The sequence below is a fragment of the Schistocerca serialis genome, chromosome 6 (assembly GCF_023864345.2).
Source record: "Schistocerca serialis cubense isolate TAMUIC-IGC-003099 chromosome 6, iqSchSeri2.2, whole genome shotgun sequence".
Taxonomy (NCBI): Eukaryota; Metazoa; Arthropoda; class Insecta; order Orthoptera; family Acrididae; genus Schistocerca; species Schistocerca serialis.
The window spans coordinates 476,921,941-476,994,029 of record NC_064643.1 but is presented as its reverse complement, the minus strand read 5'-3'; the positions used below and the strand labels follow the sequence as shown (position 1 = coordinate 476,994,029).

Sequence of the window (72,089 nt, the reverse complement as noted above, 5' to 3'; positions counted from 1 at the left end):
CCACGGTGGCTCTTTCCCATCTCTTACAATCTTGCTTGGCACATACTCATCTAACGCATTATGTACGACGGTTTTGAACTTTGTCCACTGATCCTCAACACTATCTGTACTTGAGACAAAACTTTTGTGTTGAGCCAATAGGTACTCTGAAATCTGCTTTTTGTCACTTTTTCTAAACAGAAAAATCTTCCTACCCTTTTTAATATTCCTATTTACGGCTGAAATCATCGATGCCGTAACCGCTTTATGATCGCTGATTCCCTGTTCTGCGTTAACTTTTTCAAATAGTTCGGGTCTGTTTGTCACCAGGTCTAATATGTTATCGCCACGAGTCGGTTCTCTGTTTAGCTGCTCAAGGTAGTTTTCAGATAAAGCACTTAAAAAAATTTCACTGGATTCTTTGTCCCTGCCACCCGTTATGAACGTCTGAGTCTCCCAGTCTATATCCGGCAAAAGTTATAGACAAGTGTTTACTCCGCGTATTTTATCCCTCACAACTTCAGAATCGTAAAGAATCCAGCCAAAATTTTCAGAAGCGTGTGTCTAAATTTATAAATGCTGTAAATGTAGGTTCGCGTATGTTCGTCCTATCTTTCTTGATAAGTTATAGGATTAGTAATGCTTCCCAAGTCCCAACAACTTCTTCAGAATGTAACTCATCTTCCTCCAGGTCGGTGACTATCAACCATTGCGACTTCCTGTAGTTAATTCCCGTTTGCTAGAACCCTGACTTGCAAATCTGAAATGTTTATTATACATTTTGCATGTATAGTCTGTCTGTGTGTCCTACTGTTAAGACCCCGTTTTCTGTGGGTATCAAGTTGAAATTGAAGTCTCGTACTAAGGTGTGCGGTCTCTTGACGGTGTGAAACATTTAACCTTTTACGAGGACCTCCGAATTTTTTTATGCCAAACCTCTTCAAAATTTCTTCATGTTGACATATTTATTTCGCAGCATGATCACCATAGCAATGAACACATTTCTCCCAACGAGAGATCAATTTGTTGATACTGTCATTGTAGAATGATTCACTTTGTTGACAGAGCCCTCATCTCTGACACCACTTCACCATGGAAGTGAAGTCCTCGAAGGCTTTCCTTAAGTTTTGGAAACAGATGAAAATCATATGGGACCAATTGGTATTCCATGGAGAAAAACCGATGGCAGTGAACCCAAGGCGTCGGGTTGTTGCAGACATCGCAACGCTCTTGTGTGGTCTTGCTTTGTCATGCTGGAATGAGGGTTCTCCACGTGTTGACAAACTCTTAGAATTCGTGATTTTAGTTTTCTCAGGATCTCGCAGTACCTTGCAGGGTTTTTGGTGGTGCCTTTAGGAATGAATTCCAAATGCATCAGACTTTGAACATCCGAGAACACTTTGAGCATGAGTTTGCCTGCTTATGGCATGATCCTGAACGTTTTTGGCGTCAGAGATCTTCCGGGACAGAGCACCACTAATGATTTCTGATTTTCGGTGTCAAAATGCTGAATGCAGCTTTCATCAGAATGTCTGTGTGAAATTATAAGGGACTTAGACACTACTTGAACTAACTTACGCTAAGAACAATACGCACACACATGCACGAGGGAGGACTCGAACCTTCGGTGGAAGGGCCGCGAAATCCGTGACATGGCGCTTCAAACCACGCGGCCACTCCGAGTGGATCTGCTTTCATCATCTGCCACAACGTTCTTATGGAAGCCTCACGCTCAGATTGTCAGTCTCCTCTGTTCCATGTGACGAGTGAGCATTCGAGGTATCCACTATGCACACAATTTTCTGTACTACAGTTCTTTAGCAGTGGCCTATATACCCTGTCGTGGTACGCACTTACTTGAGAGCTGTGTATATGTTATCCGACGACTTTCTCTGACGAATTTATCAACCCCATTCTGATGGGTCTCGTCGGTTGCCGGACGCGGCCTTCCACTCCGATCTCCATTTCTGATGTCAATGAGTCAACGCCGTATACAGCTTTCATTCTTCCACGGATTTCAAATAGACACACGTTTTATGCGGCTAGAAACTCTAATACTGCACATTGTTTTTCGCGCATCGACATAGTTTCATTGCACACCGTCATTTTGCACATTACAATTCGGAGCCCTCTAACGACAGACGGCTGTAACTTGAGTCAGCGAAGAAGGAAAGCCGACCATGTAATATGCGTGACTTATAATACCCGAACCGATGTTGAGAGCAAAATAAAAAATTCGAAGGCATTACTTTTCAGCACGCCCTCATATGTTTAGCCAGCTGATATGAAGTGGACATGATCTAATTATACGCTAGCGGGGAAAAAAATCGAAACACCAAGAACGAGTTGTGCTACACAAACAAAAGTTATAAGGCGTGTTTCTACATCTGAAAGATGACACCTCGTCAGATTTCGAGCCAGTCACATAAAGGTGGCGCTAGTAGCACTGCCGTGAGGAAGCAAATCAGGTTTGCTTTAAATACGCGGTGTATCGATCGTGAGCATTAGTTTCATTTAAGATTGGACATAGTGAGTTGATGTTAGTCAAGAAAGCTTTTAAGATGAAGAAGACGCCATTATCAGGAGCTCACTGTAATTTAAAGAGGTCGTGTAATAGTGCTACGAGAAGCTGGACGTTCCTTCCGCGATGTTGCAGAAAGACTTGGCAAGCATTTGGCCACTGTGCATGACTGCTGACAGCGGCAGCCACGGGAAGGCAAGATCGCAAGAAGACCGGGCTCCGTAAGGACATGTGGTACCACCGTGAGGGGAGACAGACGTATTCAGCGTGTGGCTGTGGCGCATCGGACTGTGTTTGCAGCAACAATTAGAACAGTTTCAAGTCGATTACATCAAGAACACCTCCGAGTCAGCCGTCCTGTAGTGTACATCCCACTGACCAAAAACCACCGTGGTTTGTGTCCAGCAAGAGCTCATTGGAGGGCAGAGTGGAAGTCTGTTGTATTTTCTGATGAAAGCTGGTGCTGCCTCGGTGCCAGTGACGGAAGTACATTGGGTAGAATGAGCGCCTGCAACCGATCTTTCTGCAGCATAGACCCAATGGACATATACCGGGAGTTAAGGCTGGGGGCGCGATTTCATATGACAGCTGGAGGACTCTCGCGGTTATCCCATGCACTCAGACCGCAAATTTGTACGTCAGTGTGGTGATTCAACCTGTTATGCTACCATTCATGAACAGCATTCCAGGAAATATTTTCCAACAGGGCAACTCTGGCTCACATACCACTTTTGTAACGCAACATGATCTACAGAAGTTCGACATGTTGCTTTGACCTGGTCGTTCAGTAGATCTATCTCCAGTCGAGGACATACAGGACATCAGAGGACGATAATTCCAGCGTCATCGACAACCAGCATTAACCGTCCCTGTATTGTCTGACCAAGTACAACAGGCATGGAACCCAATGCTACAAACTGACATTCGTCAACTGTACGATACAATACATGCAGATTTTATTGCTTACATTCAACATTCCGGTGGTTAAATTGGTTATTAATGTACCGGTATTTCACATTTACACCCTTTAAGCATGCGGTTTGTGCTTAGTTAAAACCGTTATTTTTGATGATGTTGGCGGAGGGGAGGTCATGATAAATGTTTAAGACGTATTCGTAATTTGTCTTGAGGACCGTGATGAATTGTGGGGACCGATGCCACCCGCTGCACATGACGCTCCAGCATCGCCCGACAGCGGGTGCAGACTCCTCACTAGTGGCGATGGCGGTGGTGGCGGTAGAAGCGGCGGCGATGACAGCAAGTGTATCCACCAACCTGTTTGCACATGTTTGAAGAATAAATGTATAGAAATTCGCTGAAAATAAACGAATTTTAAGAAAATTACACTTGCTGGAGGTAAAACACAGAATCTTCTGGCTATAGAACTATTTTAACTTAGGAAAAGTGGACTATTTTCGCAATTAAGTGCGCTGAAATTTGCAGAAAACAAGCGAACATTAAGGAAATTAATCGACCCAGGAATCGAACCCTGAAACTTTAGTCTGGAACGCCAGGGAAATCGGACTATCTTGTGACATCACCGGTTGTTTATGGATGTATGACTCTATTGAGTAATAGGGTAATCAGGATGTGTGCTTGGGCAGTCCAGGAAGACGTATGGACCCACTACTGTCGTTTACTGTGTAGTAAAGTCATCAGAAGATCAAAGCGAATTGTTAAATGATCTGACAAGATATCTGCATGGTGCGAAAAGTGGCAATTGACTGTAAACAATAAGAAATTGAGGTCCTCCACACCATTTCTTAAAAAGACATCGTTAAATTTGGGTTACACGATAAACCACAGAAATTTAAAGGTTGACCTTCCAATTACAATAATGAATAATTTAAATCGAAACCATCATATACAAAATGTTATGAGGAAGGCGAATCGAAGACTGCATTTTATCTAAATTATCCTTGAGAGATGGAACAAGTCTACCAAAGAGACAGCCTGAAATATGTTTGGCCACCTTCTTTTGGAGCGCTGTTGCACGGTAGGGGATGCTTACCAGATAGGATTGAGGCAGGACATCGAAAAAGTTCGAAGAAGGAGAGTTCCTTCACGAAATACAGTAATTAGTGAGAGAGTGTAAAGCCGTCGGCACACGGACCGTGCTGTCGAACGTTAACGTTGAGCGTGCCAAGTTCAACGTGCTGCTGAACGCTTAGGAACGATGCGACTTGTGCATACGGTAGGTGGGTTCCAACGTGGTATACGCGATCGCAACGCACTCCGGCGGCAGTTTGAGGGATGTTTCTACTTCGTAAATCACAGTTTACTCAACGGGCGCGCGTAAAATTCCCACGTTAGCTCTATTAAAACGCACATTTCCTCTATCGTCCACGAAAAGGAAAGTGCCATGTCCAATCAATAAGGACAGAGGCTTATAAAAGTTCCATTACAAACAGTGCGGTAAAAAATTTAGAATACTTCTCCGAATAAGATAAACGTTATTTCATCATTCTCACATTTTAGTAAAACCCCAAGGTCAGTCTTACTTGATCACTGTTCCTACCCAGCAGCAGAATCTCTGCAACATGTGAATTACGAAGCATAAAAGAAAAAGGAGCAAAATATCTTTATACAAGTAGCGCAAGTTGTCCTGTAGATTAAGCCAATCCAACAAAGTCACCCCTCATAAAAAGGTGAACTTATATTTACATAACATCAAATATTGTAGCATATTCTTATATTAAACTAATAATAAAGTATCAGAACCTAATAAAAACGCGAATGTTGGGAAACAAAATTTGGAACTGTTCAGACGCGAACCACCGCCCCAACAAAAGTTCATGTCAGGATACAGATGCTACTCATTACGCTAAACATACAACACAATTCTCTTTCTTCATCATACTGGATTAGGCCTTCCCAGAAACGTTAATAGTAGATAATTATGTTACTAATTGAAATTTAATTTTAACAAATTGTGCGAAGAACAATGCGTTTTGGATGGATCTTCAGTGTGTCGCTGCCTTCAAATAGCCTACTCTCATAATACGCTCGTTACAATAATTCTTTTGCCACGACTGTGATGTTTCTCATTATTTTATTGGAACGAATCACACAGTTAACAACGGGGTTCCCAGTGATTCTCACTTCGCTGGTGCTCAGAAACGGCGTATACATGTATAGACTCGAAATGAATGCCAATATGGCGCCTCACAACTCTGTGCTGAAGGGAGACGGCGTGCGTGTGACGTAGGTGGCGTTGTGCCATCTCATTGGTCAACGCTCAGACGCACGCTCAGAATATCTGACATGCTAGATATTGCTCTGCACGTTCGGAAAGACTCCCGAGCGTGGTATTCCACGCTATGACGTCAGAAACTGGGCACGCTCAACGCTCAACGTTCGGATGCACGGTCCGTGTGCCGACGGCTTAAGGGATAAGATAAGCGAACTAGAGTGGTAGTCATTAAAACGAATGTGTTTTTCGTTGCAGCTAGGTATGATCAATAAATTTCAATCACCAACTTTCTCCTCCAAATGCGAAAATGTTTAGTTGTCTTCCATCTACGAGGGTGCACTGAAAAATAAAAACCTCTGAATCTTTTATGTGAAAACTTTTATAGCCTTTTAAATAAAACGAACTTTATTAACAATTTACGTATTTATTCTTCATGTCTACCTATTTATATCTCAATGTAGTCACCTTGACAGTGAAAACATTTCTCATAACGGGATACCAGCTTGCTGATACTGATACTGTGGAATGTTTGGCTTCCTTGACAGAGTCACAACGTCACACCAGTTCATCAAATTAAGCAACTTGTAAGTTACATTTCACTGCACACGTTTCTGTTGGTCATAGTATATGGACAATATGTGAGAAGTAGGGACTGCTAGTGTTTACACGTTTGTTAATAATTCAGCAAGGGACTGGATAACAGCATTGCTGGTTCTAAGGACAATTCCAAACACTTTGTGAGTGCACAAGTGGTGGTTATGGACTTGCTATATTATCCGCAAGACTCTTCATTGGTGATTGTGCACCTGCACAGTCACAACAGATGGCTGCTGGCCATTTCTACAAGGACTACAGTGGGTCTACACCTTTGCTGACTCACCAGTACCATTATTTCTACAAGGACTGCAGTGGGTCTGCATCTCTGGTGGCCCACCAATACCGTAATCTCTACCAGGACTACAGTGGGTCTACTCTGTGATGACCTGCCTACCAATACTCTTCAAAATTTCGACTGACTCTGCTGTGGGTTTGCTCTGTTGTGGACCAATACCTGTGTGCATGTCAAGAGTCAGCTCTGTCTTTCCATTGGAAGGACAACACTACTTCTTCAAGACTGCATGGAAATCCACTACTTCCGTGTGCATTGTCTTTTACTGCTCAGACTTTGAGAAAAGAAACGGCAGTTTTACTGTGATGAATGATCAGGACAGTCTTTATGGACCGTGAGAAAATTTTAGCTTTTGACCAACATTGTATCAATAAGTGTGTGCGTTTGATATATTTGTTATTGTAATTATGAAAAATTTTATCAAATCATTATTGGCCACTGCCCAAAACAATTTGTAAAATTTTTTTGTGGGGAGCATGGGGGCTATGTAAGTAGGCTGTTTAGGTTTTCTTATTGGTAACGCCACGTAGCGCTCTGTGTGAGAATCACTGGCTGTGCTGTGTGCAGTCTGTGGCTAGTTTGCATTGTTGTCTGCCATTGTAGTGTTGGGCAGCGGCAGCTGGATGTGAACAGCGCGTAGCGTTGCGCAGTTGGACGTGAGCCGCCAGCAGTGGTGGATGTGGGGAGAGAGATGGCGGAGTTTTGTAATTTGTCATGAACTGCTATATATATTACGACTATAAAGGTAAATACATTGTTTGTTCTCTATTAAAATCTTTCATTTGCTAACTATGCCTATCAGTAGTTAGTGCCTTCCGTAGTTTGAATCTTTTATTTAGCTGGCAGTAGTGGCGCTCGCTGTATTGCAGTAGTTCCAGTAACGAAGATTTTTGTGAGGTAAGTGATTTGTGAAAGGTATAGGTTAATGTTAGTCAGGGCCATTCTTTCGTAGGGATTTTTTGAAAGTCAGATTGCGTTGCGCTAAAAATATTGTGTGTCAGTTAAAGAACAGTCTTGTATAAATTGTTCAAAGGGGACGTTTCAACCTCTGCTTGTAACGCTTCATCGTCATTATAAAAGTGAGGTTTCGAAGATGTTCTTTAAGTTTTGGGAACAGATGAAAATCGGATGGAACCAAGTCGGTATCTAACACATGTGTGACCGATTTGGTCTATCTTCCTACCACAGTTGCGCAAGGACGCTCTGTGAATGTTTTAGGAATTTGGTGTTGAACCTACGACCTGCAAGGTAGGAAGACACCATCTCATACACACAGAGTTGAGAAGAGTGCAGCAGTACGGACAGTGATGTAATCAGACAATGATCTCAATGTCAATTCCATTACACTCCGTGTAAAGAAAACGTTATCGCTAACAGAAATTAGTGCACGGGTTCAGCTGTAACTGCATCTACATCTACATCTACATTTATACTCCGCAAGCCACCCAACGATGTGTGGCGAAGGGCACTTTACGTGCCACTGTCATTACCTCCCTTTCCTGTTCCAGTCGCGTATGGTTCGCAGGAAGAACGACTGCCGGAAAGCCTCCGTGCGCGCTCGAATCTCTCTAATTTTGCATTCGTGATCTCCTCCGGAGGTATAAGTAGGGGGAAGCAATATATTCGATACCTCATCCAGATACGCACCCACTCGAAACCTGGACAGCAAGCTACACCGCGATGCAGAGCGCCTCTCTTGCAGAGTCTGCGACTTGAGTTTGCTAAACAGCTTCATAACGCTATCACGCTTACCAAATAACCCTGTGACGAAACGCGCCGCTCTTCTTTGGATCTTCTCTATCTCCTCCGTCAACCCGACCTGGTACAGATCCCACACTGATGAGCAATACTTAAGTATAGGTCGAACGAGTGTTTTGTAAGCCACCTCCTTTGTTGATGGACTACATTTTCTAAGGACTCTCCCAATGAATATCAGCCTGGCACCCTCCTTACCAACATTTAAGTTTATATGATCATTCCACTTCAAATCGTTCCGCACGCATACTCCCAGATATTTTACAGAAGTAACTGCTACCAGTGTTTGTTCCGCTATCATGTAATCATACAATAAAGGATCCTTCTTTCTATGTATTCGCAATACATTACATTTGTCTATGCTAAAGGTCGGTTGCCACTCCCTGCACCAAGTGCCTATACGCTGCAGATCTTTCTGCGTTTCGCTGCAATTTTCTGACACTAAATGTTATAAAAACTAAAAATCTTAGATTTTCGTTATTAAAGTTTTTTCACTCTATGTATGACTTCATGACATAACAATGTTACCAAAATTACGTATAGGATAGTAAAATATTGACACTGGGTGTTCAAAACTGTGAAGCGAAATTCCTAAATATTGTAAGTGTTGTGACTTGGCAAGACAGCCAAGCCACTATGATTGGTAGCCGAAAGGCACGCGTCTAAGCTCACGCAGGCTGGCGTGAGGTCTGGAACAGTTATAGGAGTTTATAGTAGGAAGAAAAGTACGTAGCTTGTGGAATACTTAACTTTATTCCATAATTGGTGAACATCGGTCTGACGGTACATGCATCACAAGATAAATAGCGAATGATAATGGCGCCTTGCTAGGTCGTAGCAAATGACGTAGCTGAAGGCTATGCTAACTATCGTCTCGGCAAATGAGAGCGTAATTTGTCAGTGAACCATCTCTAGCAAAGTCGGCTGTACAACTGGGGCGAGTGCTAGGACGTCTCTCTAGACCTGCCGTGTAGCGGCGCTCGGTCTGCAATCACTGACAGTGGCGACACGCGGGTCCGACGTATACTAACGGACCGCGGCCGATTTAAAGGCTACCACCTAGCAAGTGTGGTGTCTGGCGGTGACACCACAGTAAGGTTCTTCAATGGTGAGACGGTTGACGACCACGTCTGGGGGTCGTTAAAAATACAAACAAATTAAATACAATTGTGGCCAGTGATATTAATTACGCTAAAATGCTTAATTAAAATCCTCAAAATTGAATGGGGGTCGGTAAAGAGAGATCGAAAAGAAGTACACAATTAAAAGAATTCATAACTCTAAAGTGGCTGATCAATCCTTTTAGTCAGATCGGACATCTCGCATTTCTGCTTCAATTATGCCTTATCATCGTAAAGATGTTAACTACAGGTCATGGTTGAATGTACAAAAGAAATAGGAGAGCCGGGGACGACTGCAGTGCTGTGTTGGTATTGCGCGGGCGCGCGTGTTTTTCTTGCGTCGGCAGCGGCAGTGGCGGCTGTTGGCGCGAGGTGTGAACCTGAGAATCTATTCTAAATCTCTCTCGACTGTTAAACATCAGTTGGATACATTTCCTACGCCTTCAGTGAAGCCGAGACTCCTAGTTATTCTCTAGCTAGGTTAATTGACATGGTACACGCAATTTGTTGGCCTCAAATCACTCACAGGCATTAACTGTCAGTGTTCGGTACGACTCTTTGTACCAGGAGACTTTGCAGTTTAACTCTTTATGAGTTAAGACGAGCCTGTGAACAAGTGTTCACATTTTGACACTCGCAATCGTCTCAACACGGCGCAAGTCGCCTTGCTCAAGACTCAACGATTTCTGCAAGGTAAGAGCCAATTAGTCTGTCCGCAATTTGCCTTTATCAAAGCTGGTGGCCCCGTGTTTTCTTTCTGGTCAATCAGAGCATTCGTACTTTGTTATAACTCCACTCATTAGAGCTTGTCTATCACTGACGACGTTTCTTTCTTAGGGCAGAGTTGAACTTTTGCTATGTAGTACTAAGATAAACAGCTTTATCTTTCTTGCAAGTTTTTAATACAGGTGGCTACAATGAGTCACCTATGTTTTGAGTTGGTTTTCTCTGGACATTTTGTCCTTGGACGTTTTATCTGACATCTTCCACCGTGTTTCTGTAGAAATTCTTTCCGAAGGGTCTTCGTTTAAAGCAGGGAAAAAGGGAGGCTTTTGCTGACAGCCTGCACAGTAGCGACCGGTGCCTCATTGTGTCCGATAGATGCCCCGTGGTGAAAGGTGTCGGCCTACATGGGACGGGCATTGCCATCATAAAATTCTCTTTCCCTCAGAACTGCATCTCATAGAATCTCGTAGCTCGGGTCAGGGAAATTACTTGCATGCAATGACTAGTGTGAGTGTTAGTGGTTTATGTTCAGAAAACGCTGGCATCGACATTTCAATAACATTAGTTCAATTTCATGTACCTATGTCGTGTGACACATCGAGTAAACCGGATCTTTTTTAGGAATTCAACCTAAGGTGCGTTATTTGTTTGACACCTTACAGGGAGCTTATGGAGTACGATCAAGGACAGTGAACCCAAGGCATCTATCTGTTACAGATGTCACAGCTTTAATGTGTGGTCTGGAACTGCCTTGCTGAAGGAGAAGGTGCTCTGTGTGTGGAGAAGCTCTTTGAAATCGTGCTTTCAGTTTTATGACGGTCTCTCATGCACCGACATAGTTAAAGGACACAACGCCACGTTACACGGTACAATTCAGAGCCCTCAAGAGGCAGAGTGTTGCAACTTGTGTCAGCGAAGTGGTGAAGTCGACCGAGTAATATGAATGATGTGTATTACCACAACTGATATTGGGAACATAATGAAATATTCAGAGGAATTATTTTTCTGCACCCCACCGTATATACAGACAAATGGCCGTCATACACAGAAATGGCAAAAGCCATGGGATACCTCGAAATATCGCATGGGACCTCCTTTTGACCGGCACAGTGCAGAACTTCGACGTGGGATGGACTCAACAAGTCGTTGGAACCCCCAGCAGAAATATTGAGCCACGCTGTCCCTATAGCCGTTCATAATTGGGAAAGTATGAAAATATATGAAAAAAGGATCATAAGAAAAAAGTAACATAAATCAGAGCTCACAGGGAAAGAAATAGGTGTTCGTTTTTTCTGCGCTCATTTCAAGAGTGGAATAACAGAGAATTATTGTGAAGGTGGTTCCGTGAAGCCTCTGTCAGAGAGATATGCAGTGCACGAATTTGTGCATGAACTGCCCTCTCGATTATGTTCCATAAATGTTCGATGGGATTCATGTTGGGCGATCTGGATGCCAAAATCATTCGCTCGAACTGTGCAGAATGTCCCTCAAACCAATAGCGAATAATTGCGGCCCGTTTTTTGGGAACATGAAGTTCATGAATGGCTGCAAATGGTCTCCGCGCAGCCGAACATAATCGTTTTCATTCAATGATCGGTTCTGTTGGATCAGAGGACCCAGTCCATTCCACGTAAACACAGCGCACACCATTATGGAGCGACCACCAGCTTACACAGCGTCTTGTTGACAATTTGGGTCCATGGTTTCGTGGGGTATGCGCTACACTCGATCCCGGCCATCAGTTCTTACCAACTGCACTCTGCCCAGCCCACAATCTTCCAGTGATCTATCGTAACTGATATAGTCACGAACTTAGGAGAAGCGCTGCAGGCTTGTTGCGCTGTTAGCAAAGGCACTGGCGTTAGTCGTTTGCTGCCACAGCCTATTAACGCCAAATTTCGCAGCAGAGTCCTGACGAATACGTTCCTCGTACGTCAGACACTTATTTCTGCGGTTATGTCACGCAGTGGTACTTGTCAGTCAGCGCTGACAACTCTACGAAAACGCTGCTGCTCTCAGTCGTTAAGTGAAGCCCAGTGCTTTGTCAGTGGTGAGAGGTGCTGCTTGAAATTTGATATTCCCGGCACATTCTTGACACTGTGGATTTCGTAGTACTGAATTCCGTAACGATTTGCGAAATGGAATATCCCGTGCGTCTAGGTCCAAATGTCATTCCTTTTTAATTCCCGTCGTGCGGCTATAATCGGATACCTGAGTACAAATGACAGCTCCGCCAATACACAGCCATTTCATACCTTGTGTACGCGATACTACCGCCATCTGTGTATGTGCCTATCGCTATCTCACGACTTTTGTCACCTCAGTACAGTAAAATAAGAGGGATAAGAGTTTGTACTGGAAGACTGATTTTTTTTTCCAGTGTGCTTTTCGAGGGAGGAACGATCGAGCAATGGTTCTATGAATCCTTCGTCAAAAAATTATGTGTGAACTAGAGAATACTCATTTAGAGTATGTAGCAGAAAATTTCATATGATAGTGAGACTGAAATTGGTTCTATGAGGGTAATATGCAAACGATGGGAGAGCCAACTTGATCAAATCACAGCAAAGCATCATTTTACTGGAAGTTTGAGCCATATTGGCAAATCTGAGGCAAACTAAACTCGGACAAGTATGCGACATTGCTAAGTGTTCACCCTTATGGTGGTTCCAGATAGACGCAATTGTTAACAAAGGCTCTGCGATAAGGAAGTTCGGTCAATGATAATTGTTACTACAAGCGCCGGTGAGCGATATTTACTATTACATATGTAGGGTAAGGTGACGGTGAGTCCATCGCATCTACCGTTTGTCATTGCTGTAGCTACCGGATAAGTAAGTAGGGTCGCTAGTCCTGTGATGAATGTCCATCGCTCGTCACAAGAAGGAGTGTCTCAGTGGGCACGCCAACGCCCAGGAAAAGCTGCAGGTCGGGGCAGACGATTATTATCACGGATGAATTCTTGCTTAGCTTGGAACTTTGCAGCAGACGTGTGTTGTTTTCGCGAGAAGCTGGAAATCGTTATGAGTCATCAGACACTTGAGAAAGGACGAAGCAGTGTCCGAGTGAAATATATTTTTTAGATGAACGCAGGGATCTCAAGACTTCCCAGGGTGAACCATTACTGTACATGTCTACAGATATGGCGTTATTGACGCTTATGTACGAACTTATGCCTGTACAAGAGGTGTTCATTTCACCCTACAAGACGACAACACTCGACCACAGAGAGATCGTCTGTTGGACGAATATCTTTGCTAAAGGCAGGGATGTGCATGAGAGTTTTTGCTCTCAGGCAGTTTGGTACTCTCAGATAGTACCCGAAGAACTGATTGCACTAGGGGCAAATTTTCCATGATAATTGCTGTCTGACAGTTCCCTGCGAGTACTTTTTGTAAGTGTCTGAGATTATTGCGAGAGCAGATGTCGGAAGCTTTTACACACGGCTGGATGAGAGTGTATTTGAGAGCTGAGAGATCAATCTCTATCGTACTTCTGTACGTGAAGGAAGAGGTAGCAATGGAAGAGCGTCGGGCTGCAGCTGCACGTCTAATACTTTTACTGACAAATGAAGGAGAATCCTAAGGAAATGCAATCCGAAAACAAAGGAAGTAGGTTACAGTACGCTTGTTCGCCCACTGCTTGAATACTGCTCAGCAGTGTGGGATCCGTACCAGATAGGGTTGATAGAAGAGATAGAGAAAATCCAACGGAGAGCTGCGCGCCTCGTTACAGGATCATTTAGTAATCGCGAAAGCGTTACGGAGATGATAGATAAACTCCAGTGGAAGACTCTGCAGGAGAGACGCTCAGTAGCTCGGTACGGGCTTTTGTTTAAGTTTCGAGAACATACCTTCACCGAGGAGTCAAGCAGTATACTGGTCCCTCCATTGTATATCTCGCGAAGAGACCATGAGGATAAAATCAGAGAGATTAGAGCCTACACAGAGGCATACCGACAATCCTTCTTTCCACGAACAATACGAGACTGGAATAGAAGGGAGAACCGATAGAGGTACTCAAGGTACCCTCCACCACACACCGTCAGGTGGCTTGCGGAGTATGGATGTAGATGTAGATGTAGATGTAGACGTAGATCCTATGTCTTCTGATATACATTAATATTCACTAGTAAGAGAAAGTTGGAAGACGTAACTGATTGCATAGTGTACTTTATTCAAAGCGTTTTTTGCTTACGTGTATGTAGAGAAGGACACGTAATTCAATACACTTGCAAAGTAGGCAAGCTAATTAGACTCCAGCATTCTCATAAATCCAGTAGCGCAAAGGGAGAATATAGGTGTAGATGCCAGGATAACCGGGTAGTCCACACCCGCTGCTCGCGGAGACGATTCCAACCTGCGTTGAACCGGACATCAGGGGACTGCCCTCGTCACCCACACAAACGTCCTTGCCGCCTTCACTCACTCCGGCACAGATCATGTGTCTGGTGAGATTGCCGTAGGTGGCATTGCACACGGCGGTGTCTATGATTTCGATATCGATGGCCCGGAGTTCAGAGGGAAGGCCGCCGTCAGGGGAAGTGGCGCCCCAGCCGGCGACCGTGGCGGGGCTCGCTGCTGCCGTCTCGTTCCAGCTGACGGATATGACCTGCACTCCGGGACCGAAGACGAAGTGCTCCAACACGCGCAGCACGCAGACGTCGTAGTCGTGGCCATCGTAGTAGCTGTGCCGTCTGGCCAATTTGACGGTGTGCACGTAGCCGCCGCTGCCCCGGCTCCAACTGCCTGCTCGGAGTCGCATATTCTGGACGGCGCCGTCGATGATGCAACGGGCTGTAGTCAGCGCCCAGTAGCTGTTCAAGATGGACACTCCACAGTCGCTGCTGCCGCCTCTGAAACACAAAAGAACGCCTACACTCATTTCCATAAAACAAGTCAAATATAAAAGTGACGATAGCTCATGGTGTTATGCTCTGAGAGTTACTGACATGAAAATACGGTTCATAAAACGAATTGACACTATCTGATCAAAGGTATATGAACACATATTAGTGGACATTATTATGAGGAACACTTTCCAATTAATGACAGGGGGGACACAGTAGCCAGTATGTATGGGGTGACAATTAGTGAACTACAGTAGAGCATCGATTATCCGAAGTAATTGGGCTCGGCTCTGAGCACTATGGGACTCAACTGCTGTGGTTATCAGTCCCTTAGAACTTAGAACTACTTAAACCTAACTAACCTAAGGACATCACACACATCCATGCCCGAGGCAGGATTCGAACCTGCGACCGTAGCAGTCCCATTGTTCCGGACTGCGCGCCTAGAACCGCGAGACCACCGCGGCCGGCGAAGTAATTGGGGGACTGGTTTGTTCGGATAAACGAACTGTACATGTTTATTTGCCAAAAAGAAGCACCGTACAGTACATTTATTCATAAAATAGCCATCTCTTTTAGCATTGCAAAGTAACATACAAAGGCAACCTCAGTAGGAATATACAGGGTGAGTCACCTAACGTTACCGCTGGATGTATTTCGTAAACCACATCAAATACTGACGAACCGATTCCACAGACCGAACGTGAGGAGAGGGGCTAGTGTAATTGTTTAATACAAACCATACAAAAATGCACGGAAGTATGTTTTTTAACACAAACCTACGTTTTTTTAAATGGAACCCCGTTAGTTTTGTTAGCACATCTGAACATATAAACAAATACGTAATCAGTGCCGTTTGTTGCATTGTAAAATGTTAATTACATCCGGAGATATTGTAACCTAAAGTTGACGCTTGAGTACCACTCCTCCACTGTTCGATCGTGTGTGTCGGAGAGCACCGAATTACGTAGGGATCCAAAGGGAAAGGTGATGGACCTTAGGTACAGAACATCTATTGGCCTGACATGTCGGGAAACACTCTATTCCACTCCGTAATTGAAAACGGAAATCACGTGTGTATGTGTACCTCACCCCTCATGGTAATGTACATGTGCGTCAGTGAAAAAGACCAATAAAAAGGTGTTAGCATGTGGACGTAATGTGCTGTTCCAGTCTCTTCTGTACCTAAGGTCCATCACCGTTCCCTTTGGATCCCTACGTAATTCGGTGCTCTCCGATACACATGATCGAACAGCGGAGGAGTGGTACTCAAGCGTCAACTTTAGGTTACAATATCTCCGGATCTACTTAATATTTTACAATGCAACAAACGGCACTGATTACGTATTTGTTTATATGTTCAGATGTGCTAACAAAACTAACGGGGTTCCATTTAAAAAAACGTAGGTTTGTGTTAAAAAACATACTTCCGTGCATTTTTGTATGGTTTGTATTAAACAATTACACTAGCCCCTCTCCTCACGTTCGGTCTGTGGAATCGATTCGACAGTATTTAATGTGGTTCAAAATAGTTCAAATGGCTCTGAACACTATGGGACTTAACATCTATGGTCATCAGTCCCCTAGAACTTAAAACTACTTAAACCTAACTAACCTAAGGACATCACACAACACCCAGAAATCACGAGGTAGAGAAAATCCCTGACCCCGCCGGGAATCGAACCCGCGAACCCGGGTATTTGTGGTTTACGAAATATATCCAGCGGTAATGTTAGGTGACTCACCCTGCATAGTATGTGGCACAGTTTATTAAACAAAAATATATGCATATTACATGCGCGTTTTGCATGAACAATACACAAAGTAAACAAAATTAACGTTTAAATAAATCCTTTATTTTGCTGTATCTAAGCAAGCCTACACGCTTACGAGCAGCTAAGTCACGTACTTTTTTCATTACATATATATGAAACTGGCCACTTTCATCTAGGGCAGCACACAAATGGTCGTAACAGAGAACAGAAGGTGACTGTTTGCACCACGAGAAGCTCTTCTTGGGGGCGCGCACTCCTTCAAACTGCGCGGAGCAGCACGCCTTAACTCTAAGCTGGCGCAGCTGTTGCTATGAACAGTTTTGATACTGCCGCTACTTCTACTGACAGTGCCAAGCCGACAGAAGTGTGCTGATTGTTGAAACACAGCGGCTGGCGGCTTGGCCGGTCAGCAGCGCCTTGTGAAGGCCCCATTAGAAGCAATGTTCCGCCAGCGGTGGCCCAGTGCGGCGACTACTGTGGGAAACTTGGTTTGGGAGTGAGGGGGATGATGGACGGTAGGGTGGGAGAGTAACAGGTGCGAGCCATTACACAGTTCGGTTAAGCGGTCGTTTGGTTGACCGACGTTCGGATAATCGACGCTCTACTGTACATGAAAAAAAAAAAAAAAAACCTAAATTAGTTACAACCCACGGCGTGCACACACTTTATTCAACACGTAAACGTCACCAGAGATATTCGAATTTAGGTTATGACATGTTCGATATGCCTGCCACCTGTGAATGTCAGGATGTGGCTGGGGTGGAAGTGGGGTCTAGAAAAGAACAAGTGGTAATGTTTCAATTCTGGCCGGCAAACTGCCTCCCGTTTTTTGAGAAAACAGTTACTGATTGACCTAGCCGGGGTACATTACGTGAGTTTAGCCGCCTTAATTGCTCTATATATAGACTGAATAACATCGGGGTAGGCTACAACCCTGTCTCACTCCCTTCCCCACCACTGCTTCCCGTTCATGTCCCTCGACTCTTGTAACTGTCATCTGGTTTCTGTACGAATAGTAAACAGCCTTTCGCTCCCTGTATTTTACCCCTGCCACCTTCAGAATTTGAAAGAGAGTATTCCAATCAATATTATCAAAAGCTTTCTCTAAGTCTACAAATGCTAAGATAAGTTGTAGGGTCACTATTGCCTCACGTGTTCCAACCTTTCTATGGAGTCCATACTGATCTTCCCCGAGGTCGGATTCTACCAGTTTTTCCATTCGTCTGTAAAGAATTCGTGTTAGTATCTTGCAGCCATGGCTTATTAAACTGACAGTTCGGTAATTTTCACATCTGTCAACATCTGCTTTCTTTGGCATTGGAATTATTATATTCTTCTTGAAGTCTGAGGGTATTTCGCCTGTCACATACATCTTGCTCATCAGATGGTAGAGTTTTGATAGGCCTGGCTCTCCCAAGGCTGTCAGTAGTTCTAATGAAATGTTGTCTACTCTCGGGGCTTTGTTTCGACTTAGATCTTTCAGTGTCAAACTTTTCACGCAGTATCAATATCTTGTATTTAATCTTCATCTACATTTTCTTCTATTTCTATAGTATTGTCCTCAAGAACGTCGCCCTTGTAGAGACCCTCTGTATATTCCTTCCACCTCTCTGCCTTCCCCTTCTTGCCCAGAACTGGGTTTCCATCTGAGCTCTTGATATTCACACAAGTGGATCTCTTTTCTCCAAAGGTCTCTTTAATTTTCCTGTAGGCAGTATCTATCTTACCCCTAGTGATATATGCCTCTACATCCTTACATTTGTCCTCCAACCATCCCTGCTTAGCCATTTTCCACTTCCTGTCGATCTAATTTTTGAAACGTTTGTATTCCTTTTTGCCTGCTTCATTTACTGCATTTTTGTATTTTCTCCTTTCATCAATTAAGTTCAATATCTCTTCTGTTACCCAAGGATTTCTATTAGTCCTCGTCTTTTTACCTACTTGATCCTTTGCTACCTTCACTATTTCATTCCTCAAAGCTACCCATTCTTCTTCTACTGTATTTCTTTCCCACATTCCTGTCAATTGTTCCCTGAAACTCTGTACAACCTCTGGTTCTTTCAGTTTATCCAGGTCGCATCTCCTTAAATTCTCCCCTTTTTTCGGTTTCTTCAGTTTTAATCTACAGTTCATAACCAATAGATTGTGGTCAGAGTCCACATCTGCACCTGGAAATGTTTTACAATTTAAAACCTGGTTCCTGAATCTCTGTATTACCATTATATAATCTGTCTGATACCTTCTAGTATCTCCAGGATTCTTCCGTGTATACAACCTTCTTTCATGATTCTTGACCCGAGTGTTAGCTGTGATTAAGCTATGCTCTGTGAAAAATTCTACCAGGCGGATTCGTCTTTCATTTCTTCCCCCCCAATCCATATTCACCTACTACATTTCCTTCTCTCCCTTTTCCTACTGTCGAATTCCAGTCACCCATGACTATTAAATTTTCTCCTCCCTTCAGTATCTGAATAATTTCTTTTATCTCATCATACATTTCATCAATCTCTTCGTCATCTGCAGAGATAGTTGGCATATAAACTTGTACTTCTGTAGTAGGCGTGGGCTTCGCATCTATCCTGGCCACAATAATGCTTTCATTATGCTGTTTGTAGTAGCTTACCGGCGCTCCTATTTTTTATTCATTGTTAAACCTACTCCTGCATTACCCCGATTTGGTTTTGTATTTATAACCCTGTATTCACCTGACCAGAAGTCTTGTTCCTCCTACCACCGAACTTCACTAATTCCCACTATATCTGACATTAACCTATCCATTTACCTTTCTAAATTTTCTAACCTACCTACCCGATTAAGGGATCTGACATTCCATGCTCCGATCCGTAGAACGCCAGTTTTCTTTCTCCTGATAACAACATCATCCTGAGTAGCCCCCGCACGGAGATCCGAATGGGAGACTATTTTACCTCCGGAATATTTTACCCAAGAGGACGCCATCATCATTTAACCATATAGTAAAGCCGCATGCGCTCGGGAAAAAGTACGGCTGTAGTTTCCCCTTGCTTTCAGCCGTTTGCAGTACCAACACAGCAAGGCTGTTTTGTTTAGTGTTACAAGGCCAGATCAGTCAATCATCCAGACTGTTGCCCCGGCAACTACTGAAAAGCCTGCTGCCCCTCTTCAGGAACCACACGTTTGTCTGGACTCTCAACAGATAACCCTCTGTTGTGGTTGCACCTACAGTACGGCTATCTGTATCGCTGAGGCAAGCAAGCCTCCCCACCAACGGCAACGTCCATGGTTCATGGGGGGACTATTCATATTCAACTTATATTTTATTTAATTGCTGGGCCATCGACACCAATAAGTGTTTTGCAGAAATATACCACATTCTCAAAAGTACTTCTACTATCGTAGTCATCATTTAAGTTCGTTAAGATAGTACCTGCAGATTTTATTTAATTGCAATCTTTCATTTATAAATTTATATGTTACATTCATAGTTCTTAATTGCCGAGTGATAGAAACCTTCGACCATTCGATTCATGTGTGTATTCTTATCGTATACTGTAGACTCAGCAGTATTTTCCTGTAATGCGGCAACTACGTTTCGCAGCCCCTAGACAACGAAACCAGCCAAAACTTTTCATATTGCAGCTCTGAGTCGGAGGGTACGTAGTTGAGGGCCACGCTCACCATTATTTCATTTTATTATTTGAAAGCCGGCAACAACCACGCATTTCCATACTCGTGGGTGATGCATACGTGTACGAAGTTATATTGACATCCGACCATCTCTTGTGAGTACTTCAATTTTTTTTGTCAGGTAGTGTACATCAATGACCTTCCACGCGATGTGCGATATAGGGAAAAATTTTTTTGTTGATGCCAGCAACACTGTCATCACAGACAAATTAATTTTAGAACTCGTCATATGGAAATCAAATGGAACCCACAAGGATGCTAATTGGATCCATGAATAAAACTTGTACTGAACTTAAAGAAAACAAACATCATGAATTCCTGCTTAAAGAGAAAAATAATTCTGTTAAATTAAAGGCAGATGAAAATTACACAGATTGTACAGAAAAAAATAGAAATTAAGCATTAATTGTTACCTGTAGTTGAATGAGCACACGGATGTATTAGTGAACAAAATATCGTCTGCATGCTCTGTTCTTAGAGTCTTCTCATCAGTGTGTAACATATAATGCCTTAAATTTACATACTATTCCTTTATACATCCAATGTTAAGGATGATATCATTTTTTGGGGTCTCATACACAAGACATGGGCATTGTGTTACTACACAAAAGGGCCATCAGTATAAGAACAAAATACAGCAATAAAACTCCCTGTGCAAATATGTTTAAGTCGCTGGGGATTCTACCTGCACCATGTAAGTATGTTTACCAGTCTGTTGCGCACGTGAAGAAAAACACAAACAGTTATCTCACAAATAACAGCATTCTTCTTCAAGGAACAACCTGTAAAAACACGCAGCATTTACTACAAGGAAATGAAATTTATCGTTAATTTCCCCAGGAGTTTAAAGAGACAGCTAAAATATTAAATATTTTAAATGTTGGTTAAAGCATATCTCTTACACAAGTCATACTGCAGAGTCAAGGGTTATTATATAACACTGTTTAGGGAACACGAAAAACAATAATGTTATTTAATAGTGAACAACTGCCTTTCTGCAGTAAACTATCGTAATTTGGGCAGTGACGAGTGATGTGATACACTATGTCATCAAAAGTTTCTTAACACCCTCTAAAAACATACGTTTTTCATATGAGGTGTATTGTACTGCCACTTACTGCCAGATACTCCATATCAGCGACCTTAGTAGTAATTAGGCATCGTGATAGAGCAGAATGGTGCGCTCTGCGGAACTGACGTACTCCCAACGTGAACAGATGATTGGGTGTCACTTGTGGCATATGTCTGTACGTGAGATTTGCACGCTTCTAATCATCCCTAGGTCCACTGTTTCCGAGCCGATACTGAAGTGGAAATATGAAGGGACACATGGTGTGGTCGTGTTTTTGTGGAGGGGGCTTGCACCCTTTGTTGTTTTGCGTGATACTATCGCATCACAGGCCTACATTGATGTTTTAAGCACCTTCTTGCTTCCCACTGTTGAAGAGCAATTCGGGGATGGCGATTCCATCTTTCAACAAGATCGAGCACATATTCATACTGCACGGCCTGTGGCGACGTGGTTACACACAATAACATCCTTGTAATGGCCTGGCTTGCACAGAGTTCTGACCCGAATCGTGTAGAACACCTTTGGAATGTTTTGGAACGCCGACTTCGTGCCAGGCCCCACCGTCCGACATCGATACCTCTCCTAAGTGCAGCACTCCGTGAAGAACGGACTGCCATTTCCAGGCTAACACAATATTGAATTCCAGCGTTACCGATGAATGGCGCCACGAACTTGTAAGTCATTTTCAGTAAGGTGCCCGGATACTTTTTATCATAAAGTGTACAAATTAATAGCTTTAAAGTTGTTTTGATAAAAAAATATTGCTGTATGTATGAATTCGTTAAATTAAAAAAGCTGTTTCCTTTTTAAATTAAGATAACATAACTACTATCAGCTTCTAAGTGACCTGCAGCCGAATAAACAACTAACTGAAACATCCTGTGGGATACTGAAACAACGATTTGTCGGTCGTTACTGCTAATGAACGAATTACTTTCCTATTCAAGCGCAGAACAATAAGTAAGGCTATTTTAATCGTATTTATTTAGCTGCGCTGCTGCCATCATGCCAGTGCCCACAGTAATGTAGGTAATTTGTGTATAGAGCAGTGAAAGGCATTCGAAGTCATGTGTTCCGGTACGTGAAGCGACTTTCGATGTCACGTTACCTTCCATTCGGAAAGCGGTTGCACTTGGCGACCTGACTTGTAAATTATAGATTGCAGCAACCAGTCGTCCTTTTTAAATATAATTATGAAGATCTAGATTTCGGCTAGAAGCCAGCCATTCTCAATGCTAAGAATACAAGAAGTACATAGTCAGATGATGTAAAAAGTTACAAGTAATCGCTTAACTCATATGGTTTGTCTATTACATACCACTATTATTTTCGCTCAAAGCATGTAAGTCCCCGTTGATTGGGCTTCACCCATAGTTCATTGAATACTACTGTTTGCGGAAGGCAAGCTATATGGAGAACACATCGATTGGTTACATGGCGCCATCTACATAAACTACGTATATAAAATTCAAGAGAAGTAAACCACTTCAAATTTGCATGATAATTAGATGAAATGAAACATAAGCAAAGTTATTTACATTGTAGTCCGACTTATTTCATATTTGCCGGCAAGTAATAAAATTTCCTTGTTCACTCCTTGTAAGTCCGTTATTATTATTAAAACATGTAAATTACGTGAGATGGGTAAAACTTTTTAAATTTTTTTTAAATTTAAAATGTAATTTAAATTACGTCAGATGGGTAAAACGTTTTAAATTTTTTTAAATTTAAAAAGTCATCTAAATTTTGGTGTCTAATAACGTCATGTAGAACAGTGACTTAAATGCTGTTACTTAGGTACACATGAGGATTTAACGAAATTTAGACCTGCCTCTAAGCACTGTACATGCTCTGCACTCATCTATTCATAAATGACTAACAATAAGTATGTGCTAATCAGTCGCAGGTTTATCAGAATTGAATTATCAGCGTTCTCAAACGTTACTGCGAAACTGTACCACTTGTTTCTGTTCATTTCAGATCGTACTTCTTTAAAGCTAATGTTCAGATAGTCTAAATGCTTTGTATCTCTCGAATTTAATTTTTTATTACCTAAGCACACCTGGACTCAGTAGTACGAGCGAGGTCGTTGGCTTGATTCTGCTACTGTTGTCACAATTAACAGGATTAACTAATGGATACATTTGACGTGTACCATATAGTGAGCTGCAGTCTGCTGAACGACAACAGAACGAGCAACCATAGTAACTTCACAGTGTTAAACTACACATGGGAGCCAAGCTAGAGCCAAGCGCTGGGCAAACCAAAGAAGGTAGTTGGGCAAGGACCCAGAGTGTCATACTAGTGGCATCATGTTGGGAACAAGAGGATATAAACATTTCTTGTTTGGTGACGAAAAAGACCACTTGTGGATGGTTGTATCCCACTAATGTTTTTTTAATTAATTGATGTATTCTGGAAATAAAAACGTCTTCGTGAGTTTGTAAGGGGTTCACCACCCTGCTGGAGCAGATTTAATCTCGATATCTATTGCAAATAGATATGAAATATTTAGAGTACTAAGTCTACAAAATGAGTTTTGGTAATTAATATACATATGTATTACATAGTTACAGAGTATATACGAAATCAGTGACAAATTATATAATTACGGAACATACAAAGATAGTTATGAATATTAAGAATCAGATAAAGTGCACATGCACTGTCAATTCAAATTATTGTTTAGCATAAGTCTTTAGTATCTTTTATAAGAAGAAGGTGAGGAATGGAAAGGATAGCATTATGGTTGTAGCACAGTGGGCTGCACATAGCTGCACTGAGAAGTCCGTATCTTTTCACAGAAGCACAACACCAGGTGTGACAACCTGAAGTTCTGTTTTCCGAAATATTAATCAGTGTAGCCAAGACACTGAAATGTAGTATTAATATTTTATGTTGTCCTTTTCGTAGTACATTAGGTACACCAAGCAGTAGGTCTATAATAACATCTCTATCGGTTAGTGTGGTGGACAGCTTGATATGTCAACACCACATCTTTGTAGAATTGATTATTTGTGTATCAACGCAGAATTAGTCCAAAAAATCCAAATACAGTGCTCCATGACCATTAGTATGGGCAGAATTTAGGAAAGTGTCATTAATTGGTGATAATTGGGTCAGAGGTTGAAGGATTGCACGATACATTTAGTTTTATAACATTTTGTGAAAATTACGTTATTGACATCAACCCATAGTTATAAAGTATTATCTGAGTTTCTGTCCCACAACATATGTAAGTTAAGCTCACATGAGCGTTTCATTAGCGGTTTTACATAGATATGTACTTGATTTGACGTAGTTAGTAGATCAAGAATAAATTTTTTATGTTATTCATTTATGTGGCTTCTAGGAAGCTTTACATGACAATTTTACAAATTGTTGTGGCGTTCAAAGGACAAACAGTAAAATTAAAACATTAAATAACTGTAACATAGAAATCATCAGTAGTAATCTTATATATTCTTAGCTGGAGAACTGGTGAATCTCTAACAAATTTTAGAAGGAAAACTGAATTTTGTTGCAGTTATGGTTTTCTAACATAATTTTGTTGAAGTAATGGTTACTTAGCTACAAATTACCATGTTGACAAATGATTCATGGGAAATATTTTGTGGAATAGCATCTAGCCGTGTATAAAGGCCGGTCAGAGGCCATTACGCTGAGATAACAAAAGTCATGGGATAGCGACATGCACGTACAGAGATGGCGATAGCGTACACATTTATAAAAGAGCAGTGTATTTCCTGAGCTATCATTTGTACTCCGATGTGATTATGACCGCACGACGGGAATTAATACACTCTGAACGCGGAACGGTAGTTGGAGCTGGACGCATGGGACATTCCATTTCGGGAATCGTTAGGGAATTCAGTATACCGAGATCCACAGTGTCAAGAGTGTGCATTTCTGGCATTACCTCTCACCACGGGCAACGCAGCGGACGACAGCCTTTACCTAACGACCGAGAGCAGTGGCGTTTGTGTAGAGTTGTCAGTGCTAACAGAAAAGCAACTCTGCTTGTAATAACCGCAGAAATAAATGTGGGGCGTATGATGAACGAATTCGTTAGGACAGTGAGGCGAAGTATGGCGTTAATGGGCTATGGCAACAGACGACCGACGTGAGTGCATTTGCTACCAGCATGACATCGCCTGCAGCGCTTCCCCAGAGGCTCGCGGCTATATCGGTTTGATCCCAGGCGACTGGAAAACCGTAGCCTGGTCAGCTGAGGCCAGGTGTCAGTTGGTAAGAGCTGATGGTAAGGTTCGAGTGTGGCACAGACCCTACGAAGCCATGGATCCAACAAGACACTGTGCAAGCTGGTGATGACTCCATAATGATGTGAGCTGCGTTTGAATGTAACGGACTGGGTTCTCTGGTCCAACTGAGCCGGTCGCTGAATGGAAATGGTTATATTGGGCTACTTGGAGATTTGTAGCCGTTCATGGATTTCATGTTCCCAAACAAGGATGAAATTGCAATGGATTACAGTGCTCCATGTCACCGAGTCACAATTGTTCACGACTGGTTTGAAGAACGCTCTGTACTGTTCGAGCTAGTGATTTGTCCACCCATCGAACATTTATGGTAAATAATCGAGAAGTTAGTTCGCTCATAAAATCTTTCACTGCCAACACTTTCGCAATTATGGTTGGTTACAGAGGAAGCATGGCTCAATATTTCTGCAAGATACTTACAAGGACTTGTTGAGTCCACGCCACCTTGTGCTGTTGCACTTCCTTTCTTTCTTTTGCTACTGCCTTTATCCCACATTGTGCGCAGGGTAAGCACAGCTCAATATTTCTGCAAGGTACTTACAACGACTTGTTGAGTCCACGCCACCTTGTGCTGTTGCTCTTCCTTTCTTTCTTTTGCTACTGCCTTTATCCCACATTGTGCGCAGAGTCGGCAGGGTTAAGTACGGAATTGGCATGGTTAAATGGAAGGGGTGGCCGGATGCCCTGCCTGCCGCCACTCCATACTCCCAAAGATGTCTGTTGTAAATCGTGAAATAGTGTGAATGTGTTTCAAATGTATGCGAGTCTTGTGACTGAGACGGGACGAGGGGACCAGACGGGTATTCACCTAGGAGGATGTGGGGAAACGCCTAAAAACCACATCTAGGCCGGCTGGCACACCGGCCGTCGTCGTTAATCTACCGGGCGGATTCGATCCGGGGCCGGCGCGCCTACCCGAGTCCAGGAAGCAGCGCGTTAGCGCTCTCGGCTATCCTGGCTGGTCTTGAGCTGCTGCTCTACGCCTGGCAAAAGGAAATCATTTATTATATTACTTGAAAATACAGCTCTTCGGTCGCACAGGTAAAAAATTTTCAACTTTACCTAGGTTTCAACTGCTGTAAGGCAGCCTTCATCAGAAGTAAAAAATTTTTACATTACATAGAGTGAATAGTTATGAAATGGTTTAGAGCAGCAGTGCTCACGTTAAAGCACTGTTGCTCTAAACCATTTCATAACTATTTACTCTATGTAATGTAAAAATTTTTTACTTCTGATGAAGGCTACCTTAGAGCTCCTCCTGGCTGTCGGGCGATATGGCGGGCAACCATCAAGTTTGTATCCCATTGTTGCCTTGCAGGTGATCGGGGCTCAATTTGATGCAAGACTAATCACTGGAGACTGCTACAGTCAATGAGATTCCAGGCCAAAGACGTCCCTGGAGAAGTCCCAGACCGTGATAAGATACGAACCTGTCATTCGACGTATGGCCGGACAACCAGGAGTGCCATTTCATTTCACAGCAGGACCCCTTTGGTTGTCACCTGTAGCATCCTTACAGCAGCACGGAACGTCGACGATATTCTACGCCCAGTTTTGTTGTCCTTCATGGCAAGTTATTCTTCTCTTCCCCATTTAGATAGCCGGCTGGAGTGGCTGTACGGTTCTAGGCGCAACAGTCTGGAGCCGAGTGACCGCTACGGTCGCAGGATCGAATCCTACCTCGGGCATGGATATGTGTGATGTCCTTAGGTTGGTTAGGTTTAATTAGTTCTAAGTTATAGGCGACTGATGACCTCAGAAGTTAAGTCGCATAGTGCTCAGAGCCATTTGAGCCAATCCATTTAGAAAATGCCTGGTCTCACACGATTAGAGTTTCTACCGCTTTTCTTCGTGCTTGCCAAACCACACCTAGGCTAGGAAAGTCGCCGGATCGTTCTCCATTTGGGAACATTTGGAGCGTTATTCAAAAATGGTTCAAATGGCTCTGAGCACTATGGGACTTAACATCTGAGGTCATCAGTCTCCTAAAACTTAGAACTACTTAAACCTATCTAACCTAAGGACATCACACACATCCATGCCCGAGGCAGGATTCGAACCTGGAGCATTATTGGTAGGGTCCTTCAACCATCTCGATTTTGACAATATAACAGAATTTGGGACGATATCCCTCCGGAAGACATCCAACAATTCTGTCAATCAATGACATGCCGAAAAACTGCTTGCACAGGGGCCAGAGGTGGACCAACACGTTATTGACTTGATCAATGTGTGAAGTTGTTTCTTTTGAATAAATTATGCATTTTTTCTGAAACTGTATTCATTTGCTTCTCGGTTTATGTACATCGCATCTACCGATTTCCGGTATAAATACTCCTTGTTGCGTCGTTTTTCTTCTTACAAAGAACCCCTTGAGCACGAGTTTACAAGTTTAATCTTTAGTAGAACTCATCTGAAAGAGTTGTATTAACAATTTTTAATGGAAAACTATTGTAAGTAGGCTGTTTAGGTTTTTATATTGGTAACGCCACGTAGCACTCTGTATGAAAATCACTGGCTGTGCTGTATGCAGTCTGTGACTGGTTGGCATTGTTGAAATATACTCTATTGTATTGGGCAGTTGGCTGTTAACAGCGCGTAGCGTTGCGAAGTTGGAGGTGAGCCGCCAGCAGTGGTGGATGTGGGGAGAGAGATGGCGGAGTTTTGAGAGCGGATGATCTGGACGTGTGTCCATCAGAGACAGTAAATTTGTTAGACTGGATGTCATGAACTGCTATATATTATGACCTTTAAACACTATTAAGGTAAATACATTGTTTGTTCTCTATCAAAATCTTTCATTTGCGAACTATGCCTATCAGTAGTTAGTGCCTTCAGTAGTTTGAATCTTTTATTTAGCTGGCAGTAGTGGCGCTCGCTGTATTGCAGTAGTTCGAGTAACGAAGATTTTTGTGAGGTAAGTGATTTGTGAAACGTATAGGTTAAATTAGTCAGGGCCATTCTCTTGTAGGGATTATTGAAAGTCAGATTGCGTTGCGCTAAAAAATATTGTGTGTCAGTTTAAGCACAGTCATGTATAATTTTTCTGGGGACGTTTCGTACTACTACCTGCTAATGACTCACCTCGTGCATCAGGAGGGCGATAGAAAAGAGTGTCTTGGAGGTGCAGATATTAACCTTCTATGAGATGGATGTATTACACTTCACAATATGGACATTGTCGACATGCAAGAAAAGTTCAAAACAAACCATTAACTTGCACCATGAACACTGAATGAAAAATGGCGCTCCACAGAGATCACCAATGTTTGCATCATCAAGATCGATGGCGAACTCCTTGGGAGTTACAAACGGTGTAGGACGTTGAGCTCGGTATCCACTCTTAAAGAATGGATATAATCATATTAGCGTACGAGGTGACGAGAACTGATGGATGTGGTGGCATGCAACCAAATACTAAACAGGCTGTCGTGGAGCTTATCGTGAAACTAGCTATCCTTTTAGATGTAAATGGCTCAAATGGCTCTGAGCACTATGGGACTTAACATCTGTGGTCATCAGTCCCCTAGAACTTAGAACTATTTAAACCTAACTAACCTAAGGACATAACACACATCCATACCCGAGGCAGGATTCGAACCTGCGACCGTAGCGGTCACGCGGTTCCAGACTGAAGCGCCTAGAACCGCATGGCCACACCGGCCGGCCTTTAAGGCGCAGCTGCATACAGTGCGATAATATGTTTTCTAAGCACGGAAAAACATCCAGAAGCTGAACTTGTCCAGTGGTTCCAGGTGGTAAGAATTGCAAAGCCATACACTTCTCAGGAGAGATAGCTTGCTCGAAAGTCGTATGATGTTTGTACGCAGATCAGGAATCAAGTAAAAGTAAGTTATTTTGACCAGACACTCGCCAAAAGCAGTTCTCGTACCATAGTTGTAGTTCTATTACGCCCATTTTCCAACTCAAGCTGTGAAGTAAATATTCCCTACTGCCCTTGCACACGAGGAAGAATCGTAGGGGGCAGAGCACCTCTAACTTTTCGCAGCATAATAAATAATTTTTCAGGCAATTTACCATCCTGATTAACAGTCGACTTATTGTATACGAATGTGTTAAGACGTAGATGTTAGTTGGTCATGATACAACTCTCTTGGTACCAATAATTTCCAGAGTTCCTTTCATATGCATTTCCTATTCAAATCCCGTCTGGTCGGAGTTGAAAATAAAGTCCTTATTGAACGATGGGGTAAATTTGTTTATTTCATCTACAAATTTACGGGCCGATTCCACAGTTCGTTGTGCGTCGTCAAGTTGATGCTTTGTTTGAAATTTCGTTATCTTACGTCTTCCAATTCTGTAGCAGTGTTTGAATCCATGCATCCATCCACTGCTTTCCTTAAAATCACTGAATCTATGTGGTGCGCAATTTGATGTGCATAACATAGTAAGTCACTGTCTTGCACATTCTGTCAACTGTATCCAGAATTCCTGAAACGCACAAACACCAGTTTTTGTAACAAGTGCGCCGTATTCTCCCTTGAATATTCGTAGTTTTTCTTGTGCGCTACACGGTCATATTGCTGCAGACATACATGATATTGTTCAAAATTGTTTTTTACTATGCTACGGATCATCTTCCATGTAAGTAATAATGTTTATTTCTTGTTCCTTGGACGACAGTTGTCCTTTACTACGTTTCACTGGAGACGGGATTTGTGCTAGACACCTGTTTCAATATCACTTGCATTTGCTAAGAAAGTATCGTTGTAACTGTACTCCTCATGTACTTTGTCCGCACAGTCAACCATATACGATACCACACATTCCACTGACACATCTTGCAGAAACGCTAATATTTCATCTACCACATCTTTCTCACTCTGTGAAACTCCTTGGGTTCCATTCTGATTATAGTCAACTTCGGAAAATGTTGTTGTATATACAATGCAATGTTTGTTTCGTTTATCGTTGACGTTGCTCTTCTTTGTATCAACTCCACTAGCAATGTAGCACTGTTGTGAATTACCCGTCGACTAAGCACTTCAACAACGCTGCGTATTCTCACTCTATGCCCACCACTGGATATCTCCAGTTCCGCCCCCTGTTGTCATTAGCAGCCAATATTGTGGTTGCGTGGTAGACAATATGTGGGGCGTCGAGTGCCGTAAACATCATTGGCAATTGTGGTCCCGCAGACAAGGGTTTCCTTGTTAGAGTGTGTTCTAGTCAGCAACTTGGATGCATGAGCTGTTAAGGAGATTGTGTGATAGTTCTCGCACTTACCTGCAATTGCTGTCTTCTGAACTGTGTGAATGATATTTTTCCTAAAGTCTGATGGTACGTTACCACTTTCATAGATTCTACACACCAACCGGAACCCTCAGTTGGTTGTAACCACCTATCGAGTCCAAGATATACGTTGAAGAGGAAAGTTCTGAAGAGAAATCATCGAGCTGCTGACAAGAAGAAGACATCTGAAGGGTTTGAGTCCGTTTGTACCGCAAAACTAGCAAAGGAAACTTAAGACCATTTTCTGTTGCTGGAGACAAGACTTTTCGGCATGACAGTTTAGAATGTGTGATACGCACTATTTGAACTAGCCGAGAGGAATAATATTCATAATTTTAATAGGCAGACCAGAATGGCTTGACAAGAATGGATGGCCGGTTTCTGCAAAAGGTTTGTAACACAGGCTGGGATCTAGCGCGCAGCTTATGCCATGTTTCCCCACGAACAGCGCACTGCTGTTGGCGAGGATGGAAATAACTATTAATACGAAAACAGTGCCTAGAAATTTTGTGGATTACTTTTCTTACCGCCTAATAATTAAATTTTCTTGAAAAAATTATCATTATATTATGTAGGATAATGGAATGTAGTCGAATTAAGTCGGGCGATGCTGAGGAAATTAGATTAGGAAATGAGACAGTTAAAGTAGTAAAGGAGTTTTGCTATTTGGCAGAAAAATAACTGATGATGGTCGAAGTAGAGAGGATATAAAATGTAGACAGGCAATGGCAAGGAAAGCGTTTCTGTAGAAGAGAAATTTGTTAACATCGAGTATTGATTGAAGTGTCAGGAAGTCGTTTTTGAAAGTATTTGTATGGAGTGTAGCCATGTATGGAAGTGAAACATGGACGATAAATAGTTTAGACAAGAAGAGAATAGAAGCTTTCGAAATGTGGTGCTACAGAAGAATGCTGAAGATTAGATGGGTAGATCACATAACTAATGAGGAGGTATTGAATAGTACTGGGGAGGAGTTTGTGGCACAGCTTAACTGGAAGAAGGGATCGTTTCGTAGGACATGTTCTGAGGCATCAAGGGATCACCAATTTAGTACTGGAGGGCAGCGTGGACGGTAAAAATCGTAGAGGGAGACCAATAGAGGAATACACTAAGGATATAGGCTGCAGTAGGTACTGGGAGATGAAGAGGCTTGCACAGGATAGAGTAGCATGGAGAGCTGCATCAAACCAGTCTCAGGACTGAAGACCACAACAACAACATATTATGTAGTTAATATTTTACTCTGAACATGTAATTTTTACTATAAATAAGTTATTTTTTCTCTGAATATACGTTTTTAAAGTTTAAAATTGTTTTCTCAACTTATTTAACCCTTTTCAGCTATGGAGCCATTAAGCCCCCTCCCGTCGAGTGCAATGGCGACTAGAGTACTTTTTAGATTTACTGATTATTTAGGAACTTTGCTTTTGTCCAGTGAGAATGAAAAAAATCGGATATGGAGAACGATAGTGTGACTGTACACACTGTTATTTTGGAGTTTCTAGATCAATTTAAACCTAGTTAAAAAATCCCCAAAACTTGAGCTGTCCGTTACGCCCACCCTTCGCCTGTATTAAAAACCGATTTCCATGCATTACTGATAACTGCTGATCATCCAGAATATTATGATCAGTCAGATAATACATCAGCAAAATACTAAAGCAACAGAAACTTACAAGACCGAAAGCAATTTAAGTAGGAAAGAGCAGTCACATAAAAGAGAAAATGTCTGGACTTTCTTAATTAATTAAATTTAAATCAAGGTACAATTTTGGAACGAGACAGGATTTCTTAACGGCCATTAGTATCAACAACAACCAGAGAGGGAAAGGATGTGATGCACAATCCATGTAACAACTGGTCCGTGCTAAAGAAAGAATGAATGAAATAATGACCTTGGCTACAAGGTTATCAAATAATTACTGTTTTAACATGAAACTTCCTGTTCAAATCGAAAACCCGAGTGTGATAAAGCGCTTTGCGCAACTCAATCCAAGACATTAGTTGCAGAAGTGAACCTGGCGCCAAGTGACAAAATTTCGCAACTTTCGTGAACTTTCCGCCAGGACAGAGACTGACTAAAGTGTACACTATTAGGACGTACCCGAACTCTATCGCCAAAATTTCGGTTGTTATTCAAGCACATTTTCTGGGTATTTCGATGTAAGGAACGTACGGCATCCGGTGGCTATTACAGAGTATCTGTAATTCTTTTCATTTCTTACTCTAATTTATCTTGATATTTGTACTGCCCTCAAAATACGTGATCCAGTCACATTAATGTGACCACCTATCAGAAACATGAATAACAGCCTTTTGCAGTGCGAGACGTTCAGGAATAGAGTCAGTGAGGCTATGGAAGGTACCGACAGGGATGTGGTGCCACGCCGGCTCCAGTGCAGTGGCCAGCTGCGCTAGGCTTCGTGGTTGAAGGCCTATGGGTCGAACAGCCCGATTGAGGTGGTCTCGCATATTCTCGAATGGGTTTAAATTGGAGGAGTTTGGTGGCTATAGGAATAGAGTAGATTCGTCCTGGTGCTCTTCGAAGCACGTACGTACAGTGAGAGCTGTGTGACATGTTGCATTGTCCTGCTGGTAGAGGTCATCGTGCCAAAGGAAAACAAACTGCATGTAGGAGTGGACATGGCCCCAAAGGATAGATGCGTATTTGTGGAGATACACTGCACCTCCCAAAATGACGAGATCACCCGGCGAATGTCCGCCTCTGTAGCGTAGCGGTAGCGTTTGCGCCTACCACGCATGGGGCCCGGGTTCGATTCCCGGCAGGGCACTGGGGTGTTGTGTGTCTTTCATCGTCATTGACCCGCAAGTCGCCGAAGTGGCGTCAACTAAAAAGGACTTGCAATACGGCTGCCGAATGGGACCTCCCGGTCAACAATGCCATACGATCATTTTTTTTTTTTACCCAGGGAATGCCACGAAAACATTGCCCAGACCACAACGCTCCCTTCTGTTTGCAGGTTGTTTGTTTTTACACGTTTCACGCCGTACAAGCCAACGTCTGCGCAATTAGTTGCTCAACAGTTGCACGATTATTTACCCGTACGTATCTCCGCAGCTGTCGTTAACCCCTGTCATCTATGGCCCCGTGGTGCACCACAACTACCTCGGCGCCGACTGTGGATAGAGCCATTCTGTCGTGCACAGTATTCTTTAACCGCTTTAACCCCGGCAGCACGCGAACAGCTTACGAACTGTCATTTCGGAAATGCTTCCACCCTTGGCCCGAAACCGGATGATCACGCTTTTTGGGACCTAAGACAAATCGCTCTGTTCCCGCATTACGACAATGCATTGTTTTCCGCGTCCGCTAGACACTCTCCATACGCCGTCCTCTGCTAGTGCTACCACCTGCCGACTGTGAGTGATTACTGTCCGTTGACGTCGAATGTATGAGGTGGTCACATCAGTGTGACTGGACAGCGTATCTGCAAAAGGGTGAAATTGTCGACGGCACACGCTGGCATCTTGTTTGGAAACGAAGTTGTTCGATTCTCCCACGGTGTTTGCAGCTGTCAATTGTAATGCCCACTTCATCATTTGCCCACAAGCCTACCTCCATTACTGCTCGGTTATATGTCACGTTTGTTATTCCGGCAGTGTTAGTTGGATGTCAACAGTGATAAACAGCTGTATGGGTAGGTTTACCAGTGAAGAAATGACCGTTATACACCTCTTGTATGGGTCCAGTAAATGAAACGGAAGAGCTACACGACGTCGCCATGGCTGAGCTGTTCTCGCAGCAAAGACAATCACTTCATATTTCCCTTCTACGTAGGGGCATACGTAAATCAGATTCTTTCGTGTCATTGAAATCGAGTAATGCAGGCGTTTTTACTGTTATGGAGATGTTATTACAGATGCGAAGGTGATTGGGGTGCAAATGATTAATTGGTTAATCAGCTAGCAGGGATGACTTGTTCCTAATGCCTAAATAATCATGTCTCTGAACAATCTCCGAAATTTTGTCCATGAGGTTCGGGTTCATCCTGCATACTCTTATCTTTTTTCTCAAACAACAGCAACAGATGTACGTCAAATACGTGATGGACGTTAATACAGTGTAGCAACATGTGTCGTTTAGTACTGAAAATTTATTTAACAATTGAATTTTCTTCGTTGATGAAATAAGCAAGCCCTTTAGAATCAGATAGATAAATTACGTATTTTCCCGGTATTTCCGATACTTTTCTCATGTCTGGAACTGTGTACTTTCGACGACATTGTTGTTAGGACGTTTCTGGGCGGATCTCGTTCTTGAGCCTTTCCCTAACTTTCCAGCTTATGGAAAGCTTATTCGTACATTAGCAACCACATATTGTTCTACAAAAACTCCTTCCATTCATATGATGCGAATTTTTTAACCTTTATGACTCTGTGTCACCCACAACCATGGAACATGCTGTACAGTCACTTACTTTCGTGTAAACGAATAGTAACAATTATTTCGCAACCTAATGGATACATTAATTTATTTCGAAAATAACAGTCAGTTCGTTAAGTGCCTCTCAACATTCAAAAAATAATGAAAGCTTAACGACATTCCCTACGAATCATGTAGGGACACGAAGAGCCGCATTTTGGTGTGCTAGATGCCGGTTTACGTCCCAGCATGGAGATGCCTGTCACCGTTCGTTGGAAATGACATCTTGCTTTTGAAATGCCTTGTGCTTGTGTAAACTGGACAGATTCTTTCGGGGTATCTGTGAAGAACTGAGCCTGAAATTAACAAAACGAAAAATAAATCATCTCTTAAAAAAGTGCTGCGAACTTCATTTTCGATGTAAGTTTGTCGAGCAGGGCAAGAAATCAGGTTTCCGCGAATGCTGTATGAGTCACTTGTTAAAAGGATCACGTCGTCTGGTGTTGTTAAATCACCACAAGGCAAGGCAGGTGACACCACGTTTGGTGTTGCAATGGGGTTGTATACATACGACAATAGTGATTTTCGTACATAGATCTTACATTAATCACATTTATTGAATGCCAGTTTCAAATTAAAACACAAGTGACACTTTCACATCTAATAAAATTTTTACAACGCTATGCGACATTACCACTTCTTAGGTTGATAACAAAACAACTATCTCTTGAAACACACTGGACTGGAACGCAACAAAACTATGGTCTACAGCTTACCTCTTCTGGAGGAATTGGTTGCGTCTGACTTGTTCAGCTCAGTAAGTAAAATAACGGTATCAGACATCCCGAAAGTTCAAAATAAATGAATGCTAGGCTAATGAAATTAAAAGTTACTACAAATTACTGCAGCCGAGATGAAACGTTTGTACGAGGGGCGTACGATAAGTGAAACAGCACATCTTTTTTTCTAAAGCGGGTTGGTTTTATTGAGGATTCCGATCCAACATATTATTTCCCACTCTTTTTGCTACAAAACACAATTTTTCAACATAATCTCTGTTCAATGCGACGGCCTTATGGGCCTTACTGTATGCCCTCATGGTACCACTGTACTGGTCGTCGTCGGATCCAAGGTCTTGCTGCACCAGTAACCTCCTCTTCATCGACGCACTGCTTCCCGCGGCAGACAGATGGAAGTCGGAATGTGCGAGATCCGGGCTGTTGGGTGGATGACGTAGAACAGTCCATTAAAGATTCGTTAGCTGCTCTCGGGTGCGCAGACGTGTTTGAGGCCTTGCGTTGTCATGGAGAGGGAGAAGTTCGTTTGCATTTTTGTGGTGACGGGCGTGCTGGAGTCGATCCTTCAGTTTCCTCATGGTGCAACGATCAACTCAGATGTGTATTGTGCTATCCTCAGGTAAGCACAATACACTTCTGAGTTGATCGTTGCACCGTGAGGGAAGACATCAACGGCTGAGGGCGCTGTTGTTAGATGTTTCCTCGGAGGACAGGTGGTGTGGCCGGCAGCCTAGCCCAACGACTCACCGTGACTTTGTTCACTGCCAGGTCTCTGTAGACATTCTGCAAGCGCCTACGAATATGTGCCATACTCTGGTTCTCAAAATGATCTCAGTGACAACTCTTCTCTTGGTATCACCTCCTTTACAGACACCGTTTTGAAAGTTACGTGTTGCGCCGCCACCTACTGAAATTTCATTAAAATATAGGGGCTGAAGCTGAACTAAAGGGGATGAAGCGAGGATATTCCACGATGTTCCGCAACAAACTCTGCATTTTTTTCAACCGAAATTAGTCGAGAAAAAAATGTGTTGCATTATTTATTGAACGCCACATGTTTTAGAACAATTAAAAGTTAATTTAAACTTCATGAACACTGTACATTGGGGCCCACATAGATACTTAGATATTACTAGCAGTAAAGTACTGTACTAAGTGACCTTAAAACAAAAAATTATAGTCTATAGAGTGACTCATGAGCACGTATACATCGTAGAAAAAACAGTAAAATTTCTAAGTTTTTAGTGTCGATGCTCAAAATAAATCACTGTTCAAAAAACAGAGAATAAATATAAGTAGCCGTTGTTTGTTGTACCACAAACGTAAAGCATCCATCCATCTGTTTAAACCTTGCCATCAGTGAAATGTTTCTCCCAGACTTTCTACAACCTTTCCCATGTTTCCTCTCCGCAACTAGTGCACAGCATCATTTCTCCTAATCTGCAAGCCGATTGTGTGTACTGCGACGACGCCAGTAACCGCCTCCATCGCCATAGTTCTGGGGGCCCCCATATGTCGAAGAAATACATCTCTACATGGGATTATCACAGACCTAACTTATCGACATCGGTGCGTCCATACAACGGCGCCAAGGAGCCAATGGAAGTCAGAATTGTGTCATGGTCTAGTCTCAGAACAAACACGAACAGTACGGCGAAGATGGCGATGACAAATTCAGTCTGGCAACATTAGATCGCCTTAGAGCCTCCATAAACCATACGTCCATCGTGGAGCTGTTTGCAGAACCGGGACTCGTCTGAAAACACGACGCGGGTCAGTCGTTAGGTGCACCACTGTCAACGTGACTGCCTCTGCTGCTGTGGAGAGGGAAGTCGTAACCATGTTCTGCATGCTCACCGTCTGTGGTGCTCCAATTGTTGTCGCATTGTCCGCGTGGACACTTGTCTTGCTGCAAAAATGCCCTTCTCTTTCTCTAGTTTACATAGCCATACATTCCAATTTGATATTTTGCCGTCTCCATGGTCTGGCAATTTTAATGTCCAGAAGCATGGTTAAAAAGCGTTCAATCGCTGAGTGTGACTGTAACAAAATCTCACAAAGAGTACTAAAAAAAGCAATGCACAAAAATCTAATTCGGTAGGTATGATGTATATGATTAAAATTTCAGAAAAAGATGGATGTTATATTCAAGAGAGAGAAACAAAACTAGCGTTCTGCGGATCGGAGCGTGGATCCTTAATCGGGCAGATAGGTTAGAAAATTTGAAAAGGGAAATGGATAGGTTAAAGTTAGATATAGTGGGAATTAGTGAAGCTCGGTGGCAGGAGGAACAAGACTTCTGGTCAAATGAATAGAGGGTTATAAATACAAAATAAAATAGGGGTAATGCAGGAGTAGGTTTAATAATGAATACAAAAATAGGAGCGCGGGTAAGTTACTACGAACAACATAGTGAAGGCATCATTGTAGCCAAGATAGACACGAAGCCCACGCCTACTACAGTAGTACAAGTTTATATGCCAACTAGCTCTGCAGATGATGAAGAAATTGAAGAAATGTATGATGAGATAAAAGAAATTATTCAGATAGTGAAGGGAGACGAAAATTTAATAGTCATGGGGGGCTGGAATTCGATAGTAGGAAAAGGAAGAGAAGGAAAAGTAGTAGGTGAATATTGAATGGGGGTAAGGAATGAAAGGGGATGCCGCCTGGTAGAATTTTGTACAGAGCATAACTTAATCATAGTCACTTGGTTTAAGAATCATGAAAAAAGGTTGTATACGTGGAAGAGGCCTGGAGATACTGCAAGGTTTCAGATAGATTATATAATGGCAAGACAAGGATTTAGGAACCAGGTTTTAAATTTTAAGACATCTCCAGGGGCCGATGTGGACACTGACCAGAATATATAGGTCATGAACTGTAGATTAAAACTGAAGAAACTGCAAAAAGGTGGGAATTAAAGAAGATGGGACCTGGACAAACTGAAAGAACCAGAGGTTGTAGAGAGTTTCAGAGAGAGCATTAGGGAACGATTGACAAGAACAGGGGAAAGAAATACAGTAGAAGAAGAATGGGTAGCTTTGAGAGATGAAATAGTGAAGGCAGCAGAGGACCAAGTAGGTAAAAAGGCGAGGGCTAGTAGAAATCCTTGGGTAACAGAAGAGATATTGAATTTAATTGACGAAAGGAGAAAATATAAAAATGCAGCAAATGAAGCAATCAAAAAGAAATACAAACGTCTCAAAAATGAGATCGACAGGAAGTGCAAAATGGCTAAGCAGGGAAGGCTAAAGGACAAATGTAAGGATGTAGAGGCATATATCACTAGTGGTAAGATAGATACTGCCTACAGGAAAATTAAAGAGACCTTCGGAGAAAAGAGAACTACTTGTTTGAATATCAAGAGCTCAGATGGAAAACCAGTACTAAGCAAAGAAAGAAAAGCAGAAAGGTGGAAGGAGTATATAGAGGGTCTATATAAGGGCGATGTACTTGAGGACAATATTAAGGAAATGGAAGAATATGTAGATGAAGATGAAGTGGGAGATATGGTACTGCGTGAATAGTTTGACAGAGAACTGAAAGACCTCAATCGAAAAATGGGCCTGGGAGTAAACAACATTCCATTAGAACTACTGACAGCCTTGGGAGAGCCAGCCATGACAAAGCCCTATCACCTGGTGAGCAAGATATATGAGACAGGCGAAATACCCTCAGACTTCAAGAACGATTAAATAATTCCAATCCCAAAGAAGGCAAGTGTTGACAGCTGTGAAAATTACCGAACTACCAGTTTAATAATTCACGGCTGCAAAGTAATAACACGAATTCTTTACAGACGAATAGAAAAACTGGTAGAAGTCGACCTTGGAAAAGATAAGTGTGGATTCTGTAGAAATGGTGAAACACGTGAGACAATACTGGACCTACGACGTATCTTAGAACATAGATTAAGGAAAGGCAAACCTACGTTTCTGGCATTTGTAGACTTAGAGAAAGCTTTTGACAATGTTGACTGGAATACTCTCTTTCAAGTTCTGACGGTGTCTGGGGTCAAATACATGGAGCGAAAGGCTATTTACAATTTGTACAGAAACCAGATGGTAATTATAAGAGTCGAGGGACATCAAAGGGAAGCAGTGGTTGGGAAGGGAGTGAGACAGGGTTGTAGCCTCTCCCCGATGTTATTCAATCTCTATATTGAGCAAGCAGTGAAGGAAACAAATGAAAAATTCGGAATAGGTACTAAAATCCATGGAGAAGAAATAAAAACTTTGAGGTTCGCCGATGACACTGTAATTCTGTCAGAGACAGCAAAGGACTTGGAAGAGCAGTTGAACGGAATGGATAGTGTCTTGAAAGGAGGACATAAGACGAACATCAACAAAAGCAAAACAAGGATATTGGAATGTTGTCGAATTAAGTCGGGTGATGCTGAGGGAATTAGATTAGGAAATGAGACAGTTAAGGTAGTAAATGAGTTTTGCTGTTTAGGGAGCAATAACTGATGATGGTCGAAGTAGAGAGGATATAAAATGTAGACTGTCAATTGCAAGGAAAGCGTTTCTGAAGAAGAGAAATTTGTTAACATTGAGTATAGATATATGTGTCAGGAAGTCATTTCTAAAAGTATTTGTATGGAGTGTAGCCATGTATGGAAGTGAAACGTGGACGATAAATAGTTTGGACAAGAAGAGAATAGAAGCTTTCGAAATGTGGTGCTACAGAAGAATGCTGGTGGCATAACTTGACTAGAAGAAGGAATCGGTTGGTAGGACATGTTCTGAGGCATCAAGGGATCACCAATTTAGTATTGGAGGGCAGCGTGGAGGGTAAAAATCGTAGAGGGAGACCAAGAGATGAATACACTGAGCAGATTCAGAATGACGTCAGTTAAGTAGATGAAGAAGCTTGTAGGAGAGAGTAGCGTGGAGAGCTGCATCAAACCAGTCTCTAGACTGAAGACCACAACCACAACAACATTCAAGAGAAAGAGCGTCAGAAGTTGAACAAGTCGGTAATACTTTGGTCCACCTCTGCCCCTCATGCAAGCATTTACTCGGCTTGTCACCGCTTGTTAGAGTTTTTGGATGTTCTCCTGAGTGTTATCGTGCCAAATTCTGTCCAACTGTCTCTTTAGGCCATCAAAATCCCGGGATGGTGGCAGGGCTCTGTCGAGAACGCTCCAAAGTTTTTATTGGGGAGAGATCGAAGGTAAGGTTTGGTAAGGATGAAGACAAGCAGTAGAAACTCTCTCAGTGTGTGTGTGTGTGTGTGTGTGGGCATTATATTGCTGAAATGTAGGCCAAGATCGTTGGCTTACCATGAAGGGCAACAAAACTGAGCATGGAGTATCGTCGACGTATCGCTGTGCCGAAAGGCTGCCGCAGACGACAACCAAAGTGGTCCTGCTATGAAAACGAATGGCGCCCCAATCCATTACAACTGGTTGTCGGGCCGTATATCGGGCAGCTGCGAGGTTAGTATCCCACCACTGTCCGGGTATCACCAGACACTTCTTCGATGGTCATCGGGGCTCAGTTTAAAGCAAGAATTATCACTGAAGACAATTTTACTGCACTCAGTGAGATTCCATGCCGAATGCGCTCCACACCACTGCAAAAGGGCTTGTTAGTGTACAGAGGTCAATGGTGGTCTGCACAAGGGGTGCCGTGAAGTCAGGCCCCTTTCTGTGAGCCGCCTATTAATGGTCCTCGTGGTCACTGAAACACCAGTTGCCCGTCGGTTAGGTGATAATGATGATTCTGAGGTTGTGAGTGCCTCCATGATGATCGATCGATCCTCTCGTTCCGACAGCTTCCTTCTTGGCGCTGAATTCGGCCGTGGTTAACTCGTTCCTGCCAATATCGCCGAATAGTGGCATCATTCAAATGTCGAGCGGTTCGCCGATTATTCCAACTGCCTTCTTTGAATCCAACTACACGTCCTCTCTAAAATATTGTGATGCGTATATTGTTCACCAGCCTGTCTGCGAGGCATAATTCGGCTGAGTACATGGAACGAAATCCGCAAAGACTGTATGCCCTAGTATCGACATGTCCCCTGTTTACTATTCTTGTCAGCTACGAGGTGAAGTCGCGCTGCAACATCACACACTTGTCCTTCGGTCGCCAAAATTTTCATTTCTGCATTTTCAGTCGGTACCTGTATGAATATCAGTTTGTATAAAGAGGCAGCCGGAAAGCAAATTTGTAGAGCACCACCCACATTTAATGAAAGCTGCTGCTTTCCAGGCACATGGATTTTCAGAAGCGATACTGGAAAAACTAGATCTCTTAAATTCAAAAAGATTGTTCTTATTTCGATTAACGCCGATGCGAACTACGAATATTTGATCAAGTGCACTAAACTGACGTTTTCTATAGAATCTTCCCTTGAAGCGATTTTTCCATTAGCCTTTAGCATGTTGGGAGTATTTTGAATTTTAACCTTCCTGTAAAAATAAACTTACAGGGTTGGCCAAGTGGAGTACAACTGAGTGAAATAATTTTTACGGGGTAGGTGCATGCTTTTCTTTCACCTACAGAGATTTTATCGTAAAGTGTCCAAATACCTGGAACGTGAAAAAATTTTTGCAGTAATGATTGATTTATTAATGAAGTTACTACGGCGAAGATGACTATTCTTCAATAATTTTGCATGACATGTACTATTTAAAGATGTTCTGTACGATGAAATTGAAAAACAAATGGTATTTTAATCTGTACCGCCTACATTAAGCTGTGAACCTTAGTTGTTCGCTACTTTCGTTTGCTCGAAACCTGTGTAGCGTTACAGGCCTGGGAGGAGGTACGTATAAAACTTCAACATCTATTTTCTCAGCGTCTTGCGGCCGTCGCACGAAAAGTTGCTAGATAGGTGCTCAGAATAGGTCCTCCTACAACATATCTAACATTCAAGAAAATAAATATTCTCATTTACGTGTTTAGCAACAACTTTCGAAGCACATTTGTATTCGGGAACATAATTAGGATTTTTATCTGAGTTGTAGCTGTTCACATTATCCTCAGATCCGTACAAGGCGTCCGGCATTCCTGATTTAGGTTTTCCGCGATTTCCCTAAATCGCTCCATGCAAATGCCGGGATGGTACCTTTGAAAGGGCACGGTCGACTTCGTTCCCTGTCCTTCCTTAATCCGATGAGACCGATGACCTCGCTGTTTGGTCTCTTTCCCCAAACAATCCAATCCAATTCGTGCAAGTAGCCCCGAAAGGCATTTTACTGGCACGAACACCGCACGTGTTACTACTACTGGCAGCCATGTTTTCGGCACTTACCACTGTTTATATGCAGACATCCTGACAAAGTTGCCCTTAGCGACAATCTGGAATTAGATATATAACTGCCATTTCTCGTTTTATCGCCTGAAATGAATAAGCACATCACTTACCACGTTTTACATAAAATTGTTTCTCATCGACTATTTCCTACTATTATTCATAGCCGAGATCTTCAAATAACAAAACTTGAAAACACACACAAGGCAGAGTTCATACGTTTCGCAAAGAGACGGGCTACGCGATGTACCCATCCTTATATCAATAACTGATGTGACAGTTGGATGAACAACTTGCCGCAGTAATAACAAATCCACTTCGAACAATCGAGTACAATCGCTGTATCGCTGGATACCTACAGCGACAAAAAATATAAATAATATGCAGGGTGAGTCACCTAACGTTACCGCTGGATATATTTCGTAAACCACATCAAATACTGACGAATCGATTCCACAGACTGAAAGTGAGGAGAGGGGCTAGTGTAATTGGTTAATACAAACCATACAAAAATGCACGGAAGTATGTTTTTTAACACAAACCTTCGTTTTTTTAGATGGAACCCCGTTAGTTTTGTAAGCACATGTGAACATATAAACAAATACGTAATCAGTGCCGTTTGTTGCATTGTAAAATGTTATTTACATCCGGAGATATTGTAACCTAAAATTGACGCTTGAGTACCACTCCTCCGCTGTTCGATCGTGTGTATCGGAGAGCACCGAATTACGTAGGGATCCAAAGGGAACGGTGATCGTCCTTAGGTACAGAAGAGACTGGAACAGCACATTACGTCCACATACTAACACCTTTTTATTGGTCTTTTTCACTGACGTACATGTACATTACAATGATGGGTGAGGTATACGTACACACGTGGTTTCCGTTTTCAATTACGGAGTGGAATAGAGTGTGTCCCGACATGTCAGGCCAATAGATGTTCAATGTGGTGGCCATCATTTGCTGCACACAATTGCAATCTCTGGCGTAATAAATGTCGTACACGCCGCAGTACATCTGGTGTAATGTCGCCGCAGGCTGCCACAATACGTTGTTTCATATCCTCTGGGGTTGTAGGCACATCACGATACATATTCTCCTTTAACGTACCCCAGAGAAAGAAGTCCAGAGGTGTAAGATCTGGAGAACGGGCTGGCCAATTTATGCTTCCTCCACGTCCTACGAAATGCCCGTAGAACATCCTGTCAAGGGTCAGCCTAGTGTTAATTGCGGAATGTGCAGGTGCACCAACATGCTGATACCAAATACGTCGACGCTTTTCCATTGGGACACACTCTATTCCACTTCGTAATTGAAAACGGAAACCACGTGTGTACGTGTACCTCACCCCTCATGGTAATGTACATGTACGTCAGTGAAAAAGACCAATAAAAAGGTGTTAGTATGTGGACGTAATGTGCTGTTCCAGTCTCTTCTGTACCTAAGGTCCATCACCGTTCCCTTTAGATCCCTACGTAATTCGGTGCTCCCCGATACGCACGATCGAACAGCGGAGGAGTGGTACTCAAGCGTCAACTTTAGGTTACAATATCTCCGGATGTAAATAACATTTTACAATGCAACAAACGGCACTGATTACGTATTTGTTTATATGTTCACATGTGCTTACAAAACTAACGGGGTTCCATCTAAAAAAACGAAGGTTTGTGTTAAAAAACATACTTCCGTGCATTATTGTATGGTTTGTATTAACCAATTACACTAGCCCCTCTCCTCACGTTCAGTCTGTGGAATCGATTCGTCAGTATTTGATGTGGTTTACGAAATATATCCAGCGGTAATGTTAGGTGACTCACCCTGTATAATGAAGCAAATGGTGCACTGGATAAAATGTCATCATACTGTCATTCACGGCAACTAAACTGACAGGTGTAGCTAAGCGACACATTTCGAAGCATCAGTTAACATACAAGTTCCCGATGTTTATTGCATCAGGTCACTGAAGTCCACGAATGTGACTAATTATCGGTGTTTGAAGGTACTTTGACCCTCGCTACGTAAGATGAAGCATCAGTCTCTTCTCTTCTTATCAGAACATCCTTTTCCAATGCGGGTGCGTTGCGAAACGGCCCCCACCAGGGACAGCTTAATGAAATTATTCGCTTCGACGTCACGAAGCGAGATTCTAACTCGTATATAAGCGTGCAAGGTAGCCAGTGGGATCAGGCGCGTCTGCAGAAATGTTGCGGACTGGTTTGGTTGTGCTCTTGGCGGTGGCCCTCTGTGGCGCCGCTACTTCTCCCCTGGTGAAGCCCATCCAGGGGAGCAAACCCTGGAGGCCTCGTCTGGATGGCCGGATCGTCGGTGGTTCCTCTGTCAGCATCTCCCAGTACCCGTGGCAGCTCTACTTTACCATGTGAGTTCTGGTGCAACAGGCATAACTTGCTACCTCTCTTCAATATGTTATACACGTACTTTTTTGTAGTATGCCATGCAGATGACGTCTGTCCACGATATAGGACGAAATCCAAACCCAAAACCAACTCTTTCTATGATCATCAAAACTTTGATAAAACTTATTATACAGGGTGTTACAAAAAGGTACGGCCAAAATTTCAGGAAACATTCCTCACACACAAAGAAAGAAAGTATGTTATGTGGACACGTGTCCGGAAACGCTTACTTTTCATGTTAGAGCTCATTTTATTACTTCTCTTCAAATCACATTAATCATGGAATGGAAACACAGCAACAGAACATTTGCACTGAAATGAGGATTGACACATTGTTGGATGAACCATTCGCAGAAGTGTACCCGTGGCCAATCAGCTACTGATAGTGCCTGCACACGCTGTACATGGTACGGAAACAACTGTTTCTCCCGTAGCACTCACCATACAGTGACGTGGTCAACGTTACCTTGTACAGCAGCAACTTCTCTGGCACTGCCATTAGGGTTATCGTCAACTGCACGAAGAATTGCCTCGTCCATTGCAGGTGTCCTCGTCGTTCTAGGTCTTCCCCAGTCGCGAGTCATAGGCTGGAATGTTCCGTGCTCCCTAAGACGCCGATCAATTGCTTCGAACGTCTTCCTGTCGGGACACCTCCGTTCTGGAAATCTGTCTCGATACAAACGTACCGCGCCACGGCTATTGCCCCGTGCTAATCCATACATCAAATGGGCATCTGCCAACTACGCATTTATAAACATTGCACTGACTGCAAAACCACGTTCGTGATGAACACTAACCTGTTGATGCTACGTACTGATGTGCTTGATGCTAGTACTGTAGAGCAATGAGTCGCATGTCAAGACAAGCACCGAAGTCAAAATTACCCTCCTTCAATTGGGCCAACTGGCGGTGAATCGAGAAAGTACAGTACATACTGACGAAACTAAAATGAGCTCAACATGGAAATTAAGCGTTTCCGGACACATGTCCACATAACATCTTTTCTTTATTTGTGTGTGAGGAATGTTTCCTGAAAGTTTGGCCCTACCTTTTTGTAACACCCTGTATATCCTCTGTTTTCTGAAGCATTCTGAGTTTTACAACAGACTGTATCATACTGTGCCAACGGCTCTGCCCCAGCGTTAACACCGATTCCCGTGAGATCACCGAAGTTAAGCGCTGTCGGCCTTGGGAATCACTTGGATGGATTACCAACTGCTACATAGTTGCGTTTGCAAACAGTGATCCAAAACTGTCAAATGTTTTTTATTCTAGTCTTTGATGACAATATCAGTTCTTTAGATGACTCAGATCTTTTTTACACCATGTCCTAAAATTGCTCTATAGAAGATATGTGTTTCACAGTAGCGAAGACGAACACGTGCTTATTGCTTTCCACAGTGAGAGAACAAGAAAAAAAAGTCTAGTAAACATTGGCTGTAAAGTGCATACTACGAGCACTTGTTGAGTAAAAGACATGTGTTTCACAGGAGTCAAGACAAACAAGTCCTTGTAACCTCCCCCTCACTTATCGACCTTAATGACAGTGAAAAATTAAACCGCATGTACCTAATGGAAATTTGGGAAAAGCAATCGTCACCGAAGTTAATCTGTCGGTAAAGAGGGAGGAAAGGGTTACATCTAAATGAAAGGAAAATGCAAATGAAACTGGTGGAAATTAATTTTGAAAAGGGGTAAAGTTAATAAAGAAAGTAAATGTGCGGCCGTTACGTTAACAATTAACTAGCGGTAATTAGATATTTGAGATTTGGGGGAAATTACGGTCGCCAGTCCTATGGACAATTACTATAGTAACTGAAAAAGAAAGGTTATTACACATATAATTAGCACTAGAAGCGTGGCAACTGAAGGTTGACACGTGTAGTGTGAAAACTGAAAGTTTGTCAGAAGTAATAAATTTCGCTACACTCTGACTTAATTTAGCAAAAGAATTAACAAAACCGGAAAATCGAAAGTTAATTTACTGACAGAAGTTAATAGTGAGCTTTCTTTCTGAAGCACATCGAAATTCAGTAAAATACGGTTAGTCTTGGACTACCTCAACAATCATTTCAAAAGCAACTTGAATCTACGCACTTTAGAAATAAGAGATTTAACTTTGAACTTGAATTAAATGATTCTGAACAATTAACAATAGTAAAATTTAGTACATACCAAGCTGAGCTGCAGTCACAGGTAAGCTAAAATACGGCAACAAAACTCGCACTCTTAATTTGTGCTTGTGTAATCTAAATATTGTAGCCAGCTACGAATACTTAAACTGAACTTTGAAATTAAAGCAGTGGAATCGAATTATAATTCTTTAATGCTGGCGTTTGAATTTCAACGACACTCGGGTTCATTTCGGAAAAGGAAGGGACCCTGCTTGGCAATGCAATTAGGACAATGAGCAACAAAGGTTCATGCTAAGTTGCTGTAATTTTGTGATGCAACAATTTTAAAAGCTGAGGTCTGCCATACAGTTCTGAAACTTTACGTGCTTTTAGTCTTCCTTGTTGGTTGATTGAAGGTTTGAAGTCGTCGATCGAGGAGGTGGCGACAGTCACTCATTGTCGGCCGTCGCTGTTGCAGAAGCTGGATGCTGGCGCGCCTTCTTCTCGACACGGTCACCAGGCGAAACGGGCTCTTGATGTGCGCCAGCTAATGCTTCCCGTCCGCGACACCGTGTCAGAAACTATCATAGCAAGTCGAGCGCAGTTACATGCTGCTAAACCCCGAAAGCGCGGCAACTCGCGGGAGCGTCACACAACACACCTGCTCCACTGCACTACCCCAGCCAGAATCTCTCTGCTCTGCCCGCGCTCCAAGCGGCAGAGTTAACACTTCCAAAGATCCTAAACACCTAGGTTCTCCACACGACCTATCGATGTATTCGTTCGACAGCATAGTTTTCCCTAGGCAAGACCCAGCGTAAAATACAAATAATATTTACAAAACAAACCAATTATACATCGACATAAATGCATATATATATATATATATATATATATATATATATATATATATACAAATAGTAAAACAATTACAATATACAAAGACACAGAAACGTCATATATTCAGGTAACAAAATAAGGAAAATGGTACAATGATGGAAACACGAGGATATGCATTTCCGGCGTTATATCCTCATAACTTTTATGGTATGCGCTTCACAGCCTATGTCTGCTAGACTTTTTTTCTTGTTTTGGTCCGTACTACCACTTCCCGAAATACGGAAAGCAAAGAGCTTGCAGTAGAAGAGATCGCTTTCACAATATCGAAGATTGAGTACTCATAGCTCTTAAGGTATGCCATTTAGGGCACATGTTTACTTGACTTTTTTGATACTAATGATGGTTCCTGTCATATCCCTGAATACGACTTTGTTCTATGGGCCAAGTCTATTGAATCACCAATATAGGTTTTGTCGCGTGGGTGCAAGTCCTCCAGCGCTTACAAAGCGCATAAATTCCTTTAGAAAAAAAAATCTTTTTGTAGTCTGCGCAACCACTCATGCACCGAGTGGCGTACCTCTTCATCAGAACGGAACTTCTTTCCTCCAATTGCGTCTTTGAGTGGTCCAAACATGAAAATCTGGTTCTGTTAGAAACTTCTTTGGTTTTGGTGATGAGGAATGGTGCCATTCCTTGCTCGCTCTCTTCGTTTCCGGTTTTGTGGAAGTGAACCCAGGTTTCGTCCCCCGTAACGATTCTTGCAATGAAGCCATCACCTTCACGTTCAAGGCGCTGAAGAAGTTCTTCACAAGCATCTACACGTCGTTCTCTCATTTCGGGAGTCAGCTGCCGTGGCACCCATCTTGCAGACACTTTGTGAAACTGGAGCACATCATGCATAATGTGGTGTGCTGACCCATGACTAATCTGTAAACATGCTGCAATGTCATTCAGTGTCACTCGGCGGTTTTCCTTCACTATGGCTTCAACTGCTGCAATGTTCTGTGGAGTCACAATTCGTTGTGCCTGACCTGGACGCGCATCTTCCACTGAACTCACACCATTTGCGAACTTCCTACTCCATTCGTAGACTTGCTGCTGTGAACCTTCATTCGTCTATGAATTTCAATAGGTTTCACACCTTCACTACGCAAAAAGCAGATCAAACATCCTCTTTGGAATTCTTTCCTCATCCATTCTCTTCATGTGTCCATACCACTGCAGTCTTGATTTTTCTATCCTGTCCTGTACTGGTTCCTCCTTTAGTCTTTCCCTCACATACACATTTCGCAATCTGTCTCGTCTTGTTACACTCAACCTGCTCCTCTGGAACTTCATTTCACTAGCTTGTATTCTACTTTTGTCGCTTTTGTGCATTACCCATGTCTCACTTCCGTATACCAATATGGGGACAAAGTAGGTTCGGTATATAATTTCCTTGGATTTCTGTGGCACCTCCTTGCTCCAAATAAGCCCCCTAATGCATCTGAAGAACTGCCCTGCTTTTCTGCACCTTTCATTTATTTCCATTGCGTTTCCCCCCTTACTTTCAATCATGCTTCCCAGGTACTTGAAGTTCTCTACCACTTGTAGTTTTTCCCCTCCACAAGTTATATCCACATTTGGCCTATTCTTCTTCCTTGTTGTGACAATTATTTCACTTTTCTTTGCAGAGAAATGCATTCCATATTGTGCTGCCGTTGCCTCCCATACATCTAACTGCTCTTGCACCTCCTTCTCGCAATTTCCCCATAACATCAGGTCATCGACAAAAAGGACTGCTTTCATTTTATGATCTCCAATTGCATCTGATACTTGCTGTAGGTTTCATCCATAACAATAATAAACAATAAAGGCGAAAGTGCACTTCCCTGTCGCAGCCCATTTTCCAGCTTGAACCATGCAGTACGTTCCCTCCCCACTTTCACACAACTCTCACTTCCCTCATACATTTTTCTGACTTTTCGTGTTATCTCTTCATTTATCCCTTTTGCGTTCAGCACATCCCAGAGCTTGTCCCTATAGATACTGTCATACGCCTTCTCAGTATCTAAAAAAGGCCATGATTAAGTCCTTCCCGTACTCATAGTGCCTTTCCTGCAGTTGCCTTACAGCAAATATGAGGTCCGTTGTTGATCTTCCCGGTCTGAAACCATACTGCTCCTCTTGCAGTCTTCTTTCAATACTGCTTCTTATTCTCTTCTCCAGGATCTTTTCTGCAACTGGAGGGGAAGAGGCCCAGGGGAAGACCAAGAGATAGATGGGTGAAGGGAGTGAAGGAATGTGAGACGAGAAGAGGAGAGAACTGGACGAAGGTGGAAGAGGGGGAATGGTGGAAAGACAGAACACGATGGAGAGGCTTGTGTTCCCGACAGACCCAGCCAGTGGCTGGAAACTGTCCAAGATGATGATGATGACTACGCAAAAAGCGAATAACAGAGCGCTATTCTTCCCTGGTACAAGTCGCAATTGGGGGTCATCTTTATACTGATACTGCGACGGTGTGTGTGCATCTGCACTATGCTGCCACCTACAAGCCATTCTGCACGCTGTTTGTAGCACGCTTACCAACTTACAGGATAACGGCGCGAAATTTCGATTTGTTACTGCAAATTTAAGATTTTCATTTGACTCACCATAGTACATAGACTACGTGACTGTTTCGGTTTGATGTTAGTCACATGCGCAATGCGCAAAGTACACTGCATAGACATTCCTACTCAGTGTCTGCAAGGGGTAAACTATGTGTTCTGTTGTGCATACATGATATTTTGTAAGAGATACCATAGTAATTAATCAAATTATAAACAGCCGACCAGTTCCAATGGATAAAGAATTCTTTACCTAGGTTTCGACAAATGTAAATTTGTCTTCTTCAGAAGGTGGTCTAAGGGCAATGAACATCATAGCTTACATTAGAAAAGTATGAAACTCAAATCAAGAATAGATTTTAACACAAATTAGAGATCTCTTGCATTACAGAAATATGAGAACGACGACTGGTACTTCCAATTTTACATTAGTAAGGACTAATGTACCATCGCCGTTTTTACAAGTATCGGCATAGATCCATTCGTCAAAATTAAAATTTAGCCCTAGAATTAGGGTTTGTCACGTAAATATAAATTAGTACATGGATCTTGCAGATCTCACAACCGACTGAGTGTAATCGGCCAGCGTAGTTACTCTGCGACCAGGGCAGGTGGCGCTCATGGCGCGAACCATGGTGTACAAAAGCAACGTGTAAATTATCAGTATTAATAACGTCCTTAGATAAAGTAACAACAAAAAGAAGGAAGGCGTTTAACACTCCCGTTATAACAGTGTGGGAGCCTTGGTACAATTAATGTAGTTATACATGAAAAAGGCAGGTGGCGCTTACGCCGAGAGAGTTACGCATAGCGGCATATACAGCCAAAATATAAAAATTACATTACTATATTAGTGAAGCCCACAAACGGTATATATATGTCAGAACTTTAAAATTGACAATACTGGCTCTTAAGACAGAATTACGAACCCTGGTACACAAACCAGTTAATACACATACGCAGGGAACCAACGTTTTAGAGCCAGACAAAATCACATAAGGGCCGATGTAGTGGCAGCCATACATCGTGAGAAAACCACATTACATAAAGGGTAGTGAGCTTAAAGCATTGAAGGTGCATCATAGCTTCCTGAGAAAATAGACCACTAAGGTTACCAGCATTAATGTTATACCATAAACAGTACAGGTTTAAAGCCTTCGAAAAATAGTCTACAAGCAAGGTTCAACTGGTCGTTCAGTATATTACCTTCCTTGAGCTCTAGATGTTTAAAAATTTGTAACTCTTCCCACAGATCTAATCTACGCCCTTTGACTTCTCTGTGTAGGATAACAGTGTCTTCTAGCTGTTACCATAGTAATTCTTCAGTGAACTGTATAACGCAGTTACGGATTGTAACATCAAACTTTTAAGCAGCAGTATTAATAAAACTTGTTCTTTCCCCATTAGCGCCAACTACATGTGCGGCGCCTCCATCATCAGCAACAACTGGGCCCTCTCCGCAGCCCACTGTGTGGATGGATTCGCCATAGGCCAAATGCAGCTTCGTTCTGGCACCTCCACCAGAGGTAGTGGTGGTACCGTCCACAGTGTAGCAACCGGCTACATCCACGGGGACTACGGGGACTACGATTACGACGTCTGCGTGGTGCAAGTCTCCAACGCCTTCAGCTTCGGCACCAACGTGCAAGCCGTCAGCCTGGCCTCGTCAGAGCCCTCTGCTGGGACCTCTGTCACAGTCACCGGCTGGGGCCTGACGTCTGAGAACGGCAGCCCAGCCAACACTCTGCAGGCGGTCACCGTCCAGATCGTGGACCGCAACTCGTGCAACCGCGCTTACGGCGGCATCACCAGCCGCATGCTCTGCGCAGGAGTGAGCGGAGGTGGCAAGGACTCGTGCGGAGGGGACAGCGGTGGTCCTCTGGTGTCCGGCTCCACCCAGGTGGGTATCGTCTCCTTCGGTTTCGGCTGCGCCGAGGCCGACTATCCCGGCGTCTACGCCAACGTCGCCAACCTGCGATCCTGGATCCAGCAAGCTTCTGGAGTCTAAGACACTGAGCGCTCACATTCCTTCACTCCATTCTCTTGTTTACTATACGAATTTGCATACTTATTTTACTGAAACTCCTTCGAGATATGTAATTTGTTCTAATCAATAAAAAATAAGTAGTTGATTCGATGACTTTTACTTCGAAACGGTTAACTTAAGCCGCTCCCAAGGAGTGCCCAGATGTCTACTGTTGCATATCTACTACCTACTTTCCTCCCCATCCGCAGCTCGTGGTCTAGTGGCTAGGGTCGCTGACTCTGGATCACTGGGTCCCGGATTCGATTCCCGGCCTGGTTGGGGATTTTCCCTGGCCGGGGGCTGGGTGTTTGTGTTGTCCTCATCATTTCATCATCATCATTCGTGACAGTGGCTAGACTGGACTGTGTCAAAATTGGGACTTAGTACAGTCGCTGACGACTGCGCAGTTGAGCGACACACAAAACAAACATCATCATCAACTTTCCTCCCTTACTGCTGGTAAAACTGTCTTCCAGCTCCTAATACTTACTTCGGATTATTATATAATTCAAAATAAAAATATAAATTTCGTTCAAACGCACAACTTCGACATCTGTAAAATTTTCAAAATTTTGTATCAGTTTCTGCTTGTAGAATTGTTGTACTACACAGCGTATATAATTAATGTTGCTAACTACAAAAGTTTTATCATTTAACTACAGGAACCTAGAAGGAGAGCCGGCCGCGGTGACCGAGCGGTTGTAGACGCTTCAGTCTGGAACCGAGAAACCGCTACGGTCGCATGTTCGAATCCTGCCTCGGGCTTGGATGTGTGTGATGTCCTTAGGTTAGATAGGTTTAAATAGTTCTAGGGGACTGATGACCTCAGATTTTAAGTCCCATAGTGCTCAGAGTCATTTGAACCTGCATGGTGACAGACAACTTTGTACTGCCGGCCGGAGTGGCCGAGCAGTTCTAGGCGCTACAGTCTGGAACCGTGCGACCGCTACGGTCGCAGTTTCGAATCCTGCCTCGGGCATGGATGTATGTGATGTCCTTAGGTTAGTTAGGTTTAAGTAGTTCTAAGTTCTAGGGGACTGATGACCACAGCAGTTAAGTCCCATAGTGCTCAGAGCCAGCCACAATTTTGTAAACTATAGATTGTCTTGCAGTACAGAACCGCTGAGTAAATATAAGAACTGTTCAGATTTTTTCAAAGAAGTCATTTTTGCCACCTGCTGTACTATGCTACCTGACGCCATCGGTGGGTATGAAAATGATAAGAGTTTCAATTTTCTATGAAAGGTAGAACGGCCACCAGAATGCATCAGTGTTGTTCGTGTTTAGATTTGTTATCAGGCCTCTTAGGATATATGATGAGTGCTCACTGTGAAGGACACGGAGATGACGCATACTCGTGAGACAGCGTTATGGTTATATGACAGAGTTTGAAAGGAACCTGACTGTGGGTCTCTATTTGAACAGCTGGTTGAATCACGAAACATACACATTTGGGCGCATTCGAATGTGACAGTGGCTCAGTGTTGGACTGCATGGGAACTGGAGGACAAGTATATTTGTCATCAAGGTGACCACCACAAGGGAGGATGGCCGTACTGTCCGTCAGTGTAACCTCTTCACATTTGTGTCTGCCATCCTAGAACAACTGATGAACGACGTGTAACATTTCGTGTGATCTCGCTCCATTCATCAGAGACTAGCAGCAACCGGGCTAAGGCACAGTAGGCTGTCGTCAGGGTGCTTTCGTGGCACGGGAATCGGCCGCTGTGACCGAGTGGTTCTAGGCGCTTGTCCGGAACCGCGTTACTGCTGCGGTTGCAAGTTCGAATCCTGCCTCGGGCATGGATGTGTGTGATGTCCTTAGATTAGTTAAGTTTACGTAGTTCTAAGTCTAGGGGACTGATGACCTCAGATGTTAAGTCCCACAAGGCTCAGAGCCATTTGAACCATTTTTTTTGTGGCAGGGAGCATGGACTGCCGACGAGTAATGTCGCATTATGTTATTATTATCCTCGGTGAGTGTGGCGGTGACATGGGGCGATATCACATTCGTCCAATGTTTTGGAGAGTGGCGTTACTGCCGGTATCATGGTGCCTGGAGCCATCGGGTATGACTTCAGATATGATAGACAGCTGGTAGTGACTGAGGCTGCTCTGGTGGCACAGTTCCATGTCATGGACGTCCTGCTTTCTTATGTGTTACCTCCCACATGACAGTATCGCGATCGCGGTGTCAGTTTTAAAAAATTGTGGTGACATCTTATGGGACTAAACTGCTTAGGTCATCGATCCCTAAGCGTACACACTACTTAATCTAACTTAAACTAACTTACGCTATGGACAACACACACACACCCATGCACGAGGGAGGACGCGAACCTCCGGCGAGGGGTAGCCACGCGGACCGTGACAAGATGCCCTAGGCCACGCGGACCGTGACAAGATGCCCTAGACCACGCGGCTACCCCGAGCGGCCGTCTCATTTTTCAACAGTACAACATTCGCCTACAACTGGTAGGTGTCCCTTTGAATTGTTTGGGTTATGTTGAGGTTCTCCCACGGCTAGAAAGATCCCGACTTCTGTCACTGACAGGATATGAGTGAGACCAGACAGGATGTCAAGTCTGCCCCAGTGTCAGTATCCAGGAATCACTGACCAGTTACAACAGTTGTGGCTCAGATTGCATCAGACTACAGCAGCTATACGAAAACCTTCCTAGATGAATCAGTCCATGCATCTAGGGCAGAGTGGGTGCAACGTCATATCGATGAATGGGCCGAAACTGCCATGTTCTATGCAAATTTGATTCGACTTTGCAATTACTGAAATAGTATCACTTACACTCTCTACACCTGAAGTTCCATTTCTTTTCCTCCTTCATTTCTGTGTGCTTCAATTTTCTTTATTATGTTGTGTATTTATATGAATTTCTACGATTGTGATCTTGGTCTTAAATAATTTTGAAGTGGTAAGCTGCAAGCAATAAACAGGGTGTTTCCGTAAGGGCCTGCGAAAATTTAACAGGACATGGAGGATGCTTTACTGATGAAGTTGAGGTAGGAGTCTGGGAAGTCCACTTAAGGAGATAGTAGGAATTAAATTACAGCACTAGGTACTTTTTTATTTACATTAGTCAACTGCAAGTAACATCACTGACACATTTGTACCGTATCACACAAAATGTGCTGAAACTGATGGCCATCAACCTCAATGCAAGCGTGACATCAGCGAACAAAATTCTGACGCACCCTATAAATATCCCTGGTGTGTTTCGGATCACATCACAGGCAGCTACAATTCTGGCAGCTAATTCCATCTCCTTATCCACTGGAGTCTCATACAAAAGTGACTTTGGATATCCCAATAGCAAATAATCAAAGGGATTCATGCCAGGTGACCTCGCAGGCCATGGAATAGGACTTCCCCAATCCAGTGACCGGGAAATACTGTACCGGTATTGCTCCATCCTATTGCACTGTACGTCTCTGGAAAGCACAGCGTAGGAATAGGTATGACATTGATTCACAGCACGTTCTGTCATGGGACAATGTAAATACGGTACAACAAAGTTACCTGATGGACAGGAAAAGTAAACAAAACCTGTATCATGACTTCTTGGTAATCAGGATCATCCTCCTTGTCTCCTTCAGGAAATAAAGAATATAAATGTAAATAAACAGCAAAGTACGTGTAAACATGTGAACCTGTTAGTTATAAATAAGTTGGAAGACAGTGATGCTAGACAAAGCGGTAGACAAATTTACACCATGCGATCAAAAGTATCCGGACACCTGGCTGAAAATTACTTATAAGTTTGTGGCGCCCTCCATCGGTTATGCTGGAATTCAATATGGTGTTGGCCCACCCTTAACCTTGATGAAAGCTTCCTGATATGTCAATCAGCTGCAGGAAGGTTTCCTGGGGAATAGAAGCCCATTCTTCACGGAGTGCTGCACTGAAGAGAGATGTCGATGTTGGTCGGTGAAGCCAGACACGAAGTCGGCGTTCCAAAACATCCCAAAGGTGTTTTATAGGATTCAGGTCAGGACTCTGTGCAGGCCAGTCCATTACAGGGATATTATTGTCGTGTAACCACTCCGCCACAGCCCGTGCATTATGAATAGGTGCTCGATCGTGTTGAAAGATGCAATCGCCATCTCCGAATTGCTCTTCAACAGTGGGAGGCAAGAAGGTGCTTAAAACATCGATGTAGGCCAGTGCTGTGATAGTGCCACGCAAACAACAAGGGGTGTCAGCCCCCTCCATGAGAAACACGACCACATCTTAACACCACCGCCTCCGAATTTTACTGTTGGCACTACACAAGCTTGGAGATGACGTTCATCGGGCATTCGTCATACCCACAGCCTGCCTTGGGATCGCCACATTGTGTACCATGATTCATCACTCCACACAACGGTTTTCCACTGTTCAATCGTCCAATGTTTACCCTCCTTACACCAAGCGAGGCATCGTTTGGCATTTGCCGGCGTCATTGGATTGGATTGACTTGGGGGGAAGAGCGCCGGCCGCAGTGGTCTAGCGGTTCCAGGCGCTCAGTCCGGAGCCGCGCGACTGCTACGGTCGTAGGTTCGAATCCTGCCTCGGGCATGGATGTGTGTGATGTCCTTAGGTTAGTTAGGTTTAAGTAGTTCTAAGTTCTAGGGGACTTATGACATCAGCAGTTGAGTCCCATTGTGCTCAGAGCCATTTTTGGGGGAAGAGACCAAACAGCGAGGTCATCGGTCTCGTCGGATTAGGGAAGAATGGGGAAAGAAGTCGGCAGTGTCCTGTGAAAGAAACCATCCCAGCATTTGCCTGAAGCGATTTAGGGAAATCACGGAAAACCTAAATCAGGATGGCCGGACGCGGGATTGAACCGTCATCCTCCCGAATGCCAGTTCAGTGTGCTAATCACTGCCCCACCTCGCTCGGTTTACCGGCGTGATGTGTGGTTTATGAGCAGCCACTCGACCATGAAATCCAAGTTTTCTCACCTCCCGCCTAACTATCATAGTACTTGCAGTGGCTCCTGATGCTGTTTGGAATTCCTGTGTGATGGTCTGGATAGATGTCTGCCTATTACACATTAAGACCCTCTTCAACTGTCGGCGGTCTCTGTCAGTCAACAGACGAGATCGGCCTGTATACCTTTATGCTGTACATGCCCCTTTACGTTTCCACTTCACTATCACATTGGAAACAATGGACCTAGGGATGCTTAGGAGTGTGGAAATCTCGCGTACAGACGTATGACACCCAATCACCTGTCCATGTTCGAAGTCTGTGAGTTCCGCGGAGCCGCATTCTTCTCTATCACGATGTCTAATGACGACTAAGGTCGCTGATATGGAGTACCTGGCAGTAGGTGGCAGCACAATGCACCTAATATGAAAAACGTATGTTTTTGGGGGTATTTGGATACTTTTGATCACATAATGTACTTCCATACCTCCTTAAGCTGGCTTCTCCGACCCCAGCTTTCCTACCTAAAGTTATTCAGTGGCGCATTCTCTATGTCGTGCTACATTTTTGCACGCTCTTACGGAAACACCATGTACATATTGAAGTTAAAATTTCTAACGGCAAAGAACATACGTGTTTCACAGCGAATCAATGTAGAATCTATTAAAAATGATTCATTTGCTGAAGAAACAGTAGTTACCAACATTAATAAAATGAGTGAAATAGATCTGAGCCAAAACGTCTATCAATTTTGGGAAAGTAGGGAGTACCTCGGGGTGAAGTCCGACGCTATAAGGGGGATATTTAAAACCTTTGCACTGAAAGTGGTCAACCAGATACTTTCATCAATGCAGCGAAGAAGCACAATGTCATTGGAAAATAATCCATGCCGTTTTTTTGAACGACGCGGCATAGTCGTTGAAGCCGTTGCTCTAGGAATAAGGTCGATGACCAGAACGCCCTTTCTATTCCAAAACAGTGTGATCATAACATTTTCGTTGCTCTAAATTTATCTATTCAATTTTTGTTGGGGATTTGTCTATGTTGCCATTCCGCTGAGTGACGCTCTGTTTCTGTACTCCTTGCCACCCTTGTCCTGCCGAATGAGGAATGTCGCTGCAGTTGCCAATCGTTGCTTTACGTGTTCATCTATGAAACAACGAAGAATCTGGCACACACTTTTCTCTAGGTCAAATTACAGCAGGCAGTTTCATAAAGAACTGATAGTGAAGTTTCAGGAAAGCACAAACTCAGTCCAACAATAGTAAAACGTCTAATTTCTTGAATTTTTTCCATGGTTTGAATTCATCAGTCACAACTGAAGGCTGGTCTGATCGCTCTTCATCACTAATATTTGTTGGTCAGAAATGAAAATGTAATGCATTGTTTACACATACTTCGCTTAGGTCCATCTGTCCGTAAATTTCCATAAAACGGACCTATTTTGCATTCACAAACCATATTACATTACGAATATCACACTTGCCGTTACCGTTAATTTTGTCACACCCTTTAAAATCACACAATTAACAATAAACAGTAAATAACCGGTCCTGCTCCTGGCGCCAGCGATTAGGAAGATCTATAACAAGGGAGAATGGAGTAAGGGGGAGGGGGGACGGAAATTGCGCGGCATGTCAAATCCAGACTTACTTTATTTTTAGAATGACTCTCGTAGGTGGAATGGCAGCTCAACTGAGTATATTAACCACATTTTTACCTATTTTGATTTCTGGATGGAGAGAGTCTGATAGAGGAATATCTTACCAGCTCTTACGTCTTAACTTTGCTGCCATTCCTTAACTTAGAACTTCCAGCGGAGACATAATATTAAATTAGTTCAATGCTTTCATTTCTCTGTTCGCTCGATTCTATTCTTCTGTAGCTGGGTTTCATTGCTGGATTCATGCCTTTTCGTTTTTATAATTTTTAACATTTCTCTGCTAGCATAATGAAGTATGATATAACACACGCTCTACGCGTTTTAATAAGCTATACAGCTACTAATGTCTACTAAGTTTGATGCTCTGCAGCTTGTAGAAATTGTAAATACGTCATCTTATTAATTAAGTGTTCAACAAAAGCTACTCTGTGAGGTATTTTGTTTCATCGGACTAGTTTCGGGCGGTGTCCACCGTAGCAAAATACTCATACTTCTTATAATAATGAAGTAAGTTAGTTATAGTCTGTGTTGTAGAGTTTTATGTATCTGTGGTTTTACAGTTCATTGTAATTCGACTTGCCTTACATGTAACGTTTTCTAGCGTATCCTAATTACAATATATGGTAATATTCATGCAATAATGCCATTACGTGATTTATATGTACATAAATGCAATCAGCATAAGGAATTTTTTACGAAATGTTTGCACTTGTCATTGACAATTGCTGTAAATGCAAAGATTATTTTTGGTACACATCATAGAATACACTGATCAGCGAGATCTATGATTTGTCAGTTCATTGTAATGCGGCTTGCCTTATATGGATGGCCACCTTTGGCACGGATAACAGCGTCGACGTGATGTGGCGTGGAAGCAGTGAGGGCTTGGTAGGTCGCTGGATGGAGTTACCATCCAATCTGCACAAACAAGTCACATAATTCCCGCAAAATTCGGGGAGCTCTGACGGCTTGTTCAATCAAATCCCGGATGTATTAGATCGGCTTCAGATCTGACGACCTGGGGGGGGGGGGGGGTCAACACATCAATTGAACCACTGCACCACACTCCTGGCCGTGTGACATGGCGCATTATCTTGTTAAAAAATGCCGGTATCGACGCGAAACATGATCGTCATGAAGGGGTGTACATGTTTTGCAACCAGTGCACGATACTCTTTGGCTGTCATGGAGCCTTGAACTAGCTCCATTGCACGCATGGATGCCAGCGAGAATGTTCCCTAGAGCTTACTGGATCCACTGCCAGCTTGTCTCCGCCATGGCCGGCCGCGGTGGCGGAGCAGTTCTAGGCGCTTCAGTCCGGAACCGCTCGACTGCTACGGTCGCAGGTTCGAATCCTGCCTCGGGCATGGATGTGTGTGATGTCCTTAGGTTAGTTAGGTTTAAGTAGTTCTAAGTTCTAGGGGACTGATGACCTCCGATGTTAAGTCCCATAGTGCTCAGAGCCATTTGAACCATTTTCTCCGCCATGCAGTGCAGATGTCACGGAGCTGTAAGACGACGGATTCGCGCCCTCCCATCGGTATGATGAAGAAGGTATCGTGTTTCATCGGACCATGCAAGGCTCTGCCACTGTCACAAGGTCGAGTGCCGATGGTCACGTGCCCATCCCAGTCGTAGTTGTCCACGTCGCGGTGTTAAAATTTGCACACGCACGGGTCGTCAGATACGGAGACCCATCGGCAGAAGTGTTCGGTGCACTCTGTGTCCAGACACACTTGTACTCTGCCCAGCATTAAAGTCTGACGCTAGTTCCGCCACAATTCACCATCTGAACTGTTTTACCAGTCCGTCCAGCCTACAACGTCCTACATCTGCAATGAGGCGTGGCCGCCCAACCCCACGCATCTGGATGTGGTTTCACGTTGGTTTCTCCACTTGTTGAAGACACCACAGCATTCCTCGCAAACCCGACAAGTCGCGCAGTTTGCGAAATACTCGGGCCAAGCCTCCGGGCCATCACAATCTGCCCTCCGTCAAACTCAAATAGATCGCGTGCCTTCCGCATTCTACACACGGACAGCACTCTCGCTGATACTACGTGCGCACTACGTTTGTCTGACTAACAGTCATTCCTTTCAGGTGACGCTGCTGTCACCTGGAGGGGCTTATATCGATAGTCGGTCGGTGGTCACAATGTTCTGGCTGATCAGTGTATCTATAACACGGTCGAACGCATAGAGTCACGACATTTCCGCTGTCCACCCCAATAGCTGAATGGTCGTACTACCGTGTTGTAATGGTGGTGTAATGGTTAACATTTCTGTTAGCTCAACGTGTTCGGTCAGAGGGTTTAGCTACACTCTGCAATAAAAAAAACTGAGTGAACGGATCAAGGAACAACCCAAACGGGTGTCATCGGACGTCCGCCACGAACGAATTCATCGAACAGTATAGAACAAAACGATTATATATATATATATATATATTTGCCGGCCGCGGCGGTCTCGCTGTTCTAGGCGCTCAGTACGGAGCTGCGCGACTGTTACGGTCGCAGGTTCGAATCCTGCTTCGGGCATGGATGTGCGTGATGTCCTTAGGTTAGTTAGGTTTAAGTAGTTCTAAGTTCTAGGGGACTGATGACCACTGATGTTAAGTCCCACAGTGCTCAGAGCCATTTTTATATATATATTTATATTGACGGACTGCCGTCCTAAGGGGCCTGGGTTCGATTCCCGGCTGGGTCGGGGATTTTTTCCGCTCAGGGATTGGGTGTTGTGTTGTGTTCATCATCATTTCATCCCCATCCGGCGATCAGGTCGCCCAATGTGGCATCGAATGAAATAAGACCTGCACCAAGGCGGCCAGACCTGCCCCCTAAGGGGCCTCCCGGCCAATGACGCCAAACGGTCATATCCGTTACGAAATTTCCGCTCACGTTTGTTACACACTGCGACAGCAGCAATGAAGTCGGACAGAAAGCTATTTTCTGAATACGATATCGAATTATTACGAATACTATAATTTATATTGATTTGTAACGTATGGAGCGTATGTAGTGCCATAAAAATCGTCACTAACTGAAAGTACACCGCATTTATCTTTCTTTGGGTTCCTAGGGACACTGTGAGATATGCAACGATGCATTACAGAATAATGTATTTAAATTCTCTTGTAACATGTAGATATTTACTGAAGAGCTTCATTTTCTTATAAGAACAAAAAATGTCTTGTAAACAGGTAAGACCTGACGTTTTCCAGGAAGACATGGTATAGCCGTATCTACTCAGCAACGTGAAGTTCTTTTCACTACATTTACAGCCAATCATTGACTGTCTAACGTAGGAAGCTTGCATGGGATGCAATACCTATATTATTTAACGTATCAAATAAGCCACCACAACTGCAAATGAAAGGAAAACCACACAGACGTGACAATAAACGCCGAAAGCAATAAATCATTTCCCAACACAGAAGAAACTAGTTGCACAATTCGTGGCACATCTGAGCCATAAACGATAAGAATCTTCAACATATTCGCTTTCGAAACAAGAGTAAATACCTTTAGAAAAATAGTCGTGTATCGGAAAGTCGAGTGATGTGCCAGAATGTCGCGAATTATTAGACTGCGACAACAGTGCTGTTGTCAAAGAAAGTGCCTATCACAAAAAGAATAGACAACAGGAGAAATAAAAGATTCTCAGGCTTCCAGTGGCGTCAAGTGGTTTAAAATCCACGAGCTTTCAGCCGAGCACTCCTCGGCCATTGTCAAGTGGTGACTGTCTTCTTGTTGCTGTTGCCGTCCTTACACAACCGCACTGCCTTCCGTGACGTCACTGGTACCCGCTCCGGCACCATATATGGTAATGTTTGTGTTGTGCGGCCGCAGCGCCCGCTTCAGCCTTCCGATGACCGCATCCCACGCTGTGCTCAGCTGCAGGCCGCCGTCTTTATTGAGCGTGTTGTCACCAATTTTTATTTCGATAGCTTCTTTTATTATGTTATCCCAAAATCTGTTAGTCCGTGTGATAATAGATGTTTCGTCGTGTGCAATACGATGACCTTTTTCTAATGCACGCTCTATTACCGCTGATTTCTCTGGGTATCGTAGACGAAAACATCTCTCGTGTTCTACACAGCGCCATTCAATGGTACGCACGGTCTGTCCTATATAGAGCTGTCCATACCCACATGATATTTTACATACTCCTGGCGTTCTGGTGCCTATGTCGCCTTTCACAGGCCTCAAGAGTTGTCGAATTTTTGCTGGATCCCTGAAAACCGAATCGATTTTATGCCTCTTTAGGAGCCGGCTTATCTTTTCTGTTATTGAGCCACAGAACGGCAAGAACGCAAACTTGTTCGTGGCCTCCTCGCAGTCTTTCTACTTACGCATTTTCGGAAAGATAGCCTGCGAAATCTGGCGGTTGTTGTAGCCGTTTTCCTAGAATACTTCCCGTGAGTGGCTCAGTTCCCTCGGCAGATTTTCAGAATCTGAGACGGTTTCGACTCTATGCACTAAAGTCCTCAGAACAGAACGTTTCTGCAACGGATGGTGTTGGCTGTTAGCGTACAGATATTGATCTGTGCGGGTGGGTTTCCGGCCGAAAGCTCGTGGATTTTAAACTACTTGACGCGGCTGGAAGAACGAGAAACTTTTATTAGTACATATCGCCGTGGAATTATGCACTCCTAAACAACAGGAGTATGCGTATATGCTTCTCATGCATGAAATGTTTGTTTTCATTCTCTAGGTTTCATCGAAATAAACGGCAGTTATACAATTATTCGAAAGTATTTCTTCATGACTAAGATGAAGCTTATGTCACTGAATCAGTGAGATTGGGCTGTTTTTGACATTTATTTCACGATCATTCATATCTCTGTATAATTTATTAATTCTTGGAACACAAATATATAAAAACTATTCCGTTAATTATGTAGAAAAATAATTAAGAACAAACATTAATCTTACAAATGACTTTCTCGCCGCTAGCGGCGCTAGTGTCATTCCAGCTGTCAAGCAGGAGGTAAAAATAAGGAGATTTGTCATGGCGTCAGTACCTTGAAGCCACCGTTCACCTTCTTAATTGCCCCAAAACTACCTCTTCATCTCAGGACTTTCAGCCTACGTCGTCAATTATTTGCTCGGTGTATTCCAATCTCTGTCTTCCTCGACAGTTTTTACCCTCTACAGCTCCTTCTACTATGTTATTCCCTGATGTCTTAACAGATGTCCTGTCACCCTGTCTCTTCTCTCTGTCAGTGTTTTTCACATATCGCTTTCCTCACCCATTCTGCGCAGAACCACCTCATTCTCTATCTTATCAGCCACCTAATATTCAACATTCATCTGTAACACCATATCTCAAACGCTTCGATTATTTTCTGTTCCAGTTTTCCCATAGTTCTTCTTTCACTATCAGAGGATGCTGTGCTCCAAACGTACATTTTCTTCATTTCTTCCTCAAATTAGGGTCTATGTTTGCTACTAAAAGACTTCTCTTGGCCAGGAATGCCATTTTTGCCATTGCTAGTTTGCTTTTGATGTTCTCTTTGCTCCGATTCTCATTGGTTATTTTGCTGCCTAGACAGTAGAATTCATTAACTTTATCTATTTCGTGACCGTCAGTCCTCATCTTAAGTTACTCACTGTTCTCTCTCTATCCATATTCTATTCTCATTAGACTGTTCATTCCATTCAGCAGACCCGTAATCTTCTTCACTTTCACGGAGGATAACAGTGTCATCAGAGAATCGTATCATTGATATACTTTCACCTATAATTTTAATTCCACTCCTGAATCTTTCTTTTATTTCCAGCACTGCTTCTTCGATGTACAGATTGAACAGTAGTATCGAAATACTACACCCCTGTCTTACACCCATTTAATCCGAGCACTTCTTTGTTGGCGTCCATTCTTATTATTCCCTCTTGCCTCTTGTATATGTTTTATATTACTCGTCTCTCCCTAAAGCCTGCGGCTACTTTCTCAGAAATTCGAACATCTTGCACCATTTTATACTGTCGAACGCTTTTTCCATGTCGACAGATTCTATGAACGTGTCTTGATTTTTGTTTAGTCTTGCTTCTGTTATCAACCACAACGTCAGAACTGCCTCTCTGGTGACTTTACCTTTCCTACTGCCAACGTGATCGCCATCTAACACATCCTCAATTTTTTTTTCCATTCTTCTGTATATTATTCTTGTCAACAACATGGATGCATGAGCTGTTAAGCTGACAGTGCGGCAATACTCGCACTTCTCAGGTCTTGCAGTCTTCAGAATTGTATGGATGATGTTTCTCCAAAAGTCAGACGGTATAACACCAGACTCATACATTCTATACATCAAGGTGAATAGTCGTTTTGTTGCCGTTTCCCTCAATGATTTTAAACATTCTGATGGAATGTTAGCTATCCCTTCTGCCTTACTCGATCTTAAGTCTTCCAGAGCTCTTTTAACTTCTGATTCTAATATCGGAGCCCCTATCTCTTCCCCATTGACTCCTGTTTCTTCTTCTATCACATCAGACAAAACTTCCCCTCATAGACGCCTTCAGTGTACTAATTTCCACCTATCCTCTCTTCCTGTGCATTTAACAGTGTGATTCCCGTTGCACTCTTAATGCTACGATCCTTGCTTTTAATTTCACCGAAGCTTGTTTTGACTTTCGTATATGCTGATTCAGTCTTTCCGACAATCTTTGCTTGTTCGATGTCTTCACTTTTTTCATGCAGACATTACGTATTAGCTTCCCTGCACTGCCTATTTATTTCGTTCCTCAGCGCCCTGTATTTCTGTATTCCTGAGTTTCCCGGAACATTTTTGAAGTTCCTTGCTTCATCGATTAATTGAAGTATTTATTCTCTTACCCATGGTTTCCTCGCAGTTACCTTCTTTGTATCTAATTTATACTTTCCGACTTCTACAATTGGCCTTTTTAGAGATGTCCATTCCTCCTCAACTGAATTGCCTACTGAGGTATTCCTTATTTCTCTGTCTATAGCCTTAGAGAACTTCAAGCTTATCTCTTCACTCCTTGATACCTTCGTATCCCACTTCTTTGCGTATTGATTCTTTCTGACTAATCTCTTAAACTTCGGCATACTCTTCATCACTACTACATTGTAATATAAGTCTGTATGTACTGCTAGGAACGCCTTACAATCCCATATCTGATTTCGGAGTCTCTGCCTGACCGTGATGTAATCTTCCCATATCTCCCGGCCTTTTCCAGGTACTTTCTCCTCTTGTGATTCTTGAATACAGTATTCGCTATTGCTAGGTGAAATTTATTACAGGACTCAGTCTTTCACCTCTCTCATTGCTTGTACTAAGACCACTTTCTCTCGTAATCCTTTCTTTTACTCTTTCGTCTACAACCTCATTCCAGTCCTCATGACTATTCGATTTGCATCTCCCTTTACATACTCTATTGCCCATTCAATATCCTCATATACTTTCTCTACCTCTTTATCTCCAACTTGCGACGTCTCGTTGCATACCATAGCTATCGTTGTCGGTGTTGGTTTGCCGTCGATTCTGTTGAGAACAACACTATTGCTGAACTGTTCACAGTAACACACTCTCTGCCCTACCTTTCTATTCATGACGTATCCTACTCCCGTTGTACCATTTTCTGTTGTTGTTGATGTTATCCTATACTCCTCTGACTATAAATCCTTGTCTTCTTTCCATTTCACTTCACTGACGCTCACTATATCTAGATTGAGCCTTTGCATTTCCCCTTTTTCAAATTTTCTAGCGTCCCTACTAAGTCCAAACTTCTGACGTTCTATGCCCCAACTTGTAGAACGTTATCTTCTTGTTGGTTATTCAATCTTTTTCTCATGGTCAACTCCTTCTTGACAGTCCCCTCCCGGTGATTCGAATGGGTGATAATTCAGGAATATTTTGCCAATGGAGAGATCACAGATTTTCAATTATAGGCCACATGTCCTGTGGATACACACTATGTGTCTTCAATGCAGTGGTTCCCATCGCCGTCTGAATCCTCATGCCATTGATTGTTGCTGATTCTTTCTCTTTTTAGGAGCAGTTTCCCATTCCGTCCTCTCTGAGAAAACCGTTGGCTGAATGAGGGTGGCCTCTTACGCCGAAAGGGCACCAATTCTGATTATTATTCAAAATTTAAGCGGTGGAGGGGTTCGAGCGTGGAACTGCGAACAATTTGATTATTAGTCAATGACGCTTCCCTTAGCCCACGGGTGCATTAACAACCTCCCTATTGCTTCAGTAACTGATCGCTCGGATCTGGTGGAAGACGATATCTGCATCTAATCGCATCCCAATAATCAACAACCGCTCTTCTCACTGAGTTGAATGAATACTTAGCTACATAGACAAACATACGGTTGCCGGATTTTAGCAGTTTTAATACACTTTTCGTGGGTCGACATTGAGGTTAGTCTCCACCCGCACCAGGACCGTACAGTCGTGTCCTACTGAACTTCTTGATGAGAATGAATGCTCACCAGCGAGAGAAGATGATGATACACTCCTGGAAATGGAAAAAAGAACACATTGACACTGGTGTGTCAGACCCACCATACTTGCTCCGGACACTGCGAGAGGGCTGTACAAGCAATGACCACACGCACGGCACAGCGGACACACCAGGAACCGCGGTGTTGGCCGTCGAATGGCGCTAGCTGCGCAGCATTTGTGCACCGCCGCCGTCAGTGTCAGCCAGTTTGCCGTGGCATACGGAGCTCCATTGCAGTCTTTAACACTGGTAGCATGCCGCGACAGCGTGGACGTGAACCGTATGTGCAGTTGACGGACTTTGAGCGAGGGCGTATAGTGGGCATGCGGGAGGCCGGGTGGACGTACCGCCGAATTGCTCAACACGTGGGGCGTGACGTCTCCACAGTACATCGATGTTGTCGCCAGTGGTCGGCGGAAGGAGCACGTGCCCGTCGTCCTGGGACCGGACCGCAGCGACGCACGGATGCACGCCAAGACCGTAGGATCCTACGCAGTGCCGTAGGGGACCGCACCGCCACTTCCCAGCAAATTAGGGACACTGTTGCTCCTGGGGTATCGGCGAGGATCATTCGCAACCGTCTCCATGAAGCTGGGCTACGGTCCCGCACACCGTTAGGCCGACTTCCGCTCACGCCCCAACATCGTGCAGCCCGCCTCCAGTGGTGTCGCGACAGGCGTGAATGGAGGGACGAATGGAGACGTGTCGTCTTCAGCGATGAGAGTCGCTTCTGCCTTGGTGCCAATGATGGTCGTATGCGTATTTGGCGCCGTGCAGGTGAGCGCCACACTCAGGACTGCATACGACCGAGGCACACAGGGCCAACACCCGGCATCATGGTGTGAGGAGCGATCTCCTACACTGGCCGTACACCACTGGTGATCGTCGAAGGGACACTGAATAGTGCACGGTACATCCAAACCGTCATCTAACCCATCGTTCTACCATTCCTAGACCGGCAAGGGAACTTGCTGTTCCAACAGGACAATGCACGTCCGCATGTATCCCGTGCCACCCAACGTGCTCTAGAAGGTGTAAGTCAACTACCCTGGCCAGCAAGATCTCCGGATCTGTCCCCCATTGAGCATGTTTGGGACTGGATGAAGCGTCGTCTCACGCAGTCTGCACGTCCAGCACGAACGCTGGTCCAACTGAGGCGCCAGGTGGAAATGGCATGGCAAGCCGTTCCACAGGACTACATCCAGCATCTCTACGATCGTCTCCATGGGAGAATAGCAGCCTGCATTGCTGCGAAAGGTGGATATACACTGTACTAGTGCCGACATTGTGCATGCTCTGTTGCCTGTGTCTATGTGCCTGTGGTTCTGTCAGTGTGATCATGTGATGTATCTGACCCCAGGAATGTGTCAATAAAGTTTCCCCTTCCTGGGACAATGAATTCACGGTGTTCTTATTTCAATTTTTTGTGGTTTATTTTAATAATTACACTTTTAATCAGCATGGCAGACTTGAATTATTACACTCCTGGAAATTGAAATAAGAACACCTTGAATTCATTGTCCCAGGAAGGGGAAACTTTATTGACACATTCCTGGGGTCAGATACATCACATGATCACACTGACAGAACCACAGGCACATAGACACAGGCAACAGAGCATGCACAATGTCGGCACTAGTACAGTGTATATCCACCTTTCGCAGCAATGCAGGCTGCTATTCTCCCTTGGAGACGATCGTAGAGATGCTGGATGTAGTCCTGTGGAACGGCTTGCCATGCCATTTCCACCTGGCGCCTCAGTTGGACCAGCGTTCGTGCTGAACGTGCAGACCGCGTGAGACGACGCTTCATCCAGTCCCAAACATGCTCAATGGGGGACAGATCCGGAGATCTTGCTGACCAGGGTAGTTGACTTACACCTTCTAGAGCACGTTGGGTGGCACGGGATACATGCGGACGTGCATTGTCCTTTTGGATCAGCAAGTTCCCTTGCCGGTCTAGGAATGGTAGAACGATGGGTTAGATGACGGTTTGGATGTACCGTGCACTATTCAGTGTCCCCTCGACGATCACCAGTGGTGTACGGCCAGTGTAGGAGATCGCTCCCCACACCATGATGCCGGGTGTTGGCCCTGTGTGCCTTGGTCGTATGCAGTCCTGATTGTGGCGCTCACCTGCACGGCGCCAAACACGCATACGACCATCATTGGCACCAAGGCAGAAGCGACTCTCATCGCTGAAGACGACACGTCTCCATTCGTCCCTCCATTCACGCCTGTCGAGACACCACTGGAGGCGGGCTGCACGATGTTGGGGCGTGAGCGGAAGACGGCCTAATGGTGTGCGGGACCGTAGCCCAGCTTCATGGAGACGGTTGCGAATGGTCCTCGCCGATACCCCAGGAGCAACAGTGTCCCTAGTTTGATGGGAAGTGGCGGTGCGGTCCCCTACGGCACTGCGTAGGATCCTACGGTCTTGGCGTGCATCCGTGCGTCGCTGCGGTCCGGTCCCAGGTCGACGGGCACGTGCACCTTCCGCCGACCACTGGCGACAACATCGATGTACTGTGGAGACCTCACGCCCCACGTGTTGAGCAATTCGGCGGTACGTCCAGCCGGCCTCCCGCATGCCCACTATACGCCCTCGCTCAAAGTCCGTCAACTGCACATACGGTTCACGTCCACGCTGTCGCGGCATGCTACCAGTGTTAAAGACTGCGATGGAGCTCCGTATGCCACGGCAAACTGGCTGACACTGACGGCGGCGGTGCACAAATGCTGCGCAGCTAGCGCCATTCGACGGCCAACACCGCGGTTCCTGGTGTGTCCGCTGTGCCGTGCGTGTGATCATTGCTTGTACAGCCCTCTCGCAGTGTCCGGAGCAAGTATGGTGGGTCTGACACACCGGTGTCAATGTGTTCTTTTTTCCATTTCCAGGAGTGTATTTCCGTTGAGATCCGTCTGTAATGGTAGAGCATGCTGGTATGAAAATCCTTTTCAACTTCCTCCCGTAGATTTTTATTGGCTCATACGAGTGTCGTGTATTCCGATGTATTAAAAGATATGGATACTTCCCCAAAAGTATCCATGTCTTATCGTAATTGAATAAATATCCTTTTCTGGTATTAAATGTAAAGCATGTTTAAGGGAAGCCCCCTCCCCCCATCCCCCTTGTAAGGAAACATGTTAATAAGATTGCTTTTAGTATATGATGCAAGAGACTAGAGGAAAGATCTTTCTAGCGAATAAATGTTCTTTTTATGGAATATAATTCACTCTTCGTTCCCCCCCCCCCCCCCCCCCCCCCCGAGTGTATTCCACCAGTTTGCTTTATACCTTGTGAAATCAGTAATGAATAGAGCCCAGCTGGATAAATGAATAATAAATACTTAATGAAACTATTCCCTGGATCGTTGTGCTGAATTATCGATGTGAATTTCAGCTGCGCTTATTTCAAATCATTCATTGGGCCAAATATAAGTAATCTTTCATAAAGACTTCACATGAGAGTGAACACGGTGGAACTGGGATGTAATAAGGCTTCACCTTCTATTCATAAGA

At 43.6% G+C, this 72,089-nt stretch overlaps 2 protein-coding genes across 2 annotated transcripts; one reads left to right on the top strand and one right to left on the bottom strand.

The window, feature by feature from the left end:
* Positions 1 to 14,435: 14,435 nt before the first annotated feature.
* Positions 14,436 to 45,432, bottom strand: LOC126484939 (trypsin alpha-3-like). The gene is made up of 2 exons (XM_050108540.1): positions 45,341 to 45,432; positions 14,436 to 15,039 (listed from the first exon to the last, which is right to left on the bottom strand). Exons 1-2 carry the CDS (start codon positions 45,430 to 45,432, stop codon positions 14,436 to 14,438), a joined length of 696 nt encoding a protein of 231 aa, XP_049964497.1.
* Positions 45,433 to 45,724: 292 nt separating this feature from the next.
* LOC126484938 (trypsin alpha-3-like) lies at positions 45,725 to 53,490 on the top strand. Its single transcript, XM_050108539.1, has 2 exons — positions 45,725 to 45,900; positions 52,890 to 53,490. The coding sequence occupies exons 1-2, from the start codon at positions 45,725 to 45,727 to the stop codon at positions 53,488 to 53,490; spliced, it is 777 nt and encodes a 258-aa protein (XP_049964496.1).
* The last annotated feature ends 18,599 nt before the right edge of the window (positions 53,491 to 72,089 follow it).

What these genes read in the sequence shown, in the direction of transcription:
- LOC126484939 (XM_050108540.1), bottom strand. Translation starts at nt 45,432, where the DNA reads ATGTGTCGCTTAGCTACACCTGTCAGTTTAGTTGCCGTGAATGACAGT. An exon ending in CATTTGCTTCATTATACAGG is followed by an intron (nt 15,040 to 45,340) that starts GTGAGTCACCTA and finishes TTTGTGTTTCAG; the next exon opens with AGGCGGCAGCAGCGACTGTG.
- LOC126484938 (XM_050108539.1), top strand. Translation starts at nt 45,725, where the DNA reads ATGTTGCGGACTGGTTTGGTTGTGCTCTTGGCGGTGGCCCTCTGTGGC. An exon ending in TGGCAGCTCTACTTTACCAT is followed by an intron (nt 45,901 to 52,889) that starts GTGAGTTCTGGT and finishes TTTCCCCATTAG; the next exon opens with CGCCAACTACATGTGCGGCG.